Consider the following 53,956-nt stretch of genomic DNA (forward strand, 5'->3'; position numbering starts at 1 on the left):
ACATCTGTCACCTCCCTGGGATGTCTCACTTAGTCTCATCATTTTCCCCCCTCATCTCTCATAAGCACGGCTAATAAAATGTAAAGATAGGAGATAGTGCACCGCTGACTGAGTTTTATTAAGAACATAATGGCAATATCCCCGCTGTAATGATCTAAGACGCAGAGCGGGCCGTCCGAAGGAAGTGGGCATGACATCACAGGGAAAAAAGTCTGTTCTGCTTGCTTTATTTCATTATATTGTTTGAGCTCCCTTATTAGGGACGAAGGGGGGACAAAGCAGCTCTGCCTTTGATAAAGCAAAGCAATTTCAGCTGCTGTTATAGCAGCAAATTACAGTTGTACATCATGTAGCTCTCTCTCTTTTTTTTACTTCCTAAACTTCTCTCACGTTCTTCTTCTTCTCCAGGTCTCTGCGTGCAAAAAGTCCTCGGTGTGGATGTTTATCTTCCTGTCGCCTGCACTGTGAAGCAGAAAGACTGGCAGAAGCAAGAGAGACTGTAGTTAGAACTGCAGACAACAGCCCCATCTACAGATACTGGGAGGTCAAAGTGTCACCATAGATTATATATTTTTCATATCTGGAATTTATCTTGATGGCATCTTCTTAATATGTGGTTCAGATATATTTAAAAAGGGATATTTTTACTGCAATGGCTAAAAAATGTTTTTTTTTAGATGTTTAATAACCAAGTGAATGAATAAATGAATGAATGAAAGTCTTGCTTAAACATGTGAAATCAAAAAGGACAACAACAAAGTTGAAATATTACTTTTCTTTTTATAAAATCTCTTATCCACTAGTTTGTGTTCACAGTATTTAATTGACATTTTAATGGTGATTTGTATTTTATACTTCCTTAACAGATTTTAAATATTACATATGGTTATCAAAACTAACTCCCTGATTCCATATCTCACATACAACTCTCATAAAAATATATTTACATACAAACATCCAGATTAATAAATGAAAATACATACAGATAACTTCAATGTATTCTATGAGATATCCTAATAATGTATCATTGGGATAGATCAACAAGACCGAATGCATAAATGTGATATGATGAACAATGTTCCAAGCTTTGAAAATCTCATGGAGCATATTTCTATCCGTCATCTGAAAACAGTTTCTGACAACTGTTGCTACAACAAACAATTCAAATCCAACTCCTGTCAGCAAGTTTTACAAAGGTTTGGTCATTAATTGTTTGATTCAGATGTAGTGGAGTTGCAGAACTGGAGTTGAAAACTCCTACTCTATAGTTTGCAACAAACTACCTAGAAGACACAGCAAACTTGATGGTGGCAGCATCACATTGTGGGGATGCAGGGAAAGTGAAGCTGGTCAGAGCTGATTGGAGGATGGATATAACCAAATATAGTGAAAGCCTGAAAGAAAATCTATTAAAGGTTGCAAAAAGAGTTGAAGCAGAACCCTAAACAGAGCTACAAAGAAACAGTTCATATCTAAATATTTTTAATTGTGCCAATTTAAATACACACACACATATATATATATATATTTCCTATCAGGAAGTCCATTGACTTTAAATAGCAGAACATAAAGTAAACCATGCACCTAACTTTTCCGCTCTTGCATTATTAGACATTTTATGTTTTTCTTACAGTTTAAGTTGCCAAAACATTGCTACAATTTTGTTCTTGAAAGTAATATTTTATTTAAAAATAATAATAATAATAATAGTCTTGTTTCTGTATCACTTAATCTTTGGCATATTTTGATTTGTACACTTATTCAAGATATCACTTTAATGCAAAGATATTCTTAGTTTTCTACTTTACAGAATTAACTATCTTCTGTTGTATATATCTCTAACATTATTGTTTAGAATAAACTTTAAATTTTTTACCAAAACAAAAATAATTTATCTGCAAAATAATTTTTAATACATTTGACACCCCTACAAATGCAGAGAGTGAAAAGTTACAAAAGTAAATCCAAATTATTTCATGGTATTTTTCCCTAATATTACAGAAAGAATGAAAAATACAGTCGGTAAATATTCCCAGTTTACATTTTTGAAGTACTTCATTAAGGTGCATCATTGGTCTTGCATTCAACCCAGAGATTTGAAAAAAAAAAACAACAAAAAAAACCCCAGCTCACATTGACCTTCAAATCATCATAAACACGACCCCGTCCCTTTAGCTGAATATGAAGTGACTTGCAGATCAACAAACCATCAGGCTGACAGCACTAACCTATCTGCCATTAGTCTGTCGAGATACCACACTTTGCTTTAATTCACCATCTTTCAGAGTGTCACACTTTATATTCCCTGGCATGGTCGGGCTACATGCAGATGCATAATTTATCTCAAATTAGCGCCTATTTGAGTAAGCATCAAAGCAAGGCGGCTAAGGTTGGAGGAGAGCTTAAGGAACCGCAGGGAAACCATCGACAGGATTAATGCAGGAGATTTTTATAAGAAATTACTGGCTTAATGAAGTGGATAAAAAAGCTGTCAGTGTTTTATTGCATCTAAATTGTGTGGAAGTGGTGTTTAGCTGTCTTGCCTACATCCCACATAATGGGTCGTGACAGTAGCTGTGAGGCTTATTTAACTTAACTGGTGAATAACTTGCATGGCGAAGCTATTCGCAGAGTTGTTTTTAGATGCACTACACCAGGGAGGGGAGTTGTTTCCCCCCTTACTCTTCCTCATTTATTGTGATACCTCATCAGAAGAACAGTCAGCTGAAGAAAACTGATAATCAGCCATTCTGTTTTGTGGAAAATTGTTTTGTTTTTTTATTTAAATGCTATAGGAATAATTTTTATTATTGTTATTAAGGAAATTACAAATCAGAGCAAGGTAAATTTAGCATTTTTTATTATTGCCATAGTGAATATTTATAACACAGACTGTTATTTTAGATAATTCCTAAATTACTGGAATTGTCCAATAACTTATGACTGAGTTGCTTAAGTAATTCCAGAGGTCCAGCAACTGATGCTTGAACTGGATCCCATTGGACGAACAAAAAAAACAAAAACAACAAAAAAACTGAGCAGGAGGTATTTCAGCGGTCCTGCATCGCCATCTTGTGCCTGTCTGAAGTATCACCTTCTGAGATGAGTCCTACCTAAATCTTCCAGCTGGTAAAACAATGCTGACAACCAGGTGCTCATTAAAACATTAAATCACACAAATTTAATCAAACTGTACCAATTCTGCCAAGGAGAGAGGCTAAAGAAACACAATGGTTTCTCAGGAACATGCTAAGGACCATTTATCAAATATTAGTGTAGGAATAAGTATATATTCAAGCTTGCATGTATAATTGTGGCCAAACATAGATTAGAGAAAATCCACAACAAACTCAAACTTGTGTAACTTCTTTTTTTGATTATTCCTCTATGACAAAAAAAAAAAAAAAACGGTTTCACTTTTAAGTGCATTAAGCTCTGAGATGAAATGCATTTGTCTTACAAAATGTATATTTTAAATATTGCTGTGAACTCTCCTGCCCCCTTTTTTCTGCCCCACATATTTTAGATACCCAAAATGACCACAAAAGACCATATTTAATGGATTATTTCATTTCTGACAGGGAAATACTATCCAAACTAACAAGGCACAATGTGGGAAAAGTAACCACCCCCTTATTGACTGCAATAAGGAGACAGCTGTTGGTTCCAAATCTTTTAAAGTAATCAGTATCAAATACTGGAATAATGGAGGTTATTTTAGCCAATGTCTCTTAAGCCAAAATATCTTTTTTCTTTTTAAATGTAACAATTGAAAACATATATATATCTACATATATATATATATAGGCAGACATATAAATTATAAAAATGAAGAAATGAAAGCATGGGCATGATATTAAAATCAACTTTGATCATTACTTCCTCTAGATATATATGCATCTTTTTATTCTTTCAAATCATTTTTATTTTAACTTTTGATTACAATGAGCAGTGTTACGGCTGAGAACAATACAAGATAACAACACTCTAATGAACACATGCTTGGAATGGGAACTTGTTCTTGTGAACCCTTGTGATTAGAATTAAAACACAAAATATGAAGAAAAGAAATATCTGGGCATGTATTCGAAATTACAGGTTGAGACACATGCAAGTGTTAACCAGTTTATTTTAGAATATGAAAATCCTTTTCTGTTGCAATTGTGGTGTATTTTTAAATAATCTGTTATTCCTCACATTTTTTGGCAATGCTTTAAAACAAAAGCCAAACATCTTTTTATAGCCATCACAATCCAAAATAAAAAGTAGAATTTTAATTATGCTGAGCTGCTGTTGTCAAGATGAAGGATGTAAACTTTGAGTAAAAGATCCTTTACTGCAAGAAGCCCAGAAGGGGATTAAATCAAAACCTTTAACTGAAATCCAAACACAGACATCCACTCTCTCACAACAACATTAATACATGGACAGCACAATCCCTTTTGAGTCTGTTCACAACACCCGTTTCCCTTCACAAGTGAATCCAAAAAGTGAGTTTTGGGCAGCATTAGGTTAGGGGGCGGTGTGGAGTGAGGTAGGAGGAAGCTTGTGCTGCCGTCAAGCTCCATCTACCTAAGGCCAACTCTGAACGTGTGTGTGTGGGTTAGGACTAGCAGTTCACATCCGCAGTCTTTGTTTTTTCTTCAGCACAGAAATGGTCGGGTTCGTCACTACACAGGATGAGGACGTCACAATTTGTCCAGCAGAGGTCAGACAGAGTTGTTATTTTCCTTCCTCCTTGAATCGTCTGCATAAAAACAAGGAAATCAGAGGGAAAATGCTGAACCTGTTCCAGTCCAGGTGTGGTTTCTCCACTTCGACACAGCCAACATAGGGCTTTACATTCACCTAAAGCAGATGCCTCCGCTCATGTGTCACTGTTGCTTCCTTCCTCAAGGCACCCATCATTGCTTTAGGTACTGGGAGATAGGGGATGCGACTGGAGCGCCAGAATGGTAGTCTCTCCTCCACATAAACCCTATCTTTCCTTCTTCCTCCCTCCATTTTTCATGTTTTTAATCTATTCTCTGTTATTGAAGTAGCAGTGTTTACAAGGTGTTGCGCGGCGTGCCATTCAATGCAACAGCCTTGTTGCAGGGGGAGCCAACCGCCTGCGAGCCTAAAGGACGCTGAGAGGAAACTCCAACCTCAAATACTTCGTGGATGGCTTTCCGGAAACAATGGAAGTTGTAGTCTATTAATCCTGGGGATATAATAATAAAAAAAACGTATTCAGCATATGCACATGGTTTGAGAACTTTCTAAATAAAATGACAAAAAAAAAAAAAAAAAAAAAACACAGCTGAGATCACCCAGGCAGGATCTCAGTTTTAAGTATGGTTGAAGCATAATTACAAACAAAAAAAACAACTAGTGGAGTTCAGTTTTTTGTCAGCTTTAAATATGGGACCAGGAAAATCCAAAGACTGCAAGAAGGATGAACAGAGATGTAAGGATCAGTACATGGACAGATGGACAAACATACAGACTGATAGATCCACTGAAAGCTTGAGGGGTAGAAAGAGAAATTGATGAACAGATGGAGAGACAAAACAGAACATGACAAACAGATGCTTATATGGATGGATGGATGGATGGAAATTTATTTTTATAAAGCGTGACACTTAAATTGTCTTTGGCATTAATAAAAGTATTACTTTGAGTTGAGTCTTCATCACACTGATGATGGAACATAGTCCATCTCCCCTTATACAATAAAGAAATTCCCTACCATTTAAAACACTACGAGAATCTTGTCATTTGCAGAATAGTCTCACAAGTCGCAACTTTTAGTAGATGTCTACACAGCTCATAACCAGAAGGAATGTTTTTTAGTTTCCACAGCAAGATAAAAACACCCCTACAACAACAGAGCATTGCTTTGGCAAGAGCATGCAATTCATCGAGTGCAGAAAGTATCAAGATATCAAAGGATGTGTCCAAGTTCCAAAGTTATCAGGCAGAGCGTGAATTACTTTAAAAATGTCATCAAACCAGAAAGAGATTTTTCATACATGTCTCTCATCCTGTAGCTAAATTTTAAGACATTTATTGACCAGGATCACTGTACACCTCCTGTTAACGTGTAGAAATGTTTTGGTTTTAACATACAGCTGCAAGTTGGTGCAGGTTTACCTTTACGCTCGAAGCTCTCCTCTCTCAGGATGCAGACCAAAGCGAGGAACTTTGTGACCTCTTTAAGGTACAGCACAGTTGTGTTGTTGAGCTTGATGATCGCCATGGACTCCTTGTCATAGGCGCTGCCGCTGCCGTCCTCCCTCAGACTAGTGCAGCACGAAGACAGCAGTGTAAATTTAAGAGCTGAGGAATTTACTGCAGCTCTATTATGAGGTCATTTTTATCCATTACTAAGTTATTATAAAACAAAACATTCATGAAGCCCCCCCATACATCTTGAGGTGCTCAACATACCCGTATATACAAGAGACATCAATAACCACATCGATCATATCACAGCACAGTTCGTAGGACTGCATATCTACAGGCGAGCTGTCTGTGGCGATGTAGATCTTACTGACCACGTCGAAAAGAAAGGCCTTTTCAATCCCTGAATTCTGGTGGGAACAAAGAATGAAAGATGACAAAACATGAAGCAGGTATATAAAAAAAAGAAATATCATGTGGACATTTAGAATCAGAGTACCATAATGAAAAAATTAAGTTAATTCTTCTACTAGTCCAGTGGTTTTCAAAACAGATAACTGAGGAAATATTTTCACAACAGAGGTTGTTAAAAATGCCTTTGCACATTTAAAAAACTACAAAACTTTTACTGAACTACCAAAAAACAGAGAAGGATAAAGCTCATCAAATCCAGAGAAAGAGAGCTCATATGTTGCTTTGTGGAAAAATCCTTTGGTGTTTTATTATCATATCTTTAGCAGAGGACAATCAACTGTTAATATGAATGACCCAGTAACAGAAATCAGGTGATTTTCAGTTTTTTTTTTTTCTTCCAAATCAGTAAATGTGTCACACTTTTTAGTTCTACACCAATTCAATTTCATCAAAACAATTCATGTACATAGCTATGGAATATCATTGTATTTATTAAATTAGTACAGTGATTATGGATATAAACACTTATAAAAATTCTCAAATAACCACATTTCCTTACAGAAGATTTTTATCTGAGGCAGGACATAATTAGAGTATAGTTCCTATACAACGTCTTGGTGTAAGAGTCTTTTTTTTTTCCCCATTCACAACATTATCTGTAATGAAATATTTGAAAAAAAGGAAATGGAAAAAAAAAAATCTTCCTAAAACGTTGGAAAGACTAAAACTGCAAATGTATAAGCAGACCAAGAGGCAAGATGACCAGCAACCCTTTATGATGTAATAAATGTACTCTGTTTTAACTTGCATCTACCTAAAACAAACTAATCACTTAAAGTATAGTTGTGTTTGTAGCTCATCATTTCAGGACAAAATATTGATAAACCTGTCCTAAAAAACCTCAGAGGTTTTGCACAGTCATATCTTCAGGATCAGCTGTGACCTGCATTAAAAAAATGCCACACTTAAATCACAACAAGGAACACAGGAAAGAGTTGGCTGTTTTCTACTTACAGAAATGAAGATATTTAAGAGGTTCTCCAAGGTGGGCAGCTGGGGGATGAGCTTCTGTACCACTTTACTGAAGGCCTCAAAGATGGAGTGGTCATAAATACTTGTCAAATAGAAGCTGGACAAAACAGGCATAAAGGAAACCAATAAGCCATTAGTGCTGAGACACTTCCTTTAAAATGATTACATAACCAGTTAGAAAAAAATTACAAGACCACATGAGAAAACAGATAAATGACAGAATTTCAAGCTGATAAGAGACAGATGGTACAATAAACTGTTACAGTTTTGACTCCTGCAAAAGTCTGCAAAAATGAATGGGAAATATAAAAATAAAAGCTTTATTTCTTTGAGGAAATGGTGGTGTGAGCCAAAGAGAGTTTTCCGTAACCACTGCAAAGAAGTGTAATTTTACCGAGCAGAGCAGTTGAGAAACAACCAGAGATGTTTTTGCTCCATCATATATCCAGAACGGATCTGGCCGTCTAAAAGAAATAAAACAATCTTACCCGACATAAAACACACTGCTGCCTATGTCACCAGGGCTCCAAAATGATCAGAAAAGCTGCTGCAGAGCCGAGCAGCAGGCACAGCCAGATGAAAAAAATAGTAGTTGTTCCTTTTTAGCGATGTCAGAATCTTGTTTTATTTATAGAGCCCAAACAATCATTTAGAAATAAACAATTTTTAAAAAATTGGGAAAAATTATTTCAATGTTTAAAAAAAATGATTCCCTTTTATTTCCACTGATCATCCTGAAAGGGAATAAATAAATAAATAAAAATCACACAACACAACTAATATTCAGTTTATTTTAAATAAAGACAAAAATAATTTTGTCATTAATAATTTCTTTTTTGAGGTTCTAATGCAAGTCAAATACATCCCTTAAAAATAGAACACCACATCAGACAGACGTTTTGTTTGTACATTTAAACTATGAGCCTGCTGTGGCAGTGCAACAGTATCTGACGCATGAGTCAGTGTCACTTAATTAGAAGAGCAGAGAGGAATTTCACAAGAACAACGGTGCATCACCTTTATACTGCACTTCAGGCAGGTTTCACACCATGCCACAGACCTACAAGTTTTAAAATTATATTCATTTGACAGTTAAATCAGAAAATGTTTCACTACTTTTAATCGGCAGCCTTTGGTACTGTGGATCTTTGTATTCTGGCATCATGTGCGTTGGTATTAAAAAATATAACATTGTCCTGGTTTATATTAGAGTTTTTCCTGCTTATTTTAGAGTCATTTCATTTCTCCCCTCTACATTGGGGTCCCTCAGAGGTCCATACAGGGTCCACTGCTGTTTATATTGCATTTGTTGCCACTGGGGCCTCTTTTCAGGAAGCACATTGTTCCTTCTCATAGCATTTTGCTTATTCTTTTAGTCTGTATGTGTTATCTAGCTGTATTGTGAAGCACTCAAGTCAACTAGTGTTTATAGATTTGCAAAGTGAAAAAATTGACTGTGTTGAATGATTGAATAAAGTACGAAATGACATAAGAATCCACAGTCCTACACACTACACATCGTACGTTAGACCTGTTAAAAAAGAAGCTAGCTTTGACTCAAAATAAGTCATTGTGTTTGCGGCAACATGTGATTGTGGTTGCCACTAACCAAGATGAACACAATAGTTAAACCTTTAAGCTGAGAAAATGAAGAAGCAGGTCACGTCTGTCTGTATGGAAAGAAATTACTACAAGCATCAAAACTTATGGACTACAGTGTCTATAAGAAGCATTCACCACCTTAGATGTTTTACTCCTTTTACAAATCAATCATGATCAGCATAATTTGGATGTTTTTACAAAAAATACAAAAAAACTTTAATGTAAAACAGAGGTCCAGTCAATTGATGCTACATACTATGCTGTGAAAATTATGTATCCCTTTGATTTTTTTTTTTTTTTATCTTAAATGTTTTGGTTTTTCATATTTTTATATGTGAAATAATAATTTAGTTATATTAAGAGGAAAATATGCCGTCCAAACCATCCTTCACCATCCATTATTCATGCTCTTCAAAACAATAAATGTCTCCATGGGGAATTGTAAGGTAAACCTCAGACTCGCATTTGCCAAAAAAACCCAAAACAAAATTTTAAAAAACAAACAAACAACAACAAAAAAAAAAAACAACCAGGACGATTCCCATAGATTTTGAGAAAATATTCTGGGGATTGAAGAGAGAAAAAATTAAAATTTTGTTGGAAGGTGTGCACCCTGTTACATCTGACTTGCAACCAGTACGTCATTTCAAAAAGAGAACTTTATACCGACAGTCAAGTAAAGCGGTGTCAGTATAATGCGATGGGCTGCTTTGATGATCCAAGACCTAAATGAGATGCAGATCCACGAATTCTGCTCTCCATAAGATTTTGAAGGAGAATCTCTCACCATAGTGTGTCACTTAAAGGTCAAACATAGTTGAGTGATTCTGCAGGACAGTGATCCACAGTAGACTGACATTTTTTAAGGATTCTCGTTGGTCACAGGATTTCTCCAGGACTCCCCCGGTACTCTACCAAGACTCCCCCCCGGGTTTTCCCCAGCACTCCCGCAGGATGGGAGTAAACTTTACTGTTAATCATTTAAGAGGATCAAAAGTTAACAGGAGCAGACAAGAGTGGGAACTAGCCAAGAGACAAAATCACGATGACGAGAAATGAATCATAGGACAGGCATCACCAATTTGTCTTTTAATAAGCCTACACTTTATTTAAGGCATTTTTACCTTAAATAAAGTCACCATTTGAACACTGCATTTTGTATTTAGTCATTTCTATCTGACATTTAAATCCTTTTTTACAGCACTGTTCAATGAAGAAAAGACTCTCAATACCCTTTTTGCGATGGAGCGAAAGTGTGGAAAGAGAGGGTTAACTGCACTCGACTGAATCATTCTGATACATTCTAATTTATTATTTCAGTTTAATCTTTTATTAATGTCATGCAGCCACTTTGCTATGGTAACAAATATTAAATCAGATTTACCTAAGATGCAGCTTCTCTAAACTTGCGTCCGCCAGATCATCGTTGGCTCTCTGATGGATGTCTCTCTGCGTTTCAATCTTGTGATCGTCTGAAAGGCCATCCACTTTGTGGATAAACACCTCAAAGTTGATCTCTGGATTGACCCTGTAGGCCCGTGACACGGTGAGATGGAGCCGTCCCAGAGCCTCCATGTAATCATCCTGCAGTGGAGGATTTGTGGTTTTAATAACGAGTTTGCACAAACAGAAAGTCAGTCGCAGCATAGCATGAAGAAGAGAAAGAAAGGAACATATAGGTCAAAAAATGTTTAATACAAGATGTCTGATGTATTCTAAGTTATAATACAACAGACATGCAATATTATAACTGTAATATGCAGCATGCCATACTGTAAGGGGCTGTGTGTTGCAGCTTCTGTCATAAAGGCAGCTTTCATTCTAATAAGCATGCTTCACCATGTTGCAAAACATGAGTTATGAAGAAATATACTTCTGCAATCTTTCCTAAACATCAAGAGGAAAATTGATCTGCTCCAGTAAAAACAGCTGAAACAGATTGAATTGGATGCACCTCGACCACAAACAAACCCTGAAATCCGATAAGCTTCTGCTTTTACTGGAGTAGAGATCAGTAGTTGAAAGCATTTTAAGTCATGTGGACTGCACGCTCTAAGAGTCCATTTGTTGGTGGTAATAAGCTTCTGGGTAAACATTAACTGCAAGAAGGACTTAGTAATTTTTTTATTTTCATTAAGTAGAAAAAAAAAGATGACAATGACTCAGATTTTCTTTGCTGTTTTTACTGAATTAAATAGTTGCTCATAGCAAACCCCAAAAGGAAAAAAAAAAAAAGAAATTCAGCATCCTGTTTGTTCCTCACCTGAGCATCAATGACAAATATCAGCGCTCCGGTTCCTCTGAAGATCATCTCGTAGTCAAAGGTGGGGTCGAGAAAGTCCACCTGGCCAGGGAAGTCCCAGATCTGGAAGTTGACAAAGGAGCTGCTAGAGATGTCATCCTTGTAGATCTTGTTGGTGCTCTCCAAAAACAATGTCTCATTGGGGGACATTTTGTGGAACACCACCTGAAATGACAGTCATGTTTGTAATTTAGCAGTACGAACAGAAAAACAGCTTGCTTCCCTTGTGTAAAACAGAGTCCGTAAAATCTGTGAAAATTACTGCTGACAGTTGGATTAATTACACTTAATCACATGGAGAATGACAAATTAGCTAAGATACGTCTGAGATAAAATATAAAAGTTTTCAGTTTGGTAATTTGGCACTTTTAAAAAGCCAGTTTGCAACAAGGACAAAAACAGAAATTACTGTGAAAACAGGGAAGTTCAACCTTCAATAGATCTTTAGCATCGACTCAGCACCAGCTGCAATCATTAGAAGAGCATGAGGTTGTAATCAAAATGTCAATATTGTGCTCACTCCACAGCTTGGCTTAATAATGCTGAATCATCACGTTTGGTTAGCTTTAATCAAATCTGTTCACTTATTCATATATTCAGTATTTCTCAAAAAGCTAACAAATAAAGAAACTTGTTACTTTACAACAACAAATAATTGGTGAAAACAATTATTTAAATTCCTCCTCAACTTTTAAAATTGTTGTAAAGTAAATTGATTAGATTTATACAGGTTTTATATTCTATGGATAAACATGCATTATATTATATAGGCAAATGTAATGCACAACCTTTCTGGACATGTCATTGTTGAACTCTGCCTTTGAGGGTTCAAAGGTTTGATACAAGTCTGATATTATTCTACTTTTGCAGTGAGCATAAAACCATTTTGCAAAGTCGATATTTTTGGTGTGCAAAATTTGATTTGTTTTATAATACAAAGTAAATTTGTATGTGACAACACATTTGACTCTGGTTCCACTTTTTGAGAAAGTAAAGGCTGTTGGAGCCATAAACCTTTTTTTATTTCACCAACCTGTAGTTGCTAATTCATTGGTTCTCAATTTTAGAAAAGACAAACCTAGACATTACAAACTAAAAAAAAAAAAAAAAATTTGCTTACTTTTTTACTCAACAAAAAAAATGATACAGAATAAAAATGTTTAAAAAATATAAAAGATTTTAAATCCATGTTTAGATTTATTCTCCATTAATTAAAATAAAAGCTTTTTTCAGTCCTCAAATAGTTGAGAACCACAGGCATATTACCTGAAAATGTTCACAAAACATGTTTATTTCTATTAGTTCACTCGTGACACTTTCAAGTTTGATTTGACAACTTTACATAAAAAATTATGTATTGCTTTTAAAGACTAAATAACAACATTCTGATATGGTAGAAGAACATCGACAATTTTTTCTGTAAAACTTCCATTTTTTAGCATTAATTTATGTTTTTCCAAGCAAAACTACACTGTTGGCAGTTTGACTTGATTCAGGCACAAAGCTATCATTTGAGCGTCACATGTCAAACAAAAGGGAAAAAAGGTCAGAAAACTGCAGACTTGCTCATGCTCATCTGACGCAAGACGCCACTGCACTCAGCATTTTTCAGTTACATGTTTCAGAGGCAGATAGTAAGACAACAGCTGTCAACTGTTTGGTTAGGTATTAATCAAAGCTTAGACCAAATGAAGCCTTTAAAGCAGAGGAAAAAAGACAGCAATTTCTTAATGGATACATAGTGTTGCTCCACAGCTGCCATTTTGATTCAAAGACCAAAGACCAACTAGCAAGCAAGCAAAAAGCCAAATCACATGCTCTCCAAAGGCCTGCATAGGAACAATAATCTCCTACTGGAAGCTGTGTGGATTATAAGTGAAAAATGCCACTCTTTACTTTAATTTCTTTGCACTCTCAAATCATGTTGAATTTTAACATAAATAATGAAATATCACAGATGGAACAGTGGCTTCTTATCAATTATTCAACCACAGCATCAAGCTAAAGTAAGACTTTAGGAATCACAATGTAACACAATCCAGTTTCAGAGTTGTTTTTTTTTTTATTTTCTGCCAATCAGAAAAAAGGTGTCCAACACCTTCAACTGTAAACAAAACAGTTTTTTTTTCTAATAAGCGATCGCATGTAATTTAATAATCATACTATATCACACAGAGTGGAGTAAAGCAAGCTTGAACACTGAATGGAGGTGGTTGAAATCTCAAAATCAGTCAAGAGGAATTTAACCTAGTCCATATACAAACATATACAAGAGACACATTTAATAAGTACTAAGAGGGGGTCTACCCTTTGTTTTTTTTCTCGCTTGAGCTTTTTCACATCATAACTGTAAACTTTTATTTATTTCAATGGGATCTTATGTGACAGGTCAGACAACTTTAAGAAGTACAGTTTGCCAAAAGTCATGTAGGGAACAGTGCAAACATGGAAGAAGGTGCTCTGCTCAGGTGTGACCAAAATTAAATTTTTTGCCCACATATAAACTAGAAATCATCACCATAAAAACAACATTCCCTCTTTGAACCATGGTGGGGACAGCATTATGCTGTTTGGATGATTTTCTTCAACAGAGCCAGGGAAAGTGGTCAAAGTAGATGGGAAGATGGAGCAAAACACAGTGAAATCCTGGAGAAAAGAACATCAAAAGCTGCACTTCAGACTGGAGTGGAGGTTGAATTTCCAACTGAACTACAAGTGTTTCTATGTGTTATCAGGGGTGTCAAACTCCAGTCGTTAAGGGCCACTGTCCTGCAGTTTTTAAATGTGCCACAGGTACAAAACACTGGCTTAATTACCTCCTCCTTGTGTAGATAAGTTCTCCGGAGCCTTGCTAATGACCTAATTATTCTATTCAGGTGTGGTGCAGCAGAGGCACATCTAAAAGTTGCAGGGCAGTGGCCCTCCAGCACTGGAGTTTGACACCTGTGTGTTAGATTATCCTAGACAACTTCAAGATCTAAATCTAGTTGGGAATGTTTTTTCATAACTTGAAAATGTATGTACGCAGATTATTTCAGTGCAATCTGAATCAGCTCTAGCCATTTTGCAAAGAAGAATGGGCAACATTTATCATCTCAAACTGGTTCAGACGTGCCCAGAAAAATTTCCAGCTGTAATTTAACCAGATCAATCAAATTTTATTTGTAAATCACATTCCAGCAACAAGGCATTTCAAAGTACTTTGGATCATAAAAACACAAAGTCATGCAACATAGAATCAACAATCAAAACGTTACATTAAGTCAAGTGCTATTGTTGAATTATGCTTCAAAGGCAACTCCAAACAGGTGAAGTTGCCATGGAGCTGCTCACCTAATTTACTAATTGGGTGAGCTACTGATTAAAATTGGTCACAATGCGTTTTATTTAGGGTTGTCAGAGTAGAGGGACTGAATACATACGCAAGTCACATTTTAGGATTTAGCATTTGCACTTTAGGTTGCTTTAATACACAAAACTCAGATAAAATACAATGAAGTTTGTGGTTGTGATGAGACAAAAAGTGAAAAGAAAATTAAAGGGTGCGAATAATCTCGCCTGTCTCCTAACTCCAACGGTGAAGCATTGATTTAAAATAAAAAGGTAAAGGTGTGGTCAGTTTGCCACTGAGTCTTTGGCATGTGACATGCTACTAGTCATCTCATCGACTGCATCTGTCCAGCTGGTTAATAATTACCAGCCGCAGCTTTCTGGTTATCAGCTTGTTATAACAATCCTTGTAGTTCCACGCGTTGATTCACTGATCACAATTATCATTAGCGACATGCTAAACTAAGTTGCTAGCTATTTTAACTGAGAGAAGCAAATGAAAGCGGCCCCTAGCCTCGCAATGCTAACACTTTAAAAAAACAGGATATCTTTCCCACCTTCTGTATGGATGACTTGCCGCTTCGCCTCAAACCCATGAGCAGGATCCTCGGCTTGCTGTCTGACGGAGACGAGCTGTCCTCGATGTCGGGCTCCTCTTCACCATAACCGAAATCTTTGGGGAACGAGTCCGAAACCCCGTAGCTGTCAGGCAGCTGTTCCACCTCGTACTGAATCGACATTTTGACCTAACAACGGTCGCTTCCGCTGTCTGCGCCGACTCTAAATATATCTAAACACAGTTGTGTTTGTCACCAGACGCTATAAACCTGTCTTGTTTTGAAAGCAGGTAGTCAATATCGTATTAGCCTCTTGAAAACACAGTGCATGATGATCCCACACATTTCCTTAGGATTTCCTCTTAGATGAAAAAAAAAAATGTTCATGGTCCCGCCTTTTAATTCTGATTCGTTGCTTGGTTTACATCTCAAACGATGATTGGCTGGTGAACCTGTCAGTGTTTTGAGGTTTTTCGCTGTCACCTGACTAGTACCCAGACTTGTTTTGTGAACTAAACCGTCTATTCAGGAAACAAAATAGTTGCTTTTGCAGTATTTAACAATTTAAACCAAATCCTGTTGACCAAACCTAATTAAACTGTGTTTTATGGTTTTTATTTGTTATTTCGAAAGAGTAAATATTTATTGAAGGTTATAAAATACTACTAAACAGAAACCGATAGATATTTCTCAAACTACCAGCAGATGGGGACAGACACACGCATCAGTAATTCAACGCTTTCAAAGTCTATCTAAAATGTAGGAAATATCATAATCAAAATATGTGACGTTTATTACAGAGAAAAAATGTTTTAAGGTAACATATGATCAGCAGTAGAGATATACATTGCGATTACATCAATAAATAAGTAATAAAAAAAAGAAATAAAGAAAGAGAGAAAGAAAGAAAGAAATAAGCAAAGAAAAATAATTTTGCTCAATATGTTATTTTATTTGCTTCTTAAATTGATCAGTGGGGTTTTATTTAGTTTATTTCTTTTTCTTTTTCTATTCTATTTTTTATTTTTAGTTTAATCTATAATGACTTGTTTGTGCTGTGATTGAAGTTCAATTTGTGTGTTTTAGAAATGTGATGTTTTTATTTTGTTGTCATTTTATTAAAGATATAATTGTTCTGTCTTTTTATAATATTTTACTGTAGTCGTCAAATTATCCGTTTTATCTTATTTGTTTAGTTTAGCTAATGAAGGTTTTCCTTTTATACAAACGAGGACCTGCTGCGTTTTACATGAGATACATGAAGGCAGCACTGAGTTCAGTGCAGCTGTATGTTTGGAGCCCTTAAAACGAAAGTTAACTTTACCGACCCGGTGGTACTTTACCTGTTTTTCATTCGCCCCGATACCAACCGGTAGACCAAATATATAAGCTTTGCATTCAGTCAGCTTTACAGCCAATATCATCATGGCGCATTATAGAGTAAGTGTTTTTAATGTCGCTTTATATTTCTCCATGTAAAGAAGATTTGTTAGAAATCCTGCACGCTAGCTGCGCTGTTAGCACGCCCGGAGGCTTCAAAGTGAAATAATGTCTTTTAAATCACTGTGTTCTCTTCCCACAGGCCTCTGACTCTAAGAGAGAACATTTCAGAAGATATTTGGAAAAAACTGGAGTCGTTGACAGTCTCACCAGTGGTGGGTCGCTTATTTTTTATTTGCACTACAAAGGCTGTAACGTCTGGGTTTTTATTATGGAGTTGCAAGCCAATATGGGCTATGCTCACGCTTTTTATCGCTTCGCTCGTTTTGTAATTCATGTAGGACTTTTGGTCATGTTTACTGTTTAGATTTGACAGCGACAGCTTAGTTTTAGTACACTTTATTTTATTTTTTTACTTTTTGGAAACTTTTCCAGTTTGCAATGAGAATATGAAGTTCTAAACGTTACATAATTCACTGCGTAGTGGAACACAGCTCTCAGTAGGTTATGCTGAGATCATCTAATTAAATTATTGGACTCAGGTGTGCTTGAGTAGCGACGCATTCAAACCAGAGGAGCAGATGTCTCGTCACCAAGACTTGGGTGGGGAAACAATTCACAGTTTAAATAACGAAACTGTATCAAGAATTTGGCTACGAGCCGATGTGAAATTCTCACTGTATAAGTAAAAATTCAAGTTTCACGGCGTGTACGCAAAAACTAAATATATAAATAAGAATAAAAATCATAACGTGATATAGCTTCAAATTAAATAAGAAAAAAAAATCTTCTACTGCTTTTAAAGTGTGTAAAATTGATTACAAAGTTCAAATTTCATGGCATTTATTAAAACGTCCTGAATTTACTATCAATTTTCAAGTATCTATTTCTTAGATGATACGTATTTGCCTTGCACTTAATAGAATAACACAGGTATAACTGACTTCTTATATTAGCCTTTTTCCTTTCCTAAATGAAGAAGTCTTTTGGATGTGAGATAAACATGTCTTCCAAGAAACAAGAGATATATGTTGTAACCTCTTTCTGCTCCTTTTTAGTTTTTGTGTCTCTGTATGAGCAACAAGAGAAGCCTGCCAATGCTCTGGAGTATCCTTCTTTATACATGTCTGATTTCGCCACCATGTTTTATTTTTTGGTGCAGCTGGTGATGATTTCAAATTTTTGTTGAGCACTCACTGGCTGTAGATTCTTTAACTAACTCCTTCCAGATATGTGAAGGGGCATCTTGGTGCCGTTACCGTGACTTCAGCAGACACAGAGGCTCTGCAGCAGGAAGTGAATGACCTGAGACAGAGATGTGCATGTCTGGAGGAGGAAAACAAAGATCTCAAAGCAAGGGTATGTTTGCTTCTCCTTTTTTCTAATGTAATTCTATATAATTGGTCTGAATAGTCATTGAAATGTACCAGCACAGTCCACAAGAGAGCACTGTATTCTTACATTTTACTCCAATGAATACAGTTCATCCATCATGTTTTTTATGTGCAAATGACATTTGCTGGTTTCTATCAGTAGTTTATTTTTTCATAGCTTTTTAAAAAACCTTTTATTGACTTTATAAGTGAATAAAATGGATTTCAGAACCAACATTGGTGTAATCAAAAAAATAAACTCCCTTATAGAACCTCCTCCCATAACTGGCCCAGTTTTAATAAGGATAGAGTGTCAGGATTAATTACACGTTTTTTGTTTATATTGTGCTGTTTACATTGATGCCTTCAGTGGGATGTTTTCTTTTATTCTAATGATTCTCATTATGAAAAAACAGTAATTGTTCAAATGAAATAAAAGCTAATACCAGTGTTTTTTGGATGTCTTCCTAGCTGCAGCAGTACGAACCAGCTTCAGAAGATGGCGGCACTGCTAACTAGATTTCAAGAACAAACTCGTCTTTGTTTTGATAAACGTATTATTTGTTTATGCTGCTGTCAGTTTGAATTTAAAGAAAACGACACTGTAAAAGGTGAAAGCCGAATGTTTTATGTGGCTGTGATGTTTATCTATAAATGCCAACTTTATTCTTTTCTTATATTCTAACTTATTGTGAATATGTTTGTATATATTTTTCCTGAGTGTTCAGTCTTTAGTAAAATAAGTTCAAAGTGTGGAACCTTGAGTGCAATTTATTTTCTCCTCAAAATGCGATCACGTGTTCATTGTGTAGGGAAGTAACATTGTTTAATTTTTGGGATTTAGGGAGCCTGTGGTCTGAAACTGGCATGAGGGGAAAAAACAAACCTACAATTATTTTAGCTCTGCTGGCAATTTACATTTCTTTACAATACTCTAACAATATTTTAACCCTGATCTTTTATCATTGATCATACAAAATGCATTCAGAAACAATAATACATTAAACTACAGAAGTGAAGACGGTCAGGGTCCAAGTATGTCTTGCTCTATAATAGGTTAATTGTTTCCAGAAACAAAGTTTGTTGCTATTGTGCACAGCTATGTTCTGCTATTTGCTTACCAATATGCTCAGAAGTCTAATTTAATTTTTTTAAACCCTCACTGCACAGCTTTTAGTGGCCAATACCAGATTTCTCTGAGGCCTGAGCTCCTAATTCAGATTTCCACAGGGTTGTACAAAAACTGATTTATGTTGAATTTTTCATTGAAAAAAAATAATTGACATTTACCATAAAAGAAAACAAGTACTGCAGACTTCTTAATAGAGATACAGCTGCATCTCAATGCATTACATCATGAAAAATCTGATTTGAACTTTAATTCAAAAAGTGAAGCTCCTCTACATAAGTGATTCTTTTCAAAGGCTTATTTGCTACTTTTACTGATAATTTAAGAAAAATAAAAAGCTTAATTTCTTGAGCCATTAAAAAAATTAATAGGTTTTAAAAATCCTTGATGCCTTTTAGAAATTCATGAACAGGCTCTTATGTGCTCCAGCATTTCCAGAAAGACACAAAAACAGCAGAGGTGTGAAAGGACAGCTGTGAACGCAGCCAATCCAGAAAACGTCACAGCTCACTGATGCACATAGGTCATGACCTTTTACTTTTATAAGTTTAGATACATATTGTCAATAAACTAGAGCTATGTTATAAGAGGGGGAGAAAAATTTTATTCACTAGTCTTTACTGCTTTGAGTTTAAAGGCAGACAGTCTATAGCTTTGGTGGGTTTTTTTCATATGTTATGGCAATCCTATTCAGATTGGGTGGTAAATGTTAACAGATGTTCAGTGCAGTTCACTGTTTTTGTTGAAACAGCCAAATCAATTTCTAAACACTAAATGTTTTTAATTGTTCTGTGTTCAGAATTTTTTTTCTCTGTTCAGTTTAAGGACAATCTGTACAGAAACTGCCTCATCCCTATGTTGTGCATTATTTGTTTCTGAGTAAATACAAAAAGCAATTTTCAAATAATTTCAATTTCAAACATAACACAATAAGTATTTATGTACTAAAAAAAAAAAATCCAAAACGAGTAGTTGGTGGAGGGAACAAGAGGGTTGGACATGCAGAGGTTGCATGTTTGCCAAACTGGATCCTGTGTATGTAGTCTTGTGAAAATAGTTCTCAGGAACTCTTAGACTGGACTCTTTGCTGCACCCTTCCTTGAGTATGAACTCAGAAACTGATGAACAGGATTTACATCTGACCCAGTATTTGCCTTTATGTGTGACACCTTCCTGGAACTGCATCGGTTGCGTTATCAATGGCAGCTGTATAGATACAAATGTCTTTTACATGTCAGAGAATAAGGGCTACTTACAGTAGGAAAATGTATCATATCACAAGGCTCAGATAATCTCATTCTGGCTTCTTGAGTTGCATGATATCTCATGTCTGTATGGACATTAAAGGATTTTTCTAACAGCTATATTATAGAAAGGCAATTCTGAAAAGGATGCAATCCTCCATTAGGTGTCACTGACAGAAGTGACCCATGAGTGTATTTTGAATCATGTCAAAATACACTCAGATCTTTAAATTTATACTAGCAAAGTACAGGGTGTTTGTCTTGTCCCAGGATGTGATATTGATGTCAGCACAGAATTGGTCAATAAGTACTTTATGCACATCTCATTTCCAGAAGTGTTTCAGTAATTCTTAAGAAGAGGGAGAAAACAGGTCCTATGGATAAAGCACAAAATTTGAACATACAAAAAAAAAATTTTTTTCAAATATTTGACTGAACTAACCTGGGTCATGTGAGCACAACAATGTAATATATGTTTTCCTGGTGTTTGCTGAATATTTCTTATTTTAAACATTGTAGTGGGTGGAGGGTGTCTGTAAAATCCCCTGTCCTGGAGCAGAACTCAATACATTATAATAGTATAAAACAATTAAAGGAATAGTAAGATAATATATTATGACAATTAAGTATAAGTATTCAAATAAATAATTATAAAAGTATCAATAAATTGAATTAAAAGGTCCATTAAAAATGTAATTTTGAAAAAAATGTTGCAACTGGGAGCCTGCACCTTAGCATCTTTACATTTCCAAAACATTTGTTATATTTGTATACATAAGCTTGAGGAATAATTTAAAATTTTTTTGGAAAAATTTAAACCCATTTTGTTCCACTTCTCAAGAATCACTGGTTTACAGAATTACATAAAAATTAGAAACATGGTCTCTATTCACTACCTTTTCCAGAGATGTGATAAATAAACGCACTTTTCAGTATAATTGAGTTCAGCTTAGAAACTGCAAACTTTATACAGATAGCTGATAAAAATGACTGCAACATGAAAATACAAGTTTCTTAACACATTGATGGTAATCTATAATCAGACAAAACAATCTAGTAAAAGAGCTTCTTTTATTTCAGAAGGAAGCCAGCTCAAGCATTGTAAAACACACTTAATTAAACTAACTTTATTTGAACACATGATATGAAAATTCAAAAGCAAACAAAAAGTCCTATTTGGACTTCAGTTGGAAAGTCTCCACGGCCTCTTAGATTAGCAGTATATCTTCTAAAGCATCATGTTTCTACATTACCAAACCTACAAAAATACCCTATTTTTAAAGCTAGTATTTAGTTATCACCCTTACAGAAAATAGAAAAAAAAGAACAGAAATTACAGTTAACTTTTAAATGTGTTTACAAAGTTGACACGAGGCAACAATATTAAGACGTAGTGACCGATAGATAAGTTGCAATAACTGGTGTGTCCACCATCTGTTTTACATCTTACTGGACATTTCATTGTTCCTTTAACAGGATACAGCACAATAAATGAGGCATAAAATGAGACCTAATGATAAAAGCTCTTTAGTACTTTAATGTTGTTAATAAGGTTTGAAAATGTGATTTTTGTGAAGAATAATTCATATTTACAGGAGTTTTGTTAATACTGGATGAGAGATGTTGATGCAAACGAAACAAACAATAGTTTCCATTAAATCAGTATATGGAAATTAAGAAAGTTTAACATCTTATCTGGAAAAAATCAAATATGATTTGATTAAATATTCAAAACACCTCTTTTTTGTCTATAGTGTGTGTCTATAACCCTCCTCGCTTCTCACGACACCAGTATAGCCTTCCTTGCTTGGTTGTTTGTCACCTAGTGCGATACAGAATGAAACTCTCTTCACAATGTGACTTTGACTGCATGCAAGTCGCCCAACAGCTGAAAAATAAGACACAGTGTCTTTGCAGTTCTATGAGACACTACTAAATGGCCCTAATATAAATCAAGTCAAAATACAAGCTTTAAAACTAGAAAATCTGTATCAATCTCAAGATAAACAATTTGTTGATATTCACAAAGACTTTAAGACAAGTCAAAACAAGACTCCTGAGCAAAACGCTGGGTGAAATCTTCTCCAGTTCTATGATGCAGGAGAGATGAAGATGTTGAAGAACACGGCGAAGATAATGAAGACAGCATATCCAAATATGCAAATCCAGAAAAGTGGGTTTTTACACAGCTTCATATTGAAATTAATGAAGAAGACGTATCCGATAGTCAGCCCGGCAACAATTCCTCCCAAATGAGCCACAAACGACACCTGAAGAAAATATGATAAAATCAGGTTTCAGTTCAGGCCTCTGGGCTATAAGTTGCTGTTATCTAACTCCACTAAATGTTGAGTAAAACTCACAGGACTAGTTTAACAGACAGCCAATAAACTAAATGGGTGAGGGGGTAAGGAGTCAAGTTTTCAGTAAACACCATTTGTGTTTGTGTAGCCAGGAAGCTAAGAATCAACTTAGTTATTACAAAATCAAGTTGAAACCATAATTTATGCAGATATATGCCGAAATACATGCATACCTGTATGCATACATCTGCATGAATGACAGCTCGTCATGAACATACTCAGTGTTGGTGAGTTCAGCAGCCGAATAACTTTTGATCCTCAGTTTGTTTCTGAGGAAACCCAGAAATATCTGGTTTGTTTTTCATTGCACTGTAGACTTCTTACCTTTACACCTCCCTCTAAACTGGCAAATCTTCTGTATAAGGCATAGCTGAAATCTGCAACAACTGAACACAAAACGATGTTAAATCATTGCTACAAATGATTGTGCACTTTCTGACATTTAAAAAGAACACTGACAAAAAACAGAGTGGGACCTACCAATTAAAACAATGACGAGGATTCGAGCCACTCCAAAAATAAGTTTCATCTGTTTGAAATTCTGTGAAAAGGAAGAAAGGAAATCAGATGAAGGTATTTCCTCTAAAAGTTCATTTGTTTATCAACCAATAAACTAAATGTGCACTGTGTCACAAAAGTATTTAAATTACTGTAACTTTTTCACGTTTCATCACAAAAGTAAGGCATTCAGTCCCAAGAGTGAGTAGTTGATAAAACCACCTTTCACTGGCATTCAGAAATATCTCCCTAAACTGAAAGAAGATTAAAATGTAATTGCCCCTGCCTTAAGCAATTTCCACATGGAAGAATGTGAACAGATCCTCCTGTCAGAGTGTTTCTCAACTTACCACCACTGCATTTATGAAATAACCTCCGTACAGGGCGTAAACGCCCCCAGAAGCCCCAACCAAAACAGTGAGAGGATCAAAGATGGAGCTGGCCAAAGACCCTAGGGGGAAACGCACAGATAAATCATCAACAGGAAGTACAGCTCTAAGTCAAACTTGAAAAACAGGCTCCAAACATTTTTAAACAACACAAAATAGTTTGATTTCTGTCTCAATCTCAGCTACCTGTTCCAGAAGAAGAGAAGCTCAAGATAAATTAGAGAAAGGTGACGCTCACCTGCAAGGACACCAGCCAGGTAAACCAATCCTACTTCATGCCCTTTGTGGACCATTTCCAGTGGGATCCCAAGCAAGAGCTGCATCACTAAGTTGCAGAAGATGTGCCCCACACTGAAAAAAAGCTGCAGGTTAACAAACACTGAACCAACATGAAAATACAAAAAGGTGACTCCATCCCAAACAGTGTGACAGGATAGTTTTTTGTAGTTTTAATTGTTTTGCGACAGAAGAGTGTCTATAGTGAACAAGCTTTTTGTCTAACCAAAAGGTAAACACTTACTGTCAATTTCCTGCATTGGAAAAACAGTTGCTAAGTATGGCTGGGCAACAGATCAACAACAATTGATCATTCTATAGATTTTCACTGAAATGCAATAATCTTATCAAAAAACAAATCAATAATTTTTGATATTGACTGATATGAAACACATGTTTTTCATTATGTCCTAGTGCTAAGCAAAACAGCTATCCTGAAAGACAGCATTCTTTCTAATATTTTTTAGCATCCTGTGAACTACGCAACTCATGTTCCTCTTAGCTAATGCATTTTCCTGCTTGGTAAATATGCTTGGTTTTCCTGTGCGGCTTGTACTCACGGGATATGAAATTTCCTACTTGGTAGTTTATCATTATATATATATATATAAATATATGTGTATATACATTATTATTTTTTTCACTAATATTGCTCCTTTACAATGTAAATGCAACCGTTGCACAGGTGTAATCCAGCACGTTGAATTTCAATTATATCTAAAATGATAAAAACTGAGGGTGGTTTTGCACTTCCTCACCATTGCCTGAAACTGTAACTTCATCTTTGAAGTATTTAAAATTTCTGAATATCCTCACCCAGCGTGGACGAACATGTAGGAAAAGAACCGCCATGCTTCCTGTCTTTTGGAAGGATCGTAGGTGAGAGGACTTTTCCAGATGCTTACATCCAGGGTCACCCACTGCTTATGAGGCTTCCACACGGCATAGTAGATAAACACTGCCAACTATGGAAGATCAAGCATTGGACACTCAATAACATTTTTAAAACATTACAAAATAAATATATCAGGAGCAAAACTGAATGCAAAACAGCTGTGAAGACATGACAGCAGGAGGGAAACAGACTCACAGATGGTGAGGATTGTTTACCTAAAATGTGGGGCCTTTCATGATTACTCCTAAAATTCCTAACAGTGTGTTCTCACAGACGTCTTGGAACTGTTTACAAAACGCTGCACACTGAGAGACTATCACTCCAAACTATTGCAAATCCAGCAATTATCAACATGTTAAAAGGTGAAAAAACTTAGATAAAAAGGAGTGAGCTCTTTATATTTTTAGACAATACTAATTTGTCTAAAAATTAGAAATATCGATATAAGATTTTATTTTTAATCAGGAAGACTTCTGTGTCACCTAATATTTTTCCTTGGAAATAAAAGTGGAACTATATATGAATTTAACAGCAAATTCTCTTTTATTACACAGCACAGCAATTACATACATAATCAGATGTGGATAGAAATTAGTTACATTTACTTGAGTAACCTTTTACTGGAGTAAAAGGTTACTTTTACTTCAGTCAACTACTGAACTACTACTACTAGGAGTATTTCATACCATACTTTTATTTATAATTGTGTATAGATTCGGGTTACTCTTTCTATAGTTACTTCAGTAAATTAAAAAAACAAGGATGATTTAACAAAAATGCACCAGACACAGACCTACAGTTTAAGTTAAAGTACACTTATTGTGTGTAACAAGCTTTTCTATTTACGTATTTTTTATCTGCCAAACCTACTGTGCAATTTGGAGGTCAAATAAAATACAATGGACAATCCATTTTGTCACTGAAAGTACTTTGTTCTGATATATACAGATTACTTGTTGTAAGTATTGATTTCAGAAGCTTTATCTTGTGAAAAAAAAATTGATTTGGAAGTTGTGCTTCTCCTTTCTGAATTTATTTTATTTTAATTTTATTTAATTTTGTAATGTTCTTTAAAATGCCATAACCTGCTAAGAACCTTAGATTTTGTCTCTCCAACAACATAATTTTTACAGATTAGATCAGCTATTATTATCAAACATTTACATGTTCTTGAGTAACCGTTTTTTCTAACATGTTTTACTCTTACTGGAGTCATTTTTTGACTGGCAGCTCTTTACTGTTACTTGAGGAATGATATATTAAAGTTACACTTATTTTACTTCAATACAATTTGTAGCTCTCCTACCCACCTCTGTACATGATATTTATAGCAAAGGTCTGACTTTTCTAGTATTAGCGTGAGATTATGCTACTGCAACAAACTTTATGAGTTAGGACATTAGAAGGAAGCAGCACAGATGTTAACATTTAAAGCTGCCGGAGAACTTTCCAGTTTGGGGATTTTTATCCCAGCCTACCTCTGCAATACTGATGGCAATGATGAAGATCGGAGGTGGGCAGCAGTTAGCGCGTTGCATGTACCGGTCCCGAAACTCTGGTGGGATGATCAAATTCTGGAACTTCCTAAAGCATCCCGTCTCTTCCCCATCATTTATCTCCGGCTGACTGTTTTCCTCCTGCTCCGCCTCCTCATAGTCAATGTCGCCCATCTTTGTTGCTACACTGCAATACTCTGAAATGCACGAGGAAAAAAAAAACCTTTACATGACATTTAAACAGGAGGTGGAAGCACATAAGTTCAACTAAATGTTTCCTTTCCATGTGTTGATTCATCATATCTCACCTTTTGTATCAATTTTGAGTCTATTGTTCACAAGTAATAATTTTAGAACTATTCAACTGATTACTATTTTTGATTCCCTAGGTCATAACACATTTCTGATTATTATTTATATACAGTATATGAAAGGCTGTGGCAATGATGCCACATTGCTGTTTTTTTACACACAAATATTATTAATATTTCAACATAGGGCTGGGCAAAATGGCTTAAAAGTATCAGTCGCAATCAGTCTATCAATAAATATTGATTAGGTTTCTTTTGCTTTAAATATCTGAAATACTGTCAAACTGGTGATGTGACGTTTCCCGTTTTATCCACAATTTCTTCTCAAACCATTGTTCTCATTTTCTCCCCACACTCCGCTCCGTTGTTTTTTTAATTTTAAGCTGTTATGAGGCACATGGCGAAACCTGAAACTGCTGCTTGCAAGTTATTCAACAGAGTGTTTCTAGCTTACCAAAGAATGAGTGAGTTAGTTGATGCCACCCATCTTGCGTGGCTGGTTGTAAGAGGTTGAGCAACAAAAGAATTCTGTGCAGCTCTGGATCAAAGTTCAGTGAAATTATTAATACTATTGCTGATTTATTGCCCAGCCCACCAATCTACCCAGAGATTGGAATAGGTCAATTTTGCATGTGAAAATATATCACATCCTTTTTCCTGGGCGCTTATTGGCTGCACCCCAAACAGAGGAGATAATTTGAATTTAGTTTTTGAGGTAGAGCTAAGATGGTTTCCAGTGTGCATGTTATACAATTATGATGTTACTTAAATTTATACCATAAATACAGCAAAAAGAAATAAAAATACATTTAGGATGACTGATTTGGTCTGAGCGGACATGGATTTTGAACCAAACCTGCACTGTTACTATTGCTAAAACTTTAAGCGTGCAGCCCAGAAGGGATATTCTGGTGATAATACTGCATATACTATTCTTTATAGGTTAAACAGGCTAAATAGCATTCATTGCATTTTGGGATATGGCTTCTTCTCCAGTGGAGCATCAGTGTGTGAGGAAGGCAACTGTAGAAGTGACTGAAAACAAGTTTTAAAAGAAGAAAGTTTGAGAATTATGCTTCACTGTATCACATTTGAATGCAGGAAACAGTAGACTGTGTAAAACAAGGCAGTGATAGTAGTCGTCAAAACAGCCCTTCAAAGTAAAATACATAGAATAGAATAGAATAAAATAAAATAGAATAGAATAAAATAGAAGTACTTTATTCATCCCAGCAGGGAAATTACTTCGCAGTTACAGCATAGAGACAAGACACAGAGAGAAGAAGGCTTCTAGGAAAAAAAGAACTGTATTTCCTGTTTCAGTTTTTATTAGATAGGATCACAGTTAGTCTTATTAGTGGGAGGTTGGCACACACATACACACAGAAATGTTATAATATAATATTATTATATATGTATATATATATGTTTATTAAAATCAAGATACATTGGATTTATTCACAAAATTGCTTTTGCCAGAACCAGGTTCTAGTCTGGATCAGGAAAAAAGAAAATGTCGGTGCTTAACAAGCTTAACGAAGCATAGATGACATTATAGTAAATGGGAATTAATCTTAAAATTTTCTAAAGTGAAATAATCTATTGATAATTAAACTTCTAACGACAGAAAATCTGGAATTATTTTATAAAATCATAATGTAAACAAAAGTCAAGATAAGTGAAATAACTATTGTATTACTGCTTTAAGAGATTATCCATCCATCCATCCATTTTCTGTATATCCTTGTCCCTAGTGGCGTCGGGAGGGGTGCTGGTGCTTATCTCCAGCTAATGTTCCGGGCGAGAGGTGGGGTACACCCTGGATAGATATTTACTGTAAAACTGAAACTCCCCATGTTGCTTCTGTTTCCTAGAGTACGTCCAGTAGCTTTGCCATGTTGAGGCATTTCCTGTTTGTTAAGCTTCTCCTCTGCTAATGATTTTATTAACGCTAAATTGGATGGCCTTTTATACAGTACTCGCTTTTGTTTTAGGCTCTTCCTGGTAGAAAAAAAGTGAGACCAACTCACCTGAACTTTCAGCAGGAACGCGTCACTTGGCTCCAATTAGAAAACAGTGGGGAAAATCCTACGATAATTCAAATGTAAAATGAATCCACAGGCTGAGCTCGAGACAAAAACAAAGCCAGTGACTACCACAACCCCTCAGTGTTTTCAGACGACCTACGGAGCCGCGTTCTTTTTCGAACTGGCCCTAAGTGAAAAGGGGCAAAAAAAATCTGTCGGAGATAATTATAGTCTTTGCTTTCTTTTCTCCCTCCAAGACGCTTCCTTCCTCCGAACAAACAAATCACGAGTGACGGCCGTTTCTGGTTCCTTTCTGACACTTGTCCACAACTTGCAGAATATCTAGTGACTGTACTACCCCAACCATGCAGTCTACAGCAGTTTACCTGTTTCCCGTTGCCACACCTGTGGTCAGTGACGTCACGGACCACCTAGGGGCCAAAAACAAAAATGTACGGTACATATATTTTCATCATGTACAGGTATTGATCATCTCTCGTCCAAAAGAAAGGCATACATTTTAAGTGTTCACGCAACGATAAAGAAATTATAATACAGTGAATTAAAACCACAAATGTGTTAATAATGCAGCAACTACTCAAGTGTACCACATGGTGGCAGTAAAACTCATAATTAGGAATGACGGACGTTTAAATGTGTTTAACCCTTTTTCTAACAAGGCTAAAAATTAAAATTTTTTGCAAATTTTGTTTTGGCAGTAAAATTTCCAGGAAATAGGGTTAAGGTTCATAGTTAATGGGAAGATGGATGGAACTAAAGGCAGAACATTTGTGACAGAATATTATAGATTAAAAGACTTGAGGTTCACCTTACAGTAGGGCAAGAACCTTGGAGGCATGAAGAGTTAATTTTGTAAGGAACTGTTGGCTCTTTGAAGAAGGCAAGTTGGAGCTTAGATTTTAAAGGCTAATGTTACATTAAATAATATTTTCAACAGAACCAATGTAAGTATAATTACCGACCTAAAATAATGCAAAATGAAATGTTTATTTTGACAAAACAGAAGGCAGACTTCCTGGTATTCATCAGCATCACCAGACTTGTTTACTTTCCTGACTGATTTGCAAGAAACCTTTGGTCAAATGGTTGAGTCAGTGGTCACTGCTACATAAAAGCCATACAATTACCACATTTGGACCCTAGGAATATTTATTAAAAGATTATGTTCCATCTCTGTAATTTGTAATGATGGAAAAAAAAAAAGAAAAAACTTGTAAAAATCCACTAATTCATAAAGCTCTATTGTTGGAGAGATTTCTATCAGATACTCACATTTTACAGTCCATCTAATGGTCGTTGCTGAGCCAGACTCGCATAAAATTAATTTCTACAAGTAGCAGTAATGATTTCAAGGCATTTTCTCCAACCAGCCAAGAGTTTTACCTCTGGTAAAACAGCTGAAATAGGACTCTGTTGTGGCTTACGAATGTTTTTATTTGTCTATTTTGCTTCTTTAATGAAACAAACCATATGCATTCCAACCCTTGGATAATAAAACTATTGTTTTAGCCCTGTGTTCATCTGCAACTGAGTATTTTAAAGCAAAGAAAATTAGGTACCATAAAGGTATAAGAGCTTGAAAAAGAAAAACTGTACAATTTTCCACAATGAACAATCCAGTACAACAAATTTTTAATCACAGAACTTTTATTGTTTTTCTTTAAAAGGGAGAAAAATCCACATTCTCAGGAAGAGTTGTGAGGGAGGAGGTGAGGCGGGTAGAGCAGGGGAGAAAAGTGGAACATGGTGAGAAGCAGGAGCCATTAAATATAGCTGCTGGGAGGTTATACAGCATAATCACACGAGCCAATAAGCTTTTCTACAGCGCCAGCTAAAGAATTTTTTTATTAACATCTGCTTTTTTTCCCAGGATGTCTGGTAAAAGATGTTAATAGCAAAAAGCAGAGAAAGAAAAAGGAAAGAAAAAAAAGCAGGCTTCATACAGAGTTCTAATTATTTGGCCAGCAGCAATAGTTTTAAAGTAAGAAATTAATTTTTGGATTAAACCTGGATAAAACATGGCACCCAAACTGAGCGTGGAGAGGGAATGGGGAGGGAAAGGTTAGGGAAATAAAATTTAAAATCAACAGGGAGGAGGCAGAAGAAGAGCAGCCATCATGTGAGAGGAAGCCAGGGTCACATTGATGTGAGCTCAGGAGACATCTGAAACAGATAAAAATAAGATCACATGAGCTCACCAGCTTCAGGAAGGGCAACGCAACAGAAACTGGTACTTACAACTTGCAGGCCGGGCTCCATATCTTCGCATGATCTGGTCTTGCGTGAATTTCACAAAAGATTCATATTGTTCTGAAATTAGAGATGATAGACGTTTTAAGAGATGTAAAGCTCATTTGAAAGTATTTTGTAATCAGTAGCTTGTCTAAATCTTTCCCTTATCTTTTAAAAAAAAAACACCCAAACACCTAACTGCTATTTTCTGCCATTATGTAGTTTGCATGACCCGTTTATTCAGATTTTACCAGACAAAAAAACCCAGCGTTTATAAAGTCCTTTCATGGACATCAATGAGATTTAAACACAACAGCTGTAAGAAATCACAATAGTGCCTAGTAAAAGTATTCATATCACATAAAGCATTTTGCATTTTTTCACATTACTGCTACAAATCTCAAAGTATTTTATATTATATATCAACCTCAAGTAAAACAAAATCATTGTATGTGTTGACTTTCCACAGATAGAAATAAGAAAACTGTGTGGAAAAATCTGCATTAGACAATCAATCATCATAAAAAAAAAAAAAAGATTGAAACTATTTCATTGTGGGTCAGGCTATATGTTACTGTATATCCTCCCATCTGAGCTGTAAACATCTCATCTTGGTCCTGCAAGTTTGCAGCTGGGCCAAAAATCTCTCCCATTTTCAGATGATTGACTGAACAGTGCTTCATGAGATGCTTAAAGCTTAAGGTGTGGTCTGAACCTTTGAAATCGTCAGGGAGATGCTGAGTTTAGAAGATTCAATTACAGATGGATTACTAACAAATGGAAACCACACTTTTCAGATTTTTTTACATACTTTGAAATGAAACTAAAGCTAACTTCAGAAAGTTTATCTTCACCTGCGAGTTTTGTGTTGAGGATCTGTTCGTACTCCTCCCTGATCTTCTCCTCGTGGTCTTTGAGCAGGCGCTCACACAGGTAGCTGACCTGCCTCAGTGTGAACGAGGGTTGGTCCTTTCTTGAGGCACCTGAGAAAAAAACAACAGATGTCAGTCATAAAAAAATTGAGTTTATAGCTTTTCTTTCTGTTCAACACAAGATATGCAGCCCTGATGCTGGCACCGTCTCAGCACCTCGAGCGTCTCGGTCACTCTGAAACTGGAGCCAGCGTTAGCCTTCTGATTTATCACTTTATGGTCTTTGAGGTCTGCTGTGAGCCAGGTAGAGTGAAATGTGAGTAAATCACAGTCAGCTCAGAGCCAGAATGAGGCTGAGGTAAAAAAAAGCTCCATCATGGTGAAATACAAGTCCACTCTGCACAGGGGCCTGGACACCAGAGGATAATTACATCACACACACACACACACACACACAATAACTGACCTTTATGTTTTTAACTGTTTGAGTTCCAGGGAATTTGGAACAAAACAACATTTCTTCCTCCTACACTGCTAAAATAAAGTATTTACAATATTTTATCACTGGTGGTGCATTTTCTCTGAGCACTGTGAGGCCTGTAACTCAACATAACCACCACCTCCAAGGTCAAGCTTGCAAATGCCTCAAAATTTAGAAGATGTGTTTAAAATCCCAAAGGCTGTTTAGGAGCAAAATATCCAATCAACATGACCACCTTATCACCTTTTGTAAAGATCTTGGTTATAAGTAGAAACATTCTTAAAGACTCTGTGTCTGTATAATCATTGCTTTATTTCACAAGCAGATTTTACTCCTCTTCATTTCTGAGACAGGCCTGCAAGTAATTTGTCACATTCATTTAGTACACTCTTATATTATCCACCTTTCCTACTGACCAAGTTATCATATTGAGCATTCTCTTGTCCACGTGTTGTTCCATGAAGTGTTTCAATTAGGAGTTGCTATATCATGTTTGCAACAATGCTACCAAATACTCACATTAAGTTCTTCACCACCACATCGTTTCAGCTATACTCCTCTCCTCCTCCACCCTTTTCTTACTAATACAATTCCTTCACTACTAATAAAAGTTGCCCTTTAAGTATTATGCAACATGTAATTTAAAAGTGTTTTGAGTAGGTTATTGGGTGTGTGTCCTACCAGGTGGGGAGCTGGGGGCGGTGAGGGAGGTACTGGGGCTGGGAGCGTCACTAGAGCTGCAGGCCTCGGTCTGGTTGAAGGCCCCCTCCAGCTGCCGTCGCCTCTGAATCCGGCTGTACTCCTGGCGAAGGTTCTGGAAGATTTGCTCTAGAGAAAGTCGACAGGAACAACGTCAAAAAATGGACAAAACAAAAATGAATTACTATGAAACCTAAACCAATATGAACTTTGACACCAAAGAAAATGCTTCCTTGGAAAGTACATTTTTTGAGCATCAACTAGAAACACCCTAAACAGTCTGAGAAGTGACCAATGGGATTTAATGGGCCTAATTTTGATTAAAGGGAAAAAAAGAACATCTTTGAGGTTTTAATCTGCCAGAAAGCTTCCAGGAATTAAATCATTAGCCTAGTCTTTGGTGCCAGTTCTTTTAGCTCAACAAAAAGCATGTTTATAGAGTGCTGGAGGTCTTCCAGAGTAAACAAAACTATTACAGGAAAGCTCAATCAGTCGACCTACTTCAGACAAACTACAACAGTAACCACTTCCTGCGTTCTCTCAAAAAAACAAAACATTCACTGACAGGAAGCAGCTTTCTAGATTAAATACTGACAGCTCGACAGATAGAACAGCTGTAACCAACACAAAGAGCTGGCATGAAACACTATGATCTTGTGACTGTCATTTTCACTTCTGTTTTCAAAAATTTTTTAAAGATGTAATTTCATGAAGGCTAAGCTGCATCACAATTCCCTTTAGTTGGGTAGAAATGTAAAAACATTGGTCTTCTTTGAAATATTTACATACAAAATCATATCAACTTAAAAACCCTAATGTGTAACTGTATTTAAAAAGTGACTACAAAAATTCAAAAAGTGAAAAAAAAAAATTAATGTCACATTATCCATCTGTGACAGAAAAGCCATTAACCTGATTCTAAATTTAAAAGCTGAAGGTAAAAAACACGCAGCGACAGTCTCTGCTTTCACAACTGCTGGAAAATCAACTTTAAAAACAACAACATGGCCTCAAACTCAGTCGATAACCCAAATATAGGAGAGGAACTTTATCTTTCTTCGTGAACTTTGTGTACGTGGTGCGGTTCTATCTGGGGGACCGTGCCTCATTTATCTTGGGTGGACAGAGAGAGAGAGAGTCTTCATGTCATCACTGCAACCTGCTCATAAGCTGAAAAGGAGCTCAAAATTTTTCTCCACTGGAACCTCTAACTTGGATTTGTCAGGAATGATTATCAGTTTTTAAATGGATCTCACAGCATTACCAATGGCTGCAATACACACTCCGAGCAATTTGAGAACCACAAAGCAATGGCTGTTTGCCTTATATTGTCCAGTTGAGGTATCAGGCATCAGTAAGGCAATGTCAACCAAAAGACATGTTTCATCTGTGGTGTGCTACAAATAGTTCCACATGATTTAGTGATGGCGATACAGTTTATAAATATTGAAATGACAAGGTCAGCTGCAATATATATGCCTAGTTTTTTTCTCATCTGTGTTTCTATCACTATGACCTTTAGCATTTTGGGCAACGTCATATGTGCCTGGTGTGAACATCTGCTGCTGTGAGACTCTGTCCAACAGGCTAAGTATCAGATTAGCATTAAAAATGCAAGTTGAAAACACTTGGAATACATTAGTCAACAAATACTGCACTCTACACAATTGTACACAGCATGAATATTGTCTATATCAAGTCTGCTCGGTTTTCTAAATCATTAGGTCATGTGTACAAATAGAGCACACCCAAAAAAGTTGTGCATTTCCTATAAAAGCATTTAAAAAAACCCTTGCTGCAGGGTTTTGATTTAGCAAGCGTTTACATTTAGTCACAACCATCCTATTATATGAAAAAACAAACTTGATGGGATTTTATGACAAGCTTTAACTGCACTCAACCTTACATACTGCATCTAGACAGCTTGAAATTAGACACTAAAATAATTACAAGCTTTGATTTCAACTAAAACCTCTCAGTACGACTCTGCATTAAGTGCACACAAACCTTCTTTAGAGATACTCCTGCCATGTCCAAATTCAGCAGAGCCAATTAAAGTCAAGGCATTTCTGACATATTGAGGTATGGAAACCATGTTCAGTAAACTCCAGTTGTTTGATGCTAAAAACAATCACAATGACGGCTGATGCTAAAACAACACCAATAAGTTTATATATTACAGGCGATCTGACCAATAAGAAAATGAAGTATAAAGAATAACCTGGAGGATTCTGGAGTAACATGCAGAACTGTAATTTCACTGATTATTGGTAGAATTTGCTACTTACATTTTTTTAACAGCAATATTTTAGAAAGATTACCATTCAAAATGATTGATTGAAAATAATTAAAATTTTTATACAAGAAGGGGATAAAAACATTACAGAAAATAATTAATGAAATACCAGTTTCCATTATCATGTGCACTGTGCAATACAAATTTTATTTATGACAGCTCTGCACTTAAAAAAAAAAGAACAAACTGAGATGAGCTGTTAGTTATTAAGAACAGTCAACCTAAAGAAATGAGACGCTGAATATAGAGAGAAATAACCCCAATTATTAAGACCAACATTACAGTATTCATTCATTCACTGTCAACAAGTTGTAAGAGCGCAGCTATTGAACAGGTCCAGCTTATCCCCGCAGTCCTGCTGCATTCATTAAAAATAGAAGGAAATTTTGTACACAATGTAATGACAAATGGCAGACACTACATACTGACAACTGCTGGGTTCATCTGTGAGGGAAATAAAACGCTTCTTCAACTGTGCATCATGCTGCATCCAATCCTGCCAACATCTAGCTGCATAGCAGCAGGCACCGCTTGGCAAAAACGGCAGGGACACAACCAGGTGAAGCCATCAGAGGCTTCTGGGAGTCAGAGACACGCAGCAGCAAGAGCTTCAGTTAAAGAGTTTAGCCGACCAGAGCAGAGCTTTAATGGATGGACACTTAGCCAGAGAAAACAAAGCTGGCTCACTTTATTTTCCCTTCCATTTTTAAAAGGCTTGTGTGTGTTGATAGGAGGTTTCAGATGTTCCAAATACCTTAAAGTAGGGCTGGACAATGTGGCTGAAAAACTTACCATGATATAAGCATTTCACATCAGTCGATAACTGTTGAAACCTGAGACTTCTAAACTTCTACTGCACAAGCTGCTCAACAGGTTGTTGCCAAAGAGTGAGTCAGTTGATGCCAACCACCTTGCTTAGCTGGCAGTGAGAGGTTGAGCTAAATCCTTTCCTCTGCATACACGCCCCAGAATAATGTGAGGTTCTGGATCAGAGTGAATATTCAGTGAATATTCTATCAGATGTACTATCTTTTGATACTGACCAAGTGTCTATTGCATGTTGTTATTGATTTATTGTCCAGCTCTACTTAAAAGTAAGTTGCGATATGTTCTGTCAGCTGTAGTTACACCAGATCAGTCAGGAGGAATAATCCTATCAGTTTCAAAACAGTACAACGTTCCGACTTATTCTTCAAAGAACAGGAATCATTTTCCCAGAAGTTTATCTCCTGCTGGTGTCCAACTCTGATTACACATCCAACAGTTACCACTAGTAGCATGTTAAACATTCGATACAATATTTATTTAAGTGAATGTGTCAACATATAGATAAATCTACTCCAACTGCAAATTTCAAGATCCTGTATTAGGCCTCCAGGTAAAGTGTCCTCTCAACAAGTAAACAGAACTGGAAAGCTTCAGTGCAGATACCAGGCTGGGGGGAGGACAGCTGACCTTTACCAAATGCAAAACTCTCACTTAGCAAATCACATCAGAAAGATAGGTTTACAGCAGCACTCCTGTGCTGCAAGGCACTTAACTGAAGCACAAACCAGTTGTGTGGAGACATAATTTGAATTTGAAACAGATTCCAAGGTGATATAGATCTATATGTGCAAAATTGGACTAAAAGTATAAGTGATCTGGATTTTTTTTAAACAAAAGTATAAACCATTGAAGCAGCAAATGGTAGAAGGAACTATGAGCAGTGTCAGAATACATAGAAGTGTCCTGGATTATATCATCTGAAACCAAAATGTTTAACTTTCTATAAACTAAACAGTCCTTTCTCTTTGACTTTCCGCTTAGGGATGCTGAACATTTCACTTGGCTTGCAGGTGAATCAATGTCTTCAGCATGTAATGATACATCAAAAACACTAACAAAGCAGAGATAAAAGATCACAAGATTAATTGCAGAAAGCCCAACTGATTTCTTCACAATCACTTAAAGCAAAACTGGTTCTGATAATTTCACCACTTCATAATCTTGGATGTTTTACATTTGGAAAATGGTCAAGTCTGCCACAGGACACTTGGTATTGGCCATGCATACACTCCAGTGGAACCTTTGGTACCCATTCTGACAACAAGAGATATTTAAATCATGGTCTAAAGGAACAAAACATGATAAAGATTTTAAAATCTACAAGCATGTGGAAGCTTTGAGGCATTTTAGTTTGACTACTAAAATGATTTCTGATTTCTGTCAGAAACAGAAATCAGAGCCTAAATAAATGAAGTGTAAAATGTTCAGAAATGAGTTAGATATACATGATAATGTATTTACATATTAAAGCTATGCAAGCATAATAAAATAACTAATGGTGTAAGGTTTGCAGCGACAAGATGATGATCCATAGGGACAATATTTGCAAAAGGACAAACTGCTCCAGAGCCCTCAAAAAACAAAATTGAACCCAGCAAATGTCAAATGAAGAATGTGGAAATATATCAAACAGAAACTTGCCCTTTATTTTATGTCATGAAAAGAGCATCAACTTTCAATTACACAAGACAAAGAAGCATCTCATTGCTATTCCAATTGCAAGACATGAATTCCAAGATCACCAAGCAATATCTTATTGGAATTCAAAAAGCACAAGCATGAGGCCTGGCTGCTGCCAGAAAATGTACAGGATTACAGTGGAGATCTCCAGCTAACTATCTGGTGTCCACTTGTGCACCATGAACCCATCCAACACCAACACAATGTAGTTGCCAGTGGGAGAAAACAGGCAATAATGAACAATGCATTCCAGCTCTGTGGAAAGAAAAACGTCTGTGGTCCATAATAGTAACCCCCACTTAAATACAAGACAATTGTGGTAGTGGAGCCAAGGAACATTAGTCAGGCAGCACCTAATTAGCAAGCTGCAATGATGTGCTGTAATGCCATTTATCTTTTTTGTGCTCCATCAGATAAGATTATTAGATGTTAAAGTTGATATGTTACCATCCGCTAATGTGTCATTTGTGTTCAGATCAGTTGACTAGTGATTTGCGCAGTCTCCTTAATACAGATTTTTATTTGTTATTGCAGTTTTGAGAATTTCTCCAAGTATACATACCAACAATCAACAGATTTGATAAATAAGCAATAGGGACAAGCATTTCTCATAGGGAAGTAACACAATAACATACCATAAACACTAAAGCCTAAAAAAACTTTTTAAATTTACAAAAACTTGACTCAAAAATGAAGGTTCTTATCTTCTTTAGTAGGTAGATACTTAGATGGCCCACATGGGGTCCAGAATCCCTTAAAAACTAGTCAGTAATTATATCTGAACTTCCCAATATAAATATAATCTTTCATATTAAAAAGAATGCAAGCCAAAGCCCTTTTTTTTAGAGGAAGAACTTTCGCTATCACTGCTTTCAATTGTGAAAAATAATCATTCTTTCCAAGAACCTTAACTCTTCAAAGTTACATGTTAATCGACTAAAATTTCTTTTAAAAAAAAGAAAGAAAAAAATTAAAGATTCAAAGCTTTTTATTTTTTATCATATGCCCAGTAAATAAACATGTTTCCCTGAGACAATAAAATTCTTAATAACTGTGCACAACGGATACTAAAAGTATTTTTTTTTAAAACTGTTGGTATTAACTAGATAAGATAAAACAAACCATGCAAAAATACAAAAAACTAAAATGCACAGAATATTTATCAAAGGTCAACTGTTGAGGTTTTTACGGCAAAACAATTTTTTGTATTGCAATAATTTTGGGTTTTGGGGTAAAACTTTTAAAAAGGTTTTACAATTCAGAATACAATTTCAAAGTCATTTTTAATTTCTTGCAAGTTAAAATTATTTAATAAATGTTAGGTTTATATGAATAATTTATTCAATTACATATTTAGGCAAGTTCAATACAACTTGATATTTTTCACCTCCTGAAGGGGCTGGTTGTGGATAAGGGTAAAGCATCGTTTTACTTTCAGTTCATTAAATGTTTCTGGAGCTGATTTATTTAACAGGATCTGTAAAGAAGACAAATGAGTCATGTATGGCAGTTACTTTTTTGAAATGGATAATTGCTGAAAATATATATTTTTTAGGGGCTGCACAGTGGCGCAGTTGGTAGCACTGTTGCCTTGCAGCAAGAAGGTCCTGGGTTCGATTCCCGGCCGGGGTCTTTCTGCATGGAGTTTGCATGTTCTCCCTGTGCATGCGTGGGTTCTCTCCGGGTGCTCCGGCTTCCTCCCACAGTCCAAAAACATGACTGTCAGGTCAATTGGTTTCTCTAAATTCTCCCTAGGTGTGAGTGTGTGTGTGAATGGTTGTTTGTCCTGTATGTCTCTGTGTTGCCCTGCGACAGACTGGCGACCTGTCCGGGGTGTACCCCGCCTCTCGCCTGGAACGTAGCTGGAGATAGGCACCAGCAACCCTCCCGACCCCATTAGGGACAAGGGTGAACAGAAAATGGATGGTTGGATGGATATATTTTTTAATAAATAAGTAAAAACGCCTACGAGAACTTTCCAACATGCCTACAGTATTGACATGGCTGCTCATGTGATGCCATTTGCCCGTTTCGTGCCTCAACAGATTAGATATTTGGGTGTTGAAGCAAAGGCAGGCCCCTTTAAATAAAGTCTGTCAGATTGTGAAGAAAGTTTAACATTCAATTGGCTGCCATCACAGATAAGGGTAAAGGTAAAAATTGATACGAGTCGTGTATATACAACGTTGACATGACAAGAGAAGGGTTTTGAACGCAGCAATAGCCATTATTTACCTGAACATTAGCCAGGACAAGCTAACACAGCCGGGTATTAGGATCTGGCAAGACGCCACTAACCAATAACAATGAACTGACTTTTACTTTTGTTCTTAATTTGGTGTATTTAACCATCAATACAACCATATGCGAGCTTGACTTGGCAACTACATTCCCCTCATCACCTTAGCCGAGTCCGGCTAACGTTTAGCCTCCAACCCCCATTCTGATTCTTCCACTCCACCCAAACCCCCTCCCCCCACGACACCCACCCTGAAACACACAAAATACGTCAAATTATTTAAAAATGTATACCTGGAGTGAGCCTGTGTTCGCCTCCGATGGGCTGAGGAGACATCGAGTGGCCCGGACTATCTACCGGGGTACGGAGGTTGCATCTTTGCGGGGACGGAGTGCTCGGAGTCCCCGGTAGTGGGTTGCACCTTCTCCGCTTGGGAGACTGGGGACTGAGGAGGGCCTCAAACTCCATCGACCGCTTTAACGTCGCACCGCAAGCCATGTTTGTTAAAACAAACCGGGAGAGTAGCAGTAGGTAGAAAAAAAAACACCCGCCGAAATGGGGTTTGACGCTGGCTTTTTAAACGTTTCCTCGAATTTCTGATTCGGCTTTCTTTCTCTCCACAACAACGGATTTTCTGCTCTGAGTAGTAACAGCCGACACTGCCTGCTGAATTTTTAAACCGTCACAATGGCGGATCATACCACTGTACGAAAAGAGGGGTCGTGGTGTTATTTTTGTCATTATATTTAATGTTATTATCAATTCTTACTCATAACTATTTTTTAAACACGCTTTTAACATAATCTAAAAATATCCTCTTTAATAAAATCGTAATTTTGTGCCCTTTATCTGTTCTTTTATTTTTCAACTTCCGGTCATGAATATCCCGGTGTTGGTGAGTCCTTCCAGTTGAACTTACATCCAGGGTTCATGAGACGTCTGGTGGAGGTGATGAAGTAGAAGGAAAAAATAATTTAACAGTAGCAAATATCTATGTATTGACTGGCAATTAAAGGATCCTGGAGATACAAAATTGGGAGTTGTGGAGAAATATAACGGATTATACCATAGTATGAATGTCTAGAGTTTTGTGGGAATTGGAATGGAAGGATGAGGAAACTGTAAATATATTGTAAGAGTCGTTCTTAGATTTAAAATTATTTAATATGGAGTTATTAGAAGAATGATGACAAAATACATACCTATTAAACAAAAGAGAAGAATTACAATTTTAACCACTCTGTAAACATTATAATGAGTTACAATTTAAGGGGTTCCAACATTCCAATTTAAAAATAAATATTAAGTAGGCTTTGATAAATAAGTACAATTTTGTCATACTATATTAGTGAAAGCAGGTAAATGTGTGTGATGGCTACATATGGATTTTCTCTCTAGACAACAAACATTTACAAAACCATGCTGGGTGCTCTGTAGATGTTGAGTGGGTTTCATAGGTCACACATGGGTCCCATTTTTGCCAGTAATTCTTCTGTATCAGGCAGTTAATTTGAAACTATTAAGAAATCTGCAGACAGGTTCATGTCAGGTGCATGTGATCATGTTCATTTGTTTAATGGAATTTGTACACATTAATACAATAAATGATTCTTGGTTGTTGTTTTTTTTTTTCAGCCCATTTTCCACCAATGCACTATTATCATGATGGGTGCAGGGTCTTGACGATGTGTGTTGTCAATTCCAAAGATTTGCAGCACTTACAGAAACTGGGACATTATGTTTTTTGGAGCATGCAAAATGCAAGGAAACACTTTTTTTATAATGACACATATGTTTAGACCTCTTGAGGACATGTAAGTTTTTAATTGTGTTTGTTTAGGGGTTAGGTATTCTTTGTTACAAGCATTTAGTCTACTAAATTGGGCTTTGGAAGGCAGATAAGCTTACATGGTCTACTCCATCTTAAAAAAGAAAAATTCACAGGTGGAATGAATAGGATCTGAAAGATCTAAAATAAAACATAAAATCTCCGAAAACTAAGACATATCAGGCCCAAAAAATGCAAAACTTATGTAGAAACAATGAAAGACACTCTTAAATCAACACAAAAATCCCCCAAATAATCCATGCAATTTGTAATTTTTGTAACTGTCATTGAGAAAACAAAAACTGAAAAATATTCACATTTGTAACTTTTTCAAAGCATAACTAGGAAAAACCTAGAAATTTGTGTGTGCCCCGCTACTTACAACTGTAAAGTTAGTACACAGAAGATCAAGAGGTGAAACTGTATTCAGCCTAAATTAGTCAAACCAATGGTTAAGTGCATACTAACACACAAATCTTTTTCTTTGCTTTCATTTAAGTATTTACAACATTTCTACCGGAACCGTTTTAGTTCCATGGGACCATGTACAAAAAATCCTACAATAAATAAGAAATGAAATGCTTATTATGTCTTTCTTGAAATAGAATAAAGGTCCACTGTTAATATAATATTACAACATTACTGGTATTACAATTTGCTTAAATACAAGTTACACAAAATTTGATATGTTCACAGTCTTTTATTAGGAAAGGTAGAAATGCCAGACTTCAATTGGAATTGTCATTCTTGATTGATAATACATATATCACGATAAATACAGCAGTGTTTTAAAATGCTTTTTCATCAGCACCATAAATCCCTTAACCTTTGAATCCTTCTGTTTATTTTCTAACTGAACTGATTTTATCGTCTTGCCTCTCACTATTTTTCCCAGGATTTCCTTGTGCTTAGTTCTATCTATGTATTGAATCAGTCCATTTAGCTTGAATCAGCTTTCTGTCCCTACTGCAAAAAACTATGACCCCACAGCATGATACTGCTACTACCATGTTTCACTGCATTTCTAAATGTTAGTTTTCTTTCATGCATGTTTCGCATGAAGAATTTTTTTTTGTTTCATCTGACCAGATTATATTCTCTCACACATTTGCAGTGTCCTATATTTGGCTTCAACAATATTGCCAAGCATTAGAAAAATACTGGAGTTTTTTACTACCTCCAGCTAACATCATCTCGGCAGAGGCCTGGTAATTAGCAATTCATTTTATTCAGGTGGGTTGGAGTAGCAATGTTGCAGAATGGTGGCTCTTGAGGACTGGATTTTAGCACCTCTGATTTAAATCATTTCATCTTGTTGGAAACAAAAACATCTACACCAGTCTATAACCACACACAGATTTTCTTCCAACATTGGTTTGTGTTTAGCATTATCCATCGTCATCAATTCTGTCCATTTCTCCTGTTCTGATGAAGACAGGTGTTTGAGCTTTTAGTTCCATTTGTGTTCTGTTTTGGTCATATTATACTGGTTTTCTTTTCAGTGCCAGATTTAAATCTGTTTGTTTATTACCTTATTAATTATACATTACATCTAGGTTCATTGTTCCAAGGGAAAAAAAACAATGAATAATAAAATGTCACTGACAGTCATTTTGACTTTAATTAGAAAAAAAAAATCTACAATAAAAATGTCAGGTTGTATTTTGTATATTTCATTTTTTAATCAAAGTATTTACATCATTACATTGTGTTGATGGTTTTACAGTCCTTCGCCAGCACCCTTCAAGTCTTCGTCCATCTGAGCTGCTAATTTATTACAATGTTCCACTGTGTTTATTTAACTCGACTTATTGTTCACTATTTCACAGACTGAGTCGAGTTGAGGGGTTCTCACTGCCAGAGTGTCATCAGACACTGTAGCACAGTTGTCTTCTGCAGAATGCCCTGTGAGATGTAAGTCATTTGTAGAGTTTTTACACTTCCAGAAACCACATGACTTTTGTAGAGACTGCAGCAGAGCAATTCTTAGCTCTCTGCACCGCAGGGCATAAAGCAGTGGGTTGACTGCAGAATTCAGTAGGCAAAGGGTGCTGCAAAAGGCAAAAGCTCTCTGCTGGGTAGGAGTCAAGACTATAGAGACATCAACCAGCATGAAGATAAGTACAGGGAGCCAGCTCCCCACCAGTATGAGGAGAATCAAACCAAAAGTACGAGCCAGCCGAATATCCATTCTCATGCGGGCCTGACCGGCACCTGCTGCCCCCTGGAGGCTGGTCATGGAAGATTCATGACGGTGGGCCTTCCACAGGATCAGGGCGTAGGCCACCAAAATTAATGTGAGAAGTATCAAGATAAAGGTAGTCCAGCAGGCCAAGTAGCTTGGGCTGATGAAGGGGAACAAGCATGAGCACGGAGGGTTAAGCACTGTGGGACACCTCCAGCCCATGAGTGGCAAGCAGGAGATGAAGATGGTGATGCTCCAGAGAATCAGGAGACTCAGCAGGGCCCTTCGTCGGGTTAGCAGAACCTTGTAACTGGATGCCTGGTGGATGCACAGGTATCGGTCCAGTGCAGTTAGCAGCAAGCTCCCAACTGAAGAACTGAAGGCCATGGTAACCCCTCCTAACTTAAAGAGATATGCAGTTGGACCATCACAGCGGCGGAAGAGATGAAAGTCCAGGAAACTTGTGGTGAAGAAGCAGCTAGCGAAAATATCTGCCAGGGCGAGGCTGCCAATGAACAGATAAGAGGGCTTCTGTCTCAGCATCGCCGAGGTGGCAATAACTCCAAGGACAAGGACGTTCTCCATCAGTGTTATCGGACCACCCAGGAAGCAAATGGTGCCAATGGCTTTCTTCTCCAGGTCTGTCAGAACCATGTAGATTTGCAGATTCTCACAAAATTCATTGGCTGGAAGAAAAACATTAAGGAGAAAGATTTACATCAGGAATGTGCAACCTCTTTCAACTGTGTAAGGCTGTCATATTAATCTGGACATAAATCTCAGAGAAACGTTTCTGATGCATTTTAGTGCCAACATTGTGTCTCTTGATTGATCATTCTTTGCTTTTCTCTTTCCTCTGCTGTATTTTTTTTTTTTTTTGCTTGAGCTTTGATAAAATGTGGGACTAATTTATTATTTAATACTTTAAATGAACTTAAAGTAACATACCTATTTGTGATGAGGCGTTGGGATTCGGAGAATCTAAACAAGTTCTTTCCTTCATTTCCCCCATTTCAGATCTAACCTTCTGATCTGCAGCATATTCAAGTAGAAACATATCAAAGTGTGAGTTATTTAAATCTGGAAGTCTTAGCATTTTTATACCAAAAGGAAAGCGGTATTACCAGAAGATTTAACATCATTCTTTGATAACAGAAAATTACCTTGAGAGTTTTACATCCAGTTGATGATACTAGCAATTTCCTGTGGAAAAATAAATAAAAAAAGAGAATGTGCTTGCTTTTTACTTCATGTTCAATATTTATTCTGGAGCTTAAAAGAAGCATTAAGATTTGAGAGTAAAGACAAAGGCTCATTTAGAGGAGATGGCAAACAGACTGTGATCATTACTGTGTCAGCTGATGATAATATTGCAAAGATAGTTGCCTGGGCTGTAGATTAAAGTGAGTTATAAAGCATTTCATGCTAAAGCTTCTTCTCCTGCTTTTGTTATGTATGAATGTTTTATTCCATAAGTTTCATCCCGATCCTTCCATGCTCTAATACCATCATGGGAATACAATGTAACTTTTGTCATTGTTTTTATTTATACTTTAGTTACATTCACTTATTGTGTAAGCAACTGAAATTACTGTCAAAAGTAGATGAATTTTAAATGCTCTTTAGAATACAGAAAAGAATCACAATTTTATTGCATTTTCTTATTTTTACAACTTTTAAAAATGTTTGGATTTTATAAATATCAACCCGTAAAATGACTGTGATCAAAAAAATCTAAGCTTAGTTACATTTCTTGTATAATTTCAGATATATTACTTAAAAACCAAATTATTTCCAGAACACTGTATAAAATAACTGAAAACCTTTTCACTCTTTTCTATTTTTTGGCATTTAATTAAACTAGACAACCCACACACGCATACATGCACACACGCCTGCACGCACGCACGCACACACACACACACACACACACACACACACACACATACACACTAACAGACATACATAAAGTTGTTCACACTCTTCACTAATATTTAGTGAAGAGTTTTTATTTAGTCTTTTTTAATCTTGTTTGTGTTTTTTTTCCAATGAAAGTGAGGTTTCTAAACCTTGAGAAATGTGTTCTTCTAATGAGAGCTGTGTTTTCTCAATCTAAAATCTCCTTGTACAAGACGTTATTCAGATCTTGTGGTGTCCTATCTGTCTAGTATATGCCTCTCCTGTGCTCCTCCTCTCTTCAAGGCTGCTTGCTCATAAGTAGACACAGAAATTGTGGTTACTTGGTCTCCTGATTAAATTCCAAGAACACATCGATTTAATCTTTTGGTTTTGCTTAGACTTCAACAAATACATTTCCAGGCAAAGTGGAGTTTTAGCATTTGTAGATTTTGCATTTCAAACTAGTCTGTTCACGTGAAACTGTTAGATTTGTTTTTTTAAATCTTAAGGTTCAGTGATTTGATCATTTTTGCCAAAATATTTCATGAGCAGCTGCTCAAAGCTCCCTTGTCTTCAAAAACACAGTCCTACAGTCTCAACTGTATCATTGCGAGGAATTATTGAGTAAATATAATCCCCCACTACTCTAAATAGACCAATTAGCCATAACACTATGAACCCTTCTTAATTGTGTGTTGATCGCTTTTTCTGTCAACACAGCCTTGACCCCTGGAGGTACGGACCTAAAGGTGCTGTGGTGACACCAAGATGTAAGCAGCAGATCTTGAGACTTTGGACCCAAATTATTCTCTCCAACCAATCCTAAGCCAAAGCCATGACCATGTCACCAGTTCACCACAGTTCCTTCCTTTAACTGGTTGTTTATAGATACTTACCAATAAAGACCAGGAAAATTCCAAAAGAGCTGTGTTTTGAGAGATGCTCTGACCCAGTCGTCTAACAATTCAATTTTCACTTGTTTAGGCTTCTATAACATCAAGTTTGATGACAATATGTTCATTGCTGCAAAGTAAAGAGACTCTCAAAAGTCCCATTCTTTTCAAAATTCTAGTTTATCTGTGATTAAGAAAAAAAAAGATTAGTCACTAAAGCTTTGTAGAAATTTGACATGACATGTATAACATAATTCAAAAGAAAAGTGCATTTATATTTGGAAGGCCAAAAATAGAGATGTAAAAAGCTGCAATTACCTGGTTGTATTACTGTGAATACTCTTTAACAAAACATTTTTCAAAGCATGACCTGATCCAGATTCAGCATTTAAAGTTCCATTGTTTAGTTTACATGGTGGTATATAGAGCAGGCAGTTATCAATATTTGGGGAATTATGGGGCAAATTTTCATTTAAAAAAGATTGGATCTTTCTCCAATTTGAATAAAAGGATGTACTGTAAACTGCTCAGAGAGGCAGCCAAGAGGTCAAAAGCAACAATGTAAAAATTGCAGAAATGTTCAAGTTGTGTTCTACATAAGAGCTACAAGGCAAAGTTATTTTTATGCATAGAAAGTATTTAGGCTTGGCCTAGCTCTTCTGAAACTTTGTGGGGGGAGGTTACTGCATTACCACTATTAACTGTTGAGAAGGTTACAGTGGTTTTCACTGAGTTGAGAGATGCTCCTCCTTGTTTATGCATTTAAGTTAACATTGTGCATGATAAGCAAATATGTCTTTTATTTGGTCTCGCCATCTTTTGGTTTTGAAAACTTCATTTAAGAAATGAAAGTTTTTAATAAACTTATTTGAATGCACACATCACATCACCTGCTGCTCCATGGGTCGAAAATATTGCATATTGTAATTTTAAGATATGTTTAAATTGCTTTAAATGTTTTTTCTATATTTTTCATATTTCTGGGTTTAAAAATTACTTTTTCAAGCAGAAATTCTGATGCTTGCCCCAGATGTGAACTTACTGGGTGTCAAACCATCTAATTTATCAAATGTGGGTCACATCTGGTGTACTTGTTGGTGACTTCTATTTTCCAGACTGACTCAGGAAAGTCATTTAATGCAGGAAATGTGCCGGGTGACTGTGACACATGGGGCCACATATGATCCAATATGTAGTGCTGTGGCAACAAATACATCCTGATAGAAAGCACCCACGTATTAGGTTTTTTCTAATCAGTTTGAAACATTTATAACATGAAATTAAATTAAGCAATTTTTGGATTTCTAAGCAGATGTATAGCTATTATCCTAGTACTGAGGATTTTTATGTGGATCAAATAAATATTTATTTTTAAGATTCTTCTGTCCTTCTCATCTTTTCAAAACAATCAAAGGATCTTACCTCTAATGAGATCTGTGCTTTGAAAAGTATTTAGTAAAAAAACCTAAGCTGTAGCAAAATAATTACCTGTGATTGGCTGGTGGGTATAGGCTAAACATTATAAGCAAAGTTCATTTGATTTCAAGATACCAAGTGATGGTGCACTGCATAGTTCAAACATACAGTATATAAGGGAGTTGATCAACGGAGTTTTCAGTAAATTCTTTGTTTTTTTTTATAAATGCAAAACTGTGTCAAGAAAATACATTTGTACCGATTGGTGATAGTATTTCTTAACGTGCAAACTGCTAATGTTACACCACCTATGTTCTCATCAGGAAGAATCTTGACTAACAGGGGTTCATGTAAGAGCCACACATTCTTGCAAAAGCTGGGTCAGCAGCTAAAACGTCATTTCGAGAAGAAAGCTAATAACTGTCAATTTTATTTTCTCCATTGTTGAGACTAAAAAAGAAACCTAATTCTAAAACAACATAGAGAATGACAACATGAGAAGATTAACACTCTCCTTAAAAATTTATTAATGGAAAATAATAAAGATAATTAGATTATATTAAAGAAGGTACAACATATAGAACTGCTATTGTGATTCATAAAAAAGCAACAAATAACAAAGCCATAGAAAGCCATTTCAACTAGATATCTATTAAACTACCTAAATTCTTTAAAACAGAGAAAGTGCTGGAAGCTTACCTTATTTTTTTCCCTGCTTGAAAATGTTAAAGTGACTACAGGACTTCACATTTGCAGTGGGTGGCAAAGTGAGCGTGTGAGAGTGAAGAAGATAAGGGGAGGACGCTGTAGTGACACAAGAAAAAGGAAGGAGGTGTAGCCTAAGATAGAAAGAGAGAGAGAGAGAGGTGAAAGACAGAAAATCATCTTCTAAAATATTAAGGCTGCAAAAGGAGTATGCTATTAAACTAAAATTACTCAGTTTACTGTGAATATACTGTATAGATAAAGGTTACTTAAAGATTATTTAATTACTAAAACCATATTTCTGTAGTGATTATTATACACTTTTGACAGAAGGAGGGTACTTGAGGAAGATTGAAAGTTGCAAGCTGTGAAATATAATCAGAAAAGGATACAAAAGCACATTTCTGAGTTTGAAAATGCATTTAAAGACTAAGCATGATTGACCTTTAAACAAAGAACATTTCAGTTCTGCATGAAGTGTGTTTTCGCATGAAGCTGTGGTTTAAAGCCACAAATCAAAAGACATACAGTTCAGGAAACTTTTTTTATTTTTTATTGTTTTACATTTAGCCACTCAGCTTCCTTTGCAAGACTGTTAACTTCTATCACAGAATCAATGGTAGAAAAAAACAATTTAATTGAAGAAGCATGAATCTGCTTTTTGTTGATAAGATTCACTCTGTAAAATACTCTCAAAAAAGAAAGCAATGATTGGATGCATGTATACAGAGAAAACAAACATGTATGAACAGGTTTTAAATTTAAATTTTACTTTTTTTCAGCCCAGATTTTCATTTTAAAGGTCAAATTAGTTATAATACATTACATTACAAAGGGAAGTAAGCTCATTTACATCTAGAAGAACATGTACTACTACTTAAATTTCAACAGGGGGCATTAATACTCTACCCTTATTGTGATAATGCTGCCTTACAACAAAAAAAAAAAAACTTTGTTCTGTCAATCATTACATAAAAGCTGTTTTTGCCACAAATTTAGGTCTTTCAATTTAGATTTTGTCCCTTAGGTAAAAAAAAAAGAGAGAAAAAAGTTAAGGTCATTTTTTTATATACAAATTAATCGCAAACCTGAGGCACTCCAGATAAATTATAAACCTACTTTTGCCTCTAAAAAAAAGTGTATTAAATAGCACCATTGACTGAATTAACAAATACAAAAAGAAACAAGATTAAAAGCACAGATTTTGTTGTAGATCTAACCAGAAAGTGTTGCCGGGTGGTTTTACTGTTTACTGTAAGCAAAATTAGGTTTTGTAAAAAGTCACTAATAGCAGATAGCACCCAAGCTGTGCCTTCTTCTTCAGTGACCCAAGAGATGAAGCAAACCAGAAGACAGAAAATGCAATTAGGAGCTGCAATAAGATTTCCTCTTTGTCTGTCCAGGTGGAGCATAAACACAACAGACAACAGGACAGACTAAAGCCAGTAATGTCCAATTATTTGTGAGATTACATCATGATGTCACATAACCCCACTTTTAGAAATCTCTGGACACTAGCATCAGGGCCAGCTTTACAACTTCAGATTGATTCGGCCTGAATCCATTAATCAAATTTCCTCCCCTCATTTCCAGATAGCCAGACCTTCAGGGGACGGTATCAGATCAGTGATGTGACAAACAGAGGAAATCAAATGACACATCAAGCAAAAAATGAGATTATGAACTGGTAAAGACTGTAACTGTGTTGGATTATTTTCCCTTTTTCTGTACTGACTCAATGTTTCTACAAGGAAATTAAGTGGGACATATTGAAACCATAATTTTTCATAGATAAATATATTTTCTCTTGGACAGAAAAGGTTAAAAATGACAAAACTCACGTTGAAGTGTCATACAAAATGGATGGTTTTTTTAAACATGGACTGGTAATCTGTCTTCTTTTGACATAAACATTTACTTAGATTTACATTAAACAGATTTGCTTTTAGTCAATTTGGTTGTTCAAAATAGCAGGAGTTGTTAAACCATATTAGGTATCTCTGGTTAAAATCTTGGGGTGGGTTCTGTTAAAAGATGAGCAGCTTGAGCTGTTTGGCCATAATGACCATTGCAATGAGGAAAAATGGGGAAGCTTGTAAGCTTGAGAACACCATCCCAACTGTGAAACATGGGGGTGGCAGCATTATGTTGTGGAGGGACTGTGCATTTCACAAATTAGATGCCATCATGAATAACGAACATTAAGTGGAAGTACTGAAGCAACATCTGAAGACTCAAGTAAACTGTGTTTTTAATATTGCTCAATTTTTAGGGGACCAATTTGTGCCAAGAAAATATCCTGCTCAACATTACTCTACCATATCAGCGTTGACCGTTGATAAAAGTTTTCGAAATTCTGACCCTATCTGAACATTGTAGCTGAAAACAAAACTCACTGGACCAGACAATATTTTATCTTTTATTTTCCAGTTTTAGTGAGCCTGTCTTATTTGTAGCCTCATATTCTTGTTCTTATTACAGGGAGGAGTGTGTTCTTGTAGCCCGTCTGTTTCAAAATTTGACAACTTATTAGTGTTTGAGCTTCTATTTATTTTTTATTATCTTGACCAATTCTCTCAACAACTACACTACATTCAAAGTACTTATGCACTGACAGAATGTTCAGTGTATTGTGTCACTTGAATGCGCTGAACTGCTATCATGTGAATGTCTGATATGCTTTTTGTGTTAGGCATTTGTGGGCAAAGATTCTATGTAAAAACGTATAAAGAAAGAACCCAAGGAAGAGGGAGGCAAGTGTGCTTCATCACTTTTCTGCAAAGATGATGTTACACATAAAACACGAAAGTCTAGCACAACAAAGCAAACCATGAAGAAAGCAGTGACAAATTTAAATAGATATATTGTTTTGGGTGAATCTGGAGAACCCTCTTCACCAGTTTTCACCAATTGTCTTTCATGAATCTCAGTCATTCCACTGCTTATTGTGTTGCCATACATCTATTCATTTTATTTTCATGTAAAAGGCCAGCTTAAGAAGCAAAACCATCTGAATGCTGTTCAACACACTGTTGCTCTCTCCTGCTACTTCACCACTACATGTGATTATCTAACAGCCTGCTTCTAAGGAATTTCACTTTGTCGGAAAAGTGTGTTTGAAAAAGCGATTTGCTGCTCTGAAATACGTTAAAAGAGTTGGCTGTATTTTATTTATGTGATATTTATGTGTTTTTTATTTATTTGGTCAAAGTCTTCACATTACAAATCCAGATCTGATTCTTGGTTCTTCAGCTCGGTTTTGTCAGACCTCTGCTAGGAATCTTGGTTTTGCTTTTGATAGCTGTTTAAAGCTAGATACACAAGTTAGCTCTGTCATTAAATCAAGGTTTTATCACCTGCGGATTTTAGCAAAAGTTAAATCTTATTTTTGTTTTAAGGACTTTGAAGGAATTATCCATGCCTTCATTACATCTCGCTTGGATTATTGCAATGCATTTTATAGAGGCATGGATAAATCACAGATGCAGCGACTTCAAATGATCCAGAACGCAGCGGCTTCTTACAGGAACCAGGAAGCATCACCATAAAAGGCCCATACTGGCCTCTTAAAACTGGCTGCCGGTCTTTTAAGATTTCTTTATTAACTTATAAAGTTTTAAATGGGTTAGATCCCCCTTATCTTCGGGACCTTTTAAAATTTCAGTCTGTGTCCAGAACCCTACGATCAAATAATCAGCTATTACTGACAGTTCCTCTGACCCGAAAGGAGATCGGGCTTTTTCTGTTGTTGCTTCTATTCTATGGAACAATTTACCTTTCCAAATCAGGTCTGCCCACAGTCTGGATCATTTTAAACCGCTTCTCAAAACTCATTTTTATTCTTTGGCATTTATTTGAAGTAGTGTTTTGATACTCTGTTTTTATCAATTTGTGTTATTGTCGTTCTTGTACAGCACTTCGGTGCAGTTTTACACCTGTTTTTAAAGTGCTATATAATAATACACTGACATTGACATTGACATGTCAGTACTAGATTTTTCTAACATTAAAATCTGAGACGTTGCCCTGGTAGTACTATATTTTGCCACTAGATGGCGGTGATAGTATCACTGGGCAGTAAAACGTGGTAGAAATACGATAGTCACTTTAGCTAGTTGGTAATGGTAAATGAATGCTACAATTTTATCTTTTTCTTTTTCCGTTATCTTGTGAAATTATTGGTATAATAATGTTGAAGCATTAGACTTTATGAAGAATAACTAAGGGGTAGTTTATTTTTAAAATACTGCCTTAGGGATAATTATTTCTGACTTTACTTCACAAACTATATTTTATATGGAGGGTTTTAGCACAATGAGGAAAGAAGCAAACCTAATCAAAATAAAAGAAATAAAACTTTTCTTAGTTTGACATAGTTTGACAAATCAATGTGCTTAGTCAGTGTGACACCCAAAATTCACTGAGATGAAATCACCAGTAAAGTTGGTTTCTATATCAATAAAAACAATTGATGACAGTGTTTTTTTTATTATTGTAAAAACCAGTTGTATTGTCTAATGAGCAAAATATTAATCTTTTAAAAAAATGGTCAAACTAGTAAGAAATCCAGAGTTATCCAGGAATTGTCAGGATTTGAAAACTGGCTTAATAATGAGTGAAGTGTGAAAAAAATATTTGTGTGAAATCAAATTTTAAGAGAATGTCTGAAAAATAATTGAGGAATTTATAAGTTCATTGTCAAAGCCAGATGGGAGGAGAAAATTAGAACTTTTTGCGGAAAAGGCTTTACTTGATTGTATTTCAACAGAAGGCCATGTGAAACTGCTTCAGTTCTTTCATTCCCATTTCTCTAAGTGCGTCAGATAGCTGAGAATATTC

At 36.0% G+C, this 53,956-nt stretch overlaps 5 protein-coding genes across 7 annotated transcripts; 1 reads left to right on the plus strand and 4 right to left on the minus strand.

The window, feature by feature from the left end:
- Positions 1-337: 337 nt before the first annotated feature.
- On the minus strand, positions 338-15,783 carry rragca (Ras-related GTP binding Ca). 2 transcript variants are annotated; one of them, XM_028012899.1, is made up of 7 exons: positions 15,403-15,783; positions 11,477-11,680; positions 10,598-10,797; positions 7,594-7,708; positions 6,433-6,575; positions 6,136-6,284; positions 338-478 (listed from the first exon to the last, which is right to left on the minus strand). In XM_028012899.1, the coding sequence occupies exons 1-7, from the start codon at positions 15,583-15,585 to the stop codon at positions 387-389; spliced, it is 1,086 nt and encodes a 361-aa protein (XP_027868700.1). In that variant the 5' UTR covers positions 15,586-15,783; the 3' UTR covers positions 338-386. The 2 variants fall into 2 exon arrangements, with proteins under 2 accessions (XP_027868700.1, XP_027868698.1); XM_028012897.1 differs by lacking the exon at positions 338-478 and adding an exon at positions 3,908-5,203 and having other exon boundaries at positions 15,403-15,781.
- Positions 15,784-16,655: 872 nt separating this feature from the next.
- LOC114139197 (c-Myc-binding protein-like) lies at positions 16,656-18,973 on the plus strand. Its single transcript, XM_028008964.1, has 5 exons — positions 16,656-16,842; positions 16,985-17,057; positions 17,901-17,949; positions 18,072-18,201; positions 18,687-18,973. The coding sequence occupies exons 1-5, from the start codon at positions 16,828-16,830 to the stop codon at positions 18,732-18,734; spliced, it is 315 nt and encodes a 104-aa protein (XP_027864765.1). The 5' UTR covers positions 16,656-16,827; the 3' UTR covers positions 18,735-18,973.
- A 2,667-nt stretch (positions 18,974-21,640) lies between these two features.
- Positions 21,641-29,255, minus strand: rhbdl2 (rhomboid, veinlet-like 2 (Drosophila)). Its single transcript, XM_028012556.1, has 8 exons — positions 28,847-29,255; positions 26,488-26,702; positions 24,931-25,079; positions 24,077-24,189; positions 23,800-23,900; positions 23,432-23,492; positions 23,276-23,337; positions 21,641-22,858 (listed from the first exon to the last, which is right to left on the minus strand). Exons 2-8 carry the CDS (start codon positions 26,677-26,679, stop codon positions 22,679-22,681), a joined length of 858 nt encoding a protein of 285 aa, XP_027868357.1. The 5' UTR covers positions 26,680-26,702; positions 28,847-29,255; the 3' UTR covers positions 21,641-22,678.
- A 1,238-nt stretch (positions 29,256-30,493) lies between these two features.
- On the minus strand, positions 30,494-40,857 carry akirin1 (akirin 1). Its single transcript, XM_028012557.1, has 5 exons — positions 40,485-40,857; positions 33,131-33,277; positions 31,951-32,079; positions 31,103-31,174; positions 30,494-31,027 (listed from the first exon to the last, which is right to left on the minus strand). The coding sequence occupies exons 1-5, from the start codon at positions 40,687-40,689 to the stop codon at positions 31,017-31,019; spliced, it is 564 nt and encodes a 187-aa protein (XP_027868358.1). The 5' UTR covers positions 40,690-40,857; the 3' UTR covers positions 30,494-31,016.
- Positions 40,858-41,995: 1,138 nt separating this feature from the next.
- cnr2 (cannabinoid receptor 2) lies at positions 41,996-49,249 on the minus strand. 2 transcript variants are annotated; one of them, XM_028012555.1, is made up of 4 exons: positions 49,112-49,249; positions 45,368-45,407; positions 45,153-45,236; positions 41,996-44,890 (listed from the first exon to the last, which is right to left on the minus strand). In XM_028012555.1, exons 3-4 carry the CDS (start codon positions 45,214-45,216, stop codon positions 43,818-43,820), a joined length of 1,137 nt encoding a protein of 378 aa, XP_027868356.1. In that variant the 5' UTR covers positions 45,217-45,236; positions 45,368-45,407; positions 49,112-49,249; the 3' UTR covers positions 41,996-43,817. The 2 variants fall into 2 exon arrangements, with proteins under 2 accessions (XP_027868356.1, XP_027868355.1); XM_028012554.1 differs by lacking the exons at positions 45,368-45,407; positions 49,112-49,249 and having other exon boundaries at positions 45,153-45,262.
- Between the last annotated feature and the right edge of the window lie 4,707 nt (positions 49,250-53,956).

The sequence above is a fragment of the Xiphophorus couchianus genome, chromosome 3 (assembly GCF_001444195.1).
Source record: "Xiphophorus couchianus chromosome 3, X_couchianus-1.0, whole genome shotgun sequence".
Classification (NCBI taxonomy): Eukaryota; Metazoa; Chordata; class Actinopteri; order Cyprinodontiformes; family Poeciliidae; genus Xiphophorus; species Xiphophorus couchianus.

Excerpts from the sequence above, each read along its gene's own strand:
- rragca (XM_028012897.1), bottom strand. The coding sequence starts at position 15,585 with ATGTCGATTCAGTACGAGGTGGAACAGCTGCCTGACAGCTACGGGGTT. Across the intron at positions 11,681-15,402 it reads GCAAGTCATCCATACAGAAG|GTGGTGTTCCACAAAATGTC; the intron begins GTGGGAAAGATA and ends CTGTCATTTCAG. Across the intron at positions 5,204-6,135 it reads GGAGAGCTTCGAGCGTAAAG|GATTAATAGACTACAACTTC; the intron begins GTAAACCTGCAC and ends TTATATCCCCAG.
- rhbdl2 (XM_028012556.1), bottom strand. The coding sequence starts at position 26,679 with ATGGGCGACATTGACTATGAGGAGGCGGAGCAGGAGGAAAACAGTCAG. Across the intron at positions 23,901-24,076 it reads CCTGGCTGGTGTCCTTGCAG|GGTCTTTGGCCAGCTCCATC; the intron begins GTGAGCGTCACC and ends GTTTCCCCCTAG. Across the intron at positions 23,493-23,799 it reads ATTTCATAAATGCAGTGGTG|AATTTCAAACAGATGAAACT; the intron begins GTAAGTTGAGAA and ends TCCTTTTCACAG.
- LOC114139197 (XM_028008964.1), top strand. Across the intron at positions 17,058-17,900 it reads CGTTGACAGTCTCACCAGTG|TTTTTGTGTCTCTGTATGAG; the intron begins GTGGGTCGCTTA and ends GCTCCTTTTTAG. Across the intron at positions 17,950-18,071 it reads AAGCCTGCCAATGCTCTGGA|ATATGTGAAGGGGCATCTTG; the intron begins GTATCCTTCTTT and ends AACTCCTTCCAG.
- akirin1 (XM_028012557.1), bottom strand. The coding sequence starts at position 40,689 with ATGGCTTGCGGTGCGACGTTAAAGCGGTCGATGGAGTTTGAGGCCCTC. Across the intron at positions 32,080-33,130 it reads CGCCCCCAGCTCCCCACCTG|GTGCCTCAAGAAAGGACCAA; the intron begins GTAGGACACACA and ends TTTTTTTCTCAG. Across the intron at positions 31,175-31,950 it reads CCTCAACACAAAACTCGCAG|AACAATATGAATCTTTTGTG; the intron begins GTGAAGATAAAC and ends CTCTAATTTCAG.
- cnr2 (XM_028012554.1), bottom strand. The coding sequence starts at position 45,261 with ATGTTTCTACTTGAATATGCTGCAGATCAGAAGGTTAGATCTGAAATG. Across the intron at positions 44,891-45,152 it reads CAACGCCTCATCACAAATAG|CCAATGAATTTTGTGAGAAT; the intron begins GTATGTTACTTT and ends TTTTTCTTCCAG.